Raw genomic sequence first — 66,978 nt, 5'->3', positions numbered from 1 at the left:
ATAATGTGCTTCATGTGCCTGATGTTAGAAAAAATCTGGTTTCTGGTTCACTGCTATGTACAAATGGCTTCAAGTTAGTTTTTGAGGCTGGTAAGTTTATTCTTAGTAAGTGTGGAATGCATGTTGGGATAGGATATCTCTGTGATGATTTATTCAAACTGAATGCAATAACCCTTGTACCTACAGTTATGAATAAAGATATTAATCCTTCTACTTATATGATTGAATCTCCAAATGTTTGGCATGGTAGGCTAGGACATGTGAATTATGATACAATACGTAGATTAGTTAACATGGATCTGTTGCCTAAATTCAATGTTGATTTAAATAACAAGTGTGAGACTTGTGTGGAAGCAAAATTGACTAGAACTTCTTTTCACTCAATATAAAGAAGTACAGAACCTCTGGGATTAATTCACAGCGACATCTGTGACTTAAAATTTCTACAGACTAGAGGTGGTAAAAAGTATTTCATTACTTTTATAGATGATTGCACAAGATATTGCTATGTGTATTTGCTTAGAAGCAAAGATGAAGCTTTACAAATGTTCAAATATTACAAGAACGAAGTTGAGAATCAACTTGGTAAAAAGATCAAGGTCTTAAGGAGTGATAGAGGAGGTGAATATGAATCACCTTTTGCTGAGTTTTGTGCTCAACATGGTATCATTCATCAAACTACTGCTCCTTATTCTCCTCAACAAAACGGTGTCGCCGAACGTAAGAACCGTACATTGAAAGAAATGATGAATGTTATGTTGATAAGTTCTGGAGCACCCCAGAATTTGTGGGGGGAAGCATTGCTTTCTGCTAATTATATTCTCAACAAAGTACTTCATAAAAAGTTAGATAAAACACCATACGAGTTATGGAAAGGTCGAAGACCTTCTTATAAATATCTCAAAGTGTGGGGGTGTCTTGCGAAGGTAGCAATTCCTGATCCTAAAAGGGTTAAGATAGGACCCAAAACCATTGATTGTGTATTCATTGGTTATGCTTCAAATAGCAGTGCATATCAATTCCTAGTGCACAAATCAGAAAATGATGATATACATGTAAATACAGTAATCGAGTCAAGGAATGCTGAATTCTTTGAGAATATTTTTCCTTGTAAAATTTCACAAGAAAAAAGTTCTTTGAAGAGAAGTTATGATGATGCTAATAATAGTCATCATGAAGGAAGTAAAGAGCCACTTCAAAATGGTCTAAAAGTGTATACCAGACGAAGTAAGAGGGCAAAGACAACAAAATCATTTGGTCCAGACTTTCTAACTTATTTGTTAGAAAATGAGCCTCAAGGTTATAAGGAAGCCATGTCTTCCCCAGAAGCCCCATATTGGAAGGAGGCCATTAATGCTGAAGTTGAGTCTATTTTACAAAATCACACTTGGGAATTGGTGGATCTTCCTCCTGGAAATAAACCATTAGGATACAAGTGGATTTTTAAAAGAAAGATGAAAACTGATGGATCAATTGACAAGTACAAAGCGAGGCTTGTAGCAAAAGGTTACAAACAAAAGGAAGGCTTAGACTACTTTGATACTTATTCTCCCGTTACTCGAATTACATCCATTAGAATGTTAATGGCAATCGCTGCTTTGCACAATCTAGAAATACATCAAATGGATGTAAAGACGGCTTTTCTAAATGGTGATTTAGAAGAGGAAATATATATGGAACAGCCAGAAGGATTCATTGTTCCTGGTCAAGAGAGAAAAGTATGTAGGCTTGTAAAATCTCTATATGGTTTAAAGCAAGCACCGAAACAATGGCATCAAAAATTTGACAGTATAATGCTGTCAAATGGTCTCAAGATCAATGAGTGTGATAGTTGTGTTTACACAAAAAGCTCAGAAAATGGTTATGTCATGGTATGTCTATATGTAGATGATATGCTTATAATTGATAGTAATACTATGATCAAGACTACCAAGAAAATATTGACCAATAAATTTGACATGAAAGACATGGGAGTTGCAGATGTTATATTGGGAATCAAAGTTTCCAAAACATCTGATGGATTAATTTTATCTCAATCACATTATATTGAGAAAATACTTAACAACTTTGGTAAGCATGATAATAATCAAGCAAAAACTCCATATGACGTTAATCTTCATTTAATGAAGAATATGGGTGAAAGCATATCTCAGATTGAATATGCAAGGATAATTGGAAGTTTAATGTATCTAACAAATTGTACTCGTCCTGATCTAGCCTACTCAGTAAACAAATTGAGTAGATTTACTAGCAATCCCGGAAGGGATCATTGGAAGGCTATTGTAAGGGTTCTTAGATATTTAAATTATACTAAGAACTATGGTTTGCACTACACAAGATATCCATCTGTACTTGAAGGGTATAGTGATGCTAACTGGATATCTGATACAAAAGACTCAAAATCCACAAGTGGATATGTTTTCACGTTGGGAGGTGCTGCTGTATCTTGGAAATCAACACAGCAAACATGTATAGCAAGATCCACAATGGAATCTGAATTTATTGCTTTGGATAAAGCTAGTGAAGAGGCCGAGTGGCTTCGTAGTTTCTTAGAAGATATTCCAAGTTGGCCAAAACCTGTGCCTGCAATTTGTATACATTGTGATAGTCAATCAGCAATTGGAAGGGCACGGAGTAATATGTATAATGGTAAGTCTCGACATATACGCGACGACATAATACCGTAAGACAACTGCTCTCAAATGGTATAATTACCATTGAATATATAAAGTCGAAAGATAATTTAGCGGATCCGTTTACGAAAGGTTTGACTGGAGAGCAAGTTTGTAAATCATCAAGGGGAATGGGATTGAAGCCTATGAATTAAAAGTCTTCATGATGGACACCCAACCTAGTTGACTGGAGATCCCAAGATCTAGGTTCAAAGGGACAACTAAATCGTGTCTGACTTAAGTGAGAGCACTGTGGAGATAATATCTCCTACCCACTCCTATGATGAAACAGTGCTATATTTGCAATGTGAATTAGGCTAAGTTTAGCTTTTAATGATTCCTATGACTTGAAATTTCAAGTGGAGTATTGCAGAATACTCTAAAGAAGGAAGTCACCTATATCAATGTGAAATGAGGCCGTTTCTTTGAGAATTTTGGGCGAAATTCTCTAAAGCATTGATGAATACCGGGTATTGTCCATGGCCGGAAGGACACAACCGTAGAACCAGATGTGTCTGGAAAGATATTATGTGTTTACTATTGTCTTGGTTTACACGAACGGCTGAATAGTTCAAGACAACACGTTCACTATTTAGCTAGTAAACCCGATAGTATATCACTAGGGAAGGTTCAAAGCCAAAAGCCACCTATCTTGATATGATATCTTACCAACCATTCTCTCTCAAGTGTCTGCATTTCAATTTTCATTCATGTGGGGGATTGTTAGTAAATTTAATCCAAAGATTAAATTAATTTGAATGAAAATTCAAATTAATAAGTCTGATATATATGGAAGAAGTAACTGATCATTCTATCCAAAGGTTACAACCTTTCAACCTAAAAGCAACGTAGAAGTTGCTGTGCAGAAAGGTATGTCATTTCAAAGAGATGCATCAGACTCCTATATAAGGAGAAGCAATCCCACCACTTGAAAGCTAACTTTTGCATCAGAAAATTTTTCCAATATTCAAAACTTTCTGCATATCACATTAGAGTTTAAGAGATTGAGAGAGAAAAACACAATCTGCGTTCGTTGATCCTCAAGATTGTAGTGCTTTTTCTAGAGGAAAGTTTGATCGTTGTACTCCTGGGAGACGTTTGCCAATAACCCTTCAAGCACCGACGAGGAGGCAATTTCGTCTTAAGGGGATAGAACCAAGTTCTAGCCTCGATCACAATCTGTAAAGTTTTGCTTCCTTTTTCCTAGTCTGGTATATTAACTCTATCTGTATTTATCATTTAGATATAGTAATTAATGTGTGAATTAGTTTTCTAACACGTGTCACCTTCACTGCACTCCATTTGTATGAGATTCTGAAATTGTATGCGGTGTCTATGTTTTGCTCCTTCCGCATGAGATGCTGTAGTCATATGTAACGTTTAGGTTTTTCCTTGCTCACTCAATGTCTTATATTCCGATGATCGTTAGAGTTAGAGATAGTCAGGAGTGCCACTTTTATGATTCAAGTTTTACCTCAACTGTATGTATTTGTCATTACTTTTGAGATGAAAACTGAAACTGATTACTCGTAAAGAGTAGTAAAGATGACTCGCATTTGTAAAACTTCTTTATGCCGTATGCCTTTGCCTCTTTATGTTGGGCTATTATCTTGCTTTTAACCGTAGTAGAAATGCTACTCAAAATCCCAATTTTACTTGCCCCTAATTTTTGGTGCGACTGCATGACTTTTCAGAATGCAGCATGGTAAAGCTTCATTTATGTCAAAATCAGTATTAATATGAAGGAAAAGTATTCATTCCCCTAGAGTCACAATCACTTTCCTTATTTCTTCCTCAACTTTCACTGTCCTTTTCTTTGGATTTCACTTTTAATGTTGCAAGTTTATAGCTATTTACTGGACACTCAGGTGCTTATAATATTTGCGTCTATTTGTTCTATAACAAGATGATGTGCTTATGAGCTTATCCTTCCACACTTTTTCATCACTATGAACTTATCACGCCAATTCAGTCAGGTAGTCTTCAAGAGCGTCGTTATGTATTAACCTCCCCCACAAAAAGCATACTTATGGCACATTTACTTAATTGGAAAGGAAAATAATCATGAATCGGAGACAAGTGGAATGAGAGAAGAAATGAATGGGTATTGATTCTTAAACCCATCTCCCCCCATCGTAATCAAATTCCTATGTATTCAGGAATCGATTCCTGATAAGGAGGTGGGACCTACATCAATTATGATTCCTTCATGTGTTAGTAAACGCATGAATTTTTTTACCCGGAATCATTCCGATTCTTTTATGTGTTAGTAAACACAGGAATGTTTTTACCCCATAATCATTCTATTCCATTCCAAGTAAGTAAACGTGCACTTAGTATTATGTCAATCTATTTATTTATCCCATTTCTATACCCTACTATTTGGTTCAGCTGCATAAATTGAGGAGTTTGACATGCTAAATTTCACAAGCATGATTTAGTTATCTTGTATTTGCAAGTGCATGGTGTGATGAAAGACACATTTCTACTTTAGAAGTTTGACATGAATTGTACATTTTTAAGCTGTCTTTTAATTTTGATGCTGTCTAGAGTTGGAAACTTAGAATTAAAATGGTCTTGATAAAGTCAGAAGTTTGATCGTGATTTCTTGAATCTCATTCCTCTTGTGAAACTTTGGAACCACTTTTGTTCATAAAAAAGGTTAGGTTTCTGTTACCTGATTTCTGCTGAATATAATTGGGACTTTTACCATGAATCGTTTAACACCTTCTTCTGTATGATATTTTGATGCAATTGATACCTGTCTCGCAAAGTCATACTGTATATATGAATCATTTTTATATCTCCCTTTTGTCTCAGTATAATTAGAATATTCCATCTTATCTCTATTATTTGGTTAAACTGGATAATTTTTAGAATTCAGTATGGTAACATCAATAGTATTTTGACGTAATATTCATTCCCAAGATCTCTTTTGGTCAAAATACCTTGTTTATTTCCTCCTGAACTACCACTTAACTGTTTTTTGGAATTTACTTTTATATGATGTAAGTTTATATCTATTTTACAATATAGACTCGAGGTGTCTATTATCATTGCATTTATTTGTTCTGTGACTAGATGATGTGCTTGTCTTTCTCTCACGAAAAAGCTCACCTCTCCTTAAACTATGTCAATTTATGTTAATTTGCCCCTATTTCTGCCCTGGCGTTTGTGAAGCTACTTTGGCTACAAGGGAGAAAAACCATAGCAGTTTCAGAACTTTGGCATCAAAGATCACCTAGTATAGAGGGCCCAGCTGCTACTGCCTTCTTGTTTACTAATCTGTAGTGTCTGATTGCTCACATACGACGAACACCTTGTGCCCCTGTGTCTTCTAATTCATAAGCAAAAATTATTTCTATACCCTCCCATTTTATAAATGACATAAATCCTATTTTCACATCTTCATCTAATTAAAGCAATGATCACTTTTTCAAATTCAAGATGCTAATAAAGTGATGGACATAAGTACTTGAAAATTGTTCAAGTAAATCCCTATTTATGTGTCTGGCCTAAACTCTAGGTTACTTGACCTAGTGGTAATAGGATTTAATTAGCAGAATCTAGATATTCCTAATCAATGTAAGATTACCTTTCCTTGTATCTATGCATTGTAATCCTCTATATAAAGAGGCCCCTATTATCAATGAGAATACACAGCGATTTTCTCTCAAATATCGATTCCCTAAAACATGTTATCAGTACGAAGCCTTAATCCTGAAACAAATAGCCAAACCTTGATTCAAGAAGCTAAAAACCTTGAATCCAAATACAAAACCTTGAACCCTTTTCTGCCTCCACCTCACACCTTGAAGCACTCGATCCCAGGAGTCCAGAACCGGCGGCCCCACCCCAAGAACCGGCCAGAAACCTACCGAACCGGCCACCGGAAGCTCCATACAACCGCAACAAATATTCCACCGATTCACCATCTTCCGGACATCCAATTTCCACCAAATTTTGTCAGCAGACACCTCTCAATCTAACGATTCAAGTACCGGAAGAAACAACACAAAAACAGGTCTATAAGTTATTGAATCGGCAGCCAAACTTTGAGGCAGAAAACCTGCAGAAAAGAGAAGAAAAAAAAAAGGGGGAGGTAGCCCAAGTCGAGCTCAAAAGCCTTTGTGCCAAACTCCAGAAGCCCAGAAACCCACAGTCAACTCGGCCCACTGACCAACAGCCTCTACCATGTCAGCAACCGGGACCCACTACCACGTCAACAACTAGGACCTATTGCCATGTCATCACCTGGGACCCATTGCCACGTCAGCATATCTGCCACGTCAGCACTCGGTCAACCACCGTGGTGACTTTTCTGGCCATTTTCCAGGCACTTTTCAGGGCACTTCTCCTGTGATTTTTTTCGGCCAAATTTTTCGACGACCTATTTCGAGGTATTTTTTACTAAAAGTTCTTGTTTTTGAGTTTTTGTTCAATTTCTCTTCTTTTTCTCAGGGACTTGCAAACTCTCTTCTTCTACACCCCTTTTTTCATCATAGGGGAGACGTAATTAAGCCAAACTGTGGGGGTTCGTGCTCACTCCAAACTTGGAGCTTGTTGAGATCTCCAAACTTAGAGTTTGTGGAGAATTTATGATCGACCACTTACGTCATTATTTCGATCTAATCCAATACCTCTTGGAATTGAATTTCTTGGAAATGATTACGCTCAGAAATTTCTAATTTCTTGGAAGCGATTACGCTAAGAAATTCATAATTTCTTGTGAGCAACTACGCTCAGAAAAATTATATGTTTTCGTAGTAGCCTTTTACGCTATGAAACTAACCCTAATTTCTTGTTCTCTTTCAGGATGAGTAACCTGAACAAATTGGACTTTGCTCCATTGGGAACAACTGGCTCTGGATATCACATGTGGGTTCGTGATGTCCGCCAGCATCTGAAGGCCGATGGAATCCTGGATACGATTCTCAAGCCTAGCCAGGACGTGCTAACTGTTGAGCAAGCTCAAGCTTTGGAAGCAAATAGAGCAGCCTTAGAGGTAAACAAGGCGAAAGCCATCATCCTAATGACTCGTCATATGGATGATTCGCTCCAGTACGAGTGTATAAATGAAGAAAACCCCAGAAGGCTGTGGATCTCACTCGAAGAAAGATTTGACAACGTTCGTGACTCACTGCTTCCTGACCTAGAAGTGAGATGGCATAGCCTCCACTTCTGTGATTTCAAGTAAGTTCTTGACTACAACTGAGAAGCATTTCACATTAAATCCTTAATGGAATCTGTGGTAAAGAGATCACAAATGTGATGTTGATTTAGAAGACTCTCTCTACATTCCCCGTCTCTGCATTGATGGTTGCTAAGAACTATTGAATCGATGTTAATGTAGGGCGGATCACAAGGTTTCATGAGCTTGTTGGAGCTATGAATGTAGCTGAAAAGCATGACAACATCCTTGTGAAGAACTATAATTCAAGATCCGTGGAAACAGAGCATATTTCAGAATCCAATTATAGTCACGCCCCTAAGAGAGGGCTCCAAGAGAGAAACCCTAATCTTAGGGATACTTCTGGATGTTCTGGTCAATATAATGGCTCTACTTGGGAAGGTAACCGCCAAAATAGGCGAACACGGAACCGAAGAGGTCAACGTGGAAAGAGAGAGGGAGGCAACGCCTCTAGCCATGTTGGTGGCACCACCAACACTAAGAGCCATCTAAATGACGCTTTCAAAGCGCCTCAATCAATGGAGTCTAAGCAAAGAGATATATGTTCTCGATGTGGAATATCCGGACATTGGGCACACATTTGTAGAGTTCGTGAAGAAATTGTTACTGCTTACAAAGCATAATGTGAAGCAAGAAAAGCTCACTATGTGGAACAAGAAGATGATCTAGTGTGAAAGGTTAAAGACTACAAATCTGGCTGGGATCAATAAATCGCCAATTCTGTTTAAGCCTTTATTTTTTTTCAAGAGATGTAATAGGCAATTGTTATATACTTTGTAGTAAATGTCATTGGCTTAGTTTTTCTTCACATAGGATCATCCAAAATGAGCATGATGTCTAGGAAGGTTTTGAGATAAGTGGTACTTAAGCGAGCTTTGCTCCACCGATATCTCTCTACTCACCTGGTCATATTTATTTTGGAGTTACCGAAAGAAGTCAAACGACTAACTTTGTTTTGCATTAGCTAGCATTTGGATTAGATTCTCCTAATGGTTAAGAGACAATGATGTACTCCGTTGGATTATGAATAAAATTTCGAGTTCTTTTCATTATGACTCAATTTTGATTCTGAGCATATTACTTTGTGACTACGATGGCTGGGTCATCAGTATTAATTCAAGGACATGGAATAGCTGTAACGTCCCGAACCTAAAGTTATCAGTTTATGAGTCTTTTGATGGGTAAACGACAATTACATTTAATTTTTGGCTCCGTTTTGACATTTTAGGAGGCCCTAAAAGTTGACTTTTTGTTCGGATCAAAATTTGAGAAAATTTCCTTCATGAAAGTTGTAGAGGACGTAAAAATCGGAGTTCGTATGCGAAAGTTATAAGCGAAATACTAAAGTTACTGTTCATGTGGTAAGTTTCTATAAATAGCCAAGTTACTGTGGTAAGTTTCCATTTTTGGAAACCTACCGGTCTTTTCTCTCTCCTCTCCCTCGACCTTTTCTTCCTCTTCGGCCCGATTCTTCCTCCTCCGGCCACCCCACGATGGAATCCGGGCATCAGCTGGCTCACCTCTTCACCCTTGTCACGTTTGTGGTGGTGTTTTGCAGCGATTTGGCCGGAAGAGCTCGATTTGGAGCTGTGAAGGTTACTGTAGCAAATCGGGATTTCAGTCGATTTCCGGCGATTCCGGCCGTATCCGGCCACCAAATTGGCGTCGAAGGTTCGGTTTTTGACATAGATCATTTCCCCTAAGGTCTTTCATTTCAATTTGCAGTGTAGAGGTCGAATTAACAATTTCAATTTCTAGGGTTCTTGGAGTTTTCTGGAAAAATTTCACCGGCCTAATTGGAGCTCTTCCAGGTAAAATTGGAACTTGTTGTAGTTGAGAAAGAGGTTGGGTTTGTTGAGTAGATGGTGCTGCCAAATTTTGGTGGCCATCGGAGGTGGTTGCCGCCGGCGCGTGGGGCCACGCGCTGCCACTGTTGGTGGCGCGTGGAGGCGTGTAGGACAGTGTTTTAATTTCAGTTTTTAGCCCATTAAATTGTAGAAATGTTGTAGAGCTTGTATGTGAAGTTTGGAGGAATTTAGAATTGGTTGTGATTTTCGGAAGTTTGGAGTTTTGTGATTGAATTGTGGGCGTCGGATTTCCCTCGTTTTCATTGTGGATTATGTAAATCGTGGAATTGGGGTTAATGGTGAAGTTTGGATTAATTGGAGAAGAAATGAAAATGTTGATTTATGAGAATAGGACATTGGAATTGTATAACTCCGGATTGTTATTCACGAATTATAATTGTGTACAGGACGATATTCTGAGCTATTGCTCGATGTGCTCGATGAAGGAACTCGTATGCGTGATCGCCTAAATAGTACTGTGAGTGGACATTTGTTTTTAAATTAATTCCGCATGCAGTATTATTATTTTCTTCCAATTGAGATTTAATTATGTTTTGAATATTTGAGCGTTGATTTATCAAGATTTATTTATGAATTACGAGATTAGTATTGAAATTCCTTCCCTAGGGCTTTTAATAGATTTTTGAGATAGTCATTCATGAGTTATTGAGTTGAGGAATGATTTTCGGGAAGTGACTGATTCAGCAAATATTATGAGAATTATGGATTTCAAATATCGGTTTTTATGAGGATTCACGAGTACGAATGTTTCATCGAATTTTTGAGCATGATTGAATTATCGAGATTTATTGAGCTTTAAGCTCCGTACTTATTAGCCTTGAAGTTAGATTGAGTTTTCTTTCCGAAAGCATTTATTGATTTACAGAGTATTTGATTTTATGCTTTCGAGGATGCTTTCGAGGATTTATTGAGATATTGAGGTTTGATTTAGTGAGTTAATCATGAGTTATGCTTTCGGTGAATTATTATTGATTTATTGAAGTAATACCGAGTTTCTTTTCGAAAGCAAGTAATTGAAAGAGGTTATTTTCAGTTTCTTGAGGAGGCTATTCAGTTTATTAAGGAGGCCAGTTTTGGCGCATGCGTATCTTACCTAGTTGGCAGTCCCTTCTAGGTAATAGTCTGGTTGGCAGTACCTTCCAGACTACAGCCCGGTTGGCAGTCCCATCTGATGTGTCACCTGATTGGCAGTCCCTTCCAGATGACATGAGGTAGTTAGTCGGCAGTCTCGTCTACTACCTGTGGTTAGTCGGCAGCCCTGTCTATTACATGTGGCTAGTTGGCAGTCCCTTCTATCCACCACCTCCTATTCCGGTTGGCAGTCCCTTCCGATGCGTCATCTGGGTGGCAGTCCCTCCTAGATGGCATGAGATGACTAGACAGCAGTCCTTTCTAGTCATCAAACGAGCCTCATGAAAAGGATGTTTTTATAAGGACTGAGGATGAGATTTTAAGAGATTTCAAGATGTTCTTGTTACGTGATTGAGATTTCAGTAAAGAGGATGATTAAGAGTGTTTTCAAGATTGTTACTGCATACGAGATTTTAGAGAATAATTTGGGAAAGCATTAAGTTTTACTTATACATTTGAAAGTACTTATTTTTCGTCCACTCACTCTAACAGATTTTAAATGTTTTTCCCTGGGCCCTTCGGTTTTAAATGCCCAGTTTGCAGGCCAGTTTAGCTTAAGGTCGAGCGTACTTGGGGTTGAGGCATAGCTGTCATAGCTTCCGCATTATAAAAGTATTGGTCGTTTATCTTGTATTCTACCTTCTTGTACGCCTAAGAAATAGATTGCTCTGATAACTCTTGAGATTAATATTCTTAAGTATCAGAATTGTTTGTGAAATGGGAGATGTTGTGATATAGGGAGCAAGGTGGCTCCAGGAGAATAAGGATGGATGATTTAGAAGTGTAAATGTTTTTCTACAGGTTTTGGGTTGTCCACTTTTAGAGGGAGTTCCGCCAAATTTTTGGTAGAATTTCTTCTAAGGTGGGCCCCGCAGGGCCTCTTAGAATTTCAGGGTGAAATCCGGGGCGGGTCCTGTCAATAGCCCAAGTTCCCCTTGACAAAAGGCACCTTAATTACTGTCGCAAAAACTCTCTATGCTTCTAGGGCAAATCGTACCTATGAAAAGCCAACAGATTCCATGCAAAAACGCATGTAGTGAACAGAAATGAGTTCCTTTGCAATGCCTCTAATGATTGCGAACAAAGGCGCATCTTAGAGAAGTTTATATGTCTCTCTAGTGGACTCTATGTCACTATACAAGCTATTAAATCCAATAAAGTTATGAGAGAAGATCTCTTAGATTTAGACACATATTGGCTTTGTCATGACATGATAGGTCATCCTAGTTATGATATGATGATCCGTCTACTAAAAAACTTCACATGGACATCCTTTCTCTTGAGTGAAACGAAGCAAGAATCAAAGGTTGATTCCTAGACTACGTATGACCACCGCCGCTGCCTAGGGCACCCACCGCCATCCACCACCAGCCTAGGGCTGGCATAGTCCCTATACATAACGCCATGGATGGCGTCCATCATGGTGATGGCGCCCCAGGTGATCACCAACTTTGCTTCAAATAGCGTTTCACACGCTCAGGCCCATCCACAATCCTCATTGGTTGCTTCTAAGGCCTCTCGCTCGTTTACAAAGCCTGTTCCTTAGGGGAAATTAGGACTGATACCGTCCTATGTAAAGGATATGAAAATACTCATTATGTTCTTACATAGAATCACTGGGGATTTTGTGGACTGATTCAACCAACTTGCGGACGTTTAAATATCTCATAATGTTAGTTGACACGCAAACACGCTGGTCATGTGTTGTGTCATTGTCCTGTAAATGCTGCTTATGCTACACTCCTAGCACATATCATATGACAATGGGCTCACTCCCCGGATCATTCTATTCAGTCCATTGGATTTGACTATGCTAGAGAGTTTACATCAAAGACTTTCGATGGATATTGCAATGGGACTGATGTTGGACATCATATTCCCATGAACACACCCAAATGGTCTCGCCGAAACGACTACGATGATTGTCCGGACATTGGTAATGAGCACCCATCTCCTTATATTCGCTTAGGGTGATGCAATATCGCATGCAGATATGCTAATTCGTCTACGACCCACTGCCACTCAATCTACCTCTGTGTTACAGCTAGTGACTGGGTACAAGTATCGTACTTACGCATATTTGAGTGTGTCATTTATATGCCAATTGCGCCGCCACAACGCTCCATGATAGGTCCTTATAGACGAATGGGCAACTACGTTGGTTTTGAGACTCCAACAATCATCCGCCACTTAATACCCTTGCAAGGAGATCTCCTTATCGCTAGATTTACGGGTTGTCACTTTGATGAGACAGTCTTCCCGTTGTTAGAGGGAGATAAGAACTAGGATGTTCAGCAGGAACGACATGAATTGTCGTGGCCTATCCTCACTATGTCTCATCTCGATCCCTGTTAAAGTGACGAGATCACACATTTGCTGCAAATATACCTATAAGGAAGGATGTTCCTACGAGAGGACGTAGCGCCACCCTACACTGAGGTAAGCATGGCGCCAACGCCAAAGAGAGTGGCACTCTGGCATTAGAAGCCATGGCCCCAGCTAGGATGCGTGGGAGGCCCGTAAGTTTGAAGGCTACTGTGGCACATTCCAATCCTTTAATTATCAAGACTCAGAGTCCGTCTCATGAGTATCTTCCGGGTTATGGTTATCATTGGGGGACGCCTCAACGTTAGAACCTATTCCTCAAAATATAGAGCTCTATGAGAATTACACTAGTTTACATGAGACGTGGGATAGAAACTCCATCATAACTAATGATGTAGTTGCGTATTTCGTTGCGCATGAGTTTGTTGAGTTAGATGATATCGAACTACGCTCCGTTGATGAATGAATGTCAATGTAGAGAAATTTGGCTAAACGGAAAGATGCGATCCAGGTTAAGTTGGATTCTCTAACGAAGAGGAAGGTTTTTGAGCCAGTGATGGATTCTCTAAGAAACACCTCCTAGCATAAAACCTATTGACCAATGGGTCTTTGTTAGAAAGCGTGATGAGAAAAAGAGATGGAAATCTCGCCTTATGGCGCAAGGCTTCTCACAAAACGCCCTGAAATCGACTACGATGAGACATATTCTCTCGTAATGGATGTCATTGCACTCTACTACACTATCAGTTTGGTAGTTTCCTAAAAACTGATTATGCAGCTTACAAATGTGGTCACTACGTATCTCTATGGGGATCTAGATACGGAATATACTTGAAGGTTCATGGTGAACTTCATTTACCCAAGTCAAGTGGCTCTAAACCACGGAGCGTGTTTACAAAGAGGTTGAAACACTCACTAAAATGACTACTTGATTGGGAAGGGATATGCCCGCGAGTTTCCATAACAAGTTTCAGATTCTATTGCGGTTCATGTTAGACATGATATTCATTGAAAGCCCTTAGAGAGTTACGGGAAACTGCTGAACACTTGAAATCCGAGTTTGAGATGAAGGATTTTAGGAGAACACGATTATCGCTCAGTTTGGAACTTGAGCATCGTGTTGATAGATGCTTAGGCATTTTGATAAGGTCAAGCCTTCAAGCACCCTCATGATCGTTCGTAGTCCTGATCCTGAAAAGGACCCTCTTCATCTGAAGGATGATGACGAAGATGTGCTAGAGGTAGAAGTGTCTTACATGAGTACAATAGGCGCATTATTGTACTTACCCCAATGCACAAAACTTGACATCTCATATGTTGTGAACTTGTTAGCTAGATATAGCTTTGCGCCAACGCGACGCCATTGGATTGGTGTAAAAGATATCTTTCGATACTTGAGATGTACGATTGATATGAGCTTGTTCTATCCCTACAGAAATATGATGGATTTGGACCCATCATACACCAGAAATGCCACCAACGCTTGCTTGCGTTCTCTATCCCCACCCCAAAACAAGATAAGTATTTTGGAAGGTTTTGCTGATGTTGAGTATCTCTCTGACCCATACAAAGGTCATTCCTAACCTGGTTAAGTGTTCACCATGGGAAAAGACCATGATATCTTGGAGGTCTACAGAACAGACCATAGTCACTATATCTTCAAACCATGCAGAGATTATTGCTTTTCACGAAGTAGTTCGTGAATGTTTATGGATTGGATCCTTAATTATGAGTATTTGAACAATTGTGGTTTGAAGTCTACCACAGATGAGCCTAGCTACAAACATTTAGGATAATGTTGCTTGTTTTGAACATGAAGCAATGCTACATCAAAAGCGACAACACCAACTATAATCAGTAAGAACAGACTCTCCACAAGATCAAAGCGAACTAGGTTCAATCTGAGGACAGTATGGCAGACTTGCTCACTAAGTCATTGCCCAAATCCACGTTCGAGAAACATGTGGCAAGAATTGGCTTGCCGAAATTATCTAAACTCCCATGATCGTAGTCATCAGGGGGAGGCGCAGACATCAGGGGGAGATGTCTACATGTAAGTCTCGAAATGTAAAGGGTGTGTTGTGCTCTTTTTCCCCTTCGACCAAGATTATTTTTGTCCCTCTGGGTTTTTGTTACTCGGCAAGGTTTTTAGTGAGGCAACGAGAGAAGCCCCGCGTTTGGGTGACACAAGGGGGAGTATTCAAGTAAATCCCTATTTGTGTGTCTGGCCCAAACTCTAGGTTACTTGACCTAGTGGTAATAATGTATAATTAGAAGAATCTAGATATTCCTAATCAATGTAAAGTTACATTTCCTTGTATGATTCAGATTCTATGCATTGTAATCCTCTATATAAAGAGGCCCCTATTATCAATGAGAATACACAGCGATTTTCTCTCAAATATCGATTCCCTAAAACAAAAATTTATTAAATAATAATAATAATAGTAGTAGTAGTAGTAGGAGTAGGAGCAGCATCATTTATTAAAGAAAATACTCAGCTTCAACGTTCTCAATATATAGAACATTGATCCGTTTGGGATACTTACCCCAAGAAGGGTGCCGCTATTGCCACCCTTCCATTTTCTTAGTTTACCCTACAAACATTTAAATTATTGAAAGACTATATTACCCAAGTGCAAAATGACTAATAAGTACACTAATTTTCTAAAATCTAAATATGTAAGGAAAAATAAATATATAAGTAATTAATTAATTACAAAGACTACTTAATTTCTCATTGGATAACAGTAATCTTTATCTTCTCAACTCAAATATGAATTTATTACTATTTTTTTGTCTTTTTGTTGCCTCCTCATCGTTAATTCGTTATTCAATTCACAAAATCATTACCTTTAACTTCATCAATATCTTTGCAATATTCTTTGTGAACAACAAAAATAAAAATTTAATTTAAAACACGAAGAAAAAAAATCAATCTCTTTTTTATTGATCATAATTGTAAATTTACTAATCTTTTTACATAGATTGAAATAGAGAACATTGAAATTCTTGATTAAAAAAAATTGAAATTGAAAGAAAAAATTAAAAAAATGGAGTAAATCAGATTATGATTTTATTAAGAAACTTTAATAAATTTTAATTTTTTTATGAGTATAAATTAAATGAGAGATTTTCGATAAAAATATTTATTTTCTAATTGGATATGTCATATAAGGATATTTTTGGAAAGAGAAATGAGTTAAATAAGTAAATTTAATAACTGAAATTAAAATGTATGGTGCAATGAGTAAGTAGGGTGAACAAAGAAAATAGTAGGGTGACAATAGCCGCACCCCAAGAAAAATTATATTAATTTACATATATTTATCCACATGAATGTAACTAATTTCATTGGCATTTCAATTCATGCCCTAGGCAAATAAGAAAAAACGATGACCTCTATGAAGAAGCTTGCATATGTCAAAATGAAATTTATCTCAAGAATTTTGCATTAGGAACACCTTGAATTGAATTAATAATTTTGTATTAAAAATAAAAAATCGTGGAGGTTGAAAAAAAAAATGGAGGATTAAAAAAAGAGGGAATATTTTTAGGAAAAAAAAATATTAATGAATGGTGTTGTGGTGAATGAATTCACCTCAAGTTTCTATATATTACAAACTTTCCATATATTGTTAGGTTAGTAATTTAAGGGAGGTCTAATAAACAAATTTGTAAGTAAAAGGGAGGCGTAAAGAGCATGAGAGGATTTGAGAGAAAATTTGGAGGCTCCAATAAAAACTCGTATTATTTTTCACTTACCAAGATCGGACTGACCCAATGTCATGGGTTTGGTTTTTTTTTTAGCACTAACCAATTCCATTAGCTAATTTTCAAAAACCGAATCAGCTAGATATTTCAAAAACTAGCATCTTAGTTTTAAGATATTGAGATTAGCTCAAGCAGTGTGAGAAGATTGAGAATCGAATGAAGACTAGATCAAGGGTTCGATTTCCTTCTGATAACACCAAAAAAAAAAATCTCGGTTTCAGACTTTCAGTTTTATACTGTTGGAAGGGACTGTGGGATAGTGACAAAAAAAAAAACAAACAAACAATGTAGTTCACTTTATGGTAATTGGGTTGGAGTCGGTAAAATAGTTTGAGTTGGACCCAACCCAAAATGACTCTGATGAGTCTGATCACCAGTCGACAGGTTCATTTGAAATTGGGGGAAATGCTCTGCAGTCGCCACTCGCCACTAAGCAAACTGAAACACTTGAAAGATGTCGGACGCTCTCTTCTCTCGGCGGCGGAAACAAGTAGTTCTCTCCGGCACCGCACCTAGCTCCGAGACTGTTGATTTAGATTGTGTCATCGTCGAGATCCTTTCACGGCTACCGGCCAAATATCTGCTCCGATTCCGGTGTGTGTGCAAAGCATGGCGGGCCTTGATCTCCGATCCTTATTTCATCGGAAAGCACCTGAGCCGCATCAACACCAAAATCAGCACCAGCTACTCTCTCCTGTAGACTATATACAAATAAAGAAGAAAGTCAAGGTCAAGTCAACAGAGAAGCAAAGTCAGCCAAATCCACAATAACTCCTGACACATGTCCAGTTGTAATTAGTCATCAAATTGTTAGTAGTCTGTTAAGCAAAACAGAAAGTGGTTTAGCTCGTTAATCACACTAGCTTAGAGTCTAAGCAATAGTCATCTACTCATATATAAATACAATATGTAATGAGACAGCTGTAATAGTCAAGTCTAATCAATACAACTTCGTCTTCTTTCTTCAACCTTTTCTCTCTTCTGCTCTCATCCCTAACCCCAGATCTACTTTCAGCATCTCCTACTCAAAGAACAAATTTTCCGATCTGCAGAGTACGAAGAAATATTGAAGAGTTTGAGCCGTGATGGTCCTCTTCCGAGCAGAAGGCTTGATTTTCCGGTACTTGAGCCACCGTTTGTTAATCGAAATATTGTAATCGTTGGCAGTTGCAATGGCTTGATATGTGTAATACTTGATTTTGTTACTGAAGAATCCTTTACCTTTATGTTATGGAATCCTTGTACCGGAGAATACCAGGTGCTACCACAGCCTCCCGTTCATGCCTCCCGAGAATGTTTTTTCGGGTTCGTTTATGATTCAACCACTGATGATTACAAAGTAATACTGGGAAGCTATAAATCTGGTTATGGCTTTGTTGAAAATGTTGAATATGTTGTTGCTGTCTTTATGCTAAAAAGGGGTTCATGGCGGAAGCTTGAAAGGCTCAACAGGTATTTCGGGGTGAGTTGTGAAGGGTGTTTAGTTAACGAAGCTCTGCATTGGGTACTGAAGGAAAAGGAAGATGGTTGGTTTATTGATTTAAAAATAGTGTCATTTGATTTAGCGGAGGAGAAATTTCATGAGATTCCATTCCCTTATCCTCCCAATCCAAGTGACAGGCAGGGTTTTATTGCCCAAGTTGGAGTTCTTAATAATTGCCTAACTCTAGAGTTTATGACCATGGGTGACAGAGGTGGGTGGAATTTTCAGATGTGGGTGCTGAAGGACTATGGAGTCAAGGGATCTTGGACTGAAGTCACAAGCATCCCTTCAGAGGTTGTAGATGATGAGTATACATGCATGGCATGCATTTCTGATAATGGCGAGATTTTGATGCAGCTGGAAGTTGCAGGCCCCTTGGCATTATATAATCCCAAGGAAAAGACATATAAGACTCTCATGGGCTATGGTGGTTACTGGTATGAAACTGCTACTTAAATAGAAACTTTAGTTTCACCATTAACCGGCAGTACTGGCGCAGTCATGTGAGAACAACCCAACGTGTCACCTTCATCGCATTCCTTTTGTATGAGATGTTGAAGTCATATGCGTGTCTATGTTTTGCTCGTTCTGTATGAGATGCTGTAGTAGGTTTTTCCTCAGCTCACTCAATGTCTTATAATCCAATGATAGTTAGAGTTAGAGGTAGTTAGGAGTGCCACTTTTAGATTCAAGTTTTACCTCAACTGTTGGTACTTGAGTCATTACTTCGGAGGTGAAAACTGAAACTGATTAGGACTCTCTGGATTAACTATAACTTGTGCTGTAAAGATGACTCGCATTGGTAAAACTTTTTATGCGGTATGCCTTTGCCTCTTTATGTTGGCTACTCAATTTTCAAGTTCTATTTGCCCCTTATTTTTGGTGCAACTGCATGCCTTTTCAGAATGCAGCATGGTAAGCTTCATTTATGTTTTGATCTATATAAATAAGAAAGAAAAGTATTCATTCCCCTTGAGTCAGAATCACCTTCCTTATTTCTTCCCGAACTTTCACTTTCCTTTTCTTTGGATTTCACTTTTGGTGTTGCAAGTTTATAGCTATTTACTGGTGCTTATAATATTTGCATCTATTTGTTCTGTGACAAGATGATGCGTGTATGAGCTTATCCTTCCCACTTTTTTTTTTTTTTTTTAACTATGAATTTATCATGTCAATTTAAAGCAGGTAATCTTCGAGAGTGTTGATATGTATTAACCTGCTCCACATAGAGCATTCTTAGTATGATGTCAATCTATTTATTTGAGCCTGTTTCTATACCCTACTATTTGTTTCAGCTGCATAATTGGGGAGTTTAACCTGCTAAATTTCACAAGCATGATTTAGTTATCTTGTGTTTGCAAGTGATAGTGTGATGAATAGACACATTTCTACTTTACAAGTTTGACATGGACTATGCATTTTTAAGCTGTCTAGAGTCGGAAACTTGGAATTTAAATGGTCTTAGTAAAGTCAGAAGTTTGATCAGGATTTCTTGAATCTCACTCCTCTTGTGAAATTTGGAACCACTTTTGTTCATAAAAAGTTTAGGTCTCTGTTACCTTGATTTCTACTGATATTTTACCATGAATCTCTTAACACATTCTTCTGTATGATATTTTGATGCAATTGATACCTGTCTCGCAAAATCATACTGTATATATGAATCACTTTTATATCTCCCTTTTGTGTTTGTATAATTAGAATGTTCCATCTTATCCCTATTATTTTGTTCAACTGCATAATTTTTTGGAATTCAATATTTTGACGTAATATTCATTCCCAAGAACTTTTTTTTGTCAAAATCACCTTGTTTATTTCTTCCTGAACTACATTCAACTTCTTCTTTTTTCCTTTTTTTTTTTTTTGGAATTTACGTTTATATGATGTAAAGTTTATAGCTATTTTACAAGATAGACTCCAGGTGCGTATGTTGTAGAGTTTCTAACACTGTGTCATGCTTTGCTATACTTTGCCTACTCCTTTCATACATTTTCTGCCTTTTGTTTTTACAAACCTTGTTCTGTTTATACTCTTTGAAACACACTATAAGGCAACCAAAGAAGCAAGTAGATATTCATTGTAATCCCTAATATCTGGTTTCAGCTGCAGGAATTTGGTGTACTTGAAATGCTAGAGTCACGAACTGCTATAACATTCATTCAGCTATCTTGTGTTTGTGAGTGAATAGTGTTGTTGAATATAAGGATTTCTACTTTAGAATAGTTCATGCATCCTTAATCTGTTTTTTAATTTTGATGCTGGTTAGAGTTGGAATATATATGCTCACAGTAATGTTGGAAGTTTGATCATGGTTACTTGAACTCGTTCTAGTCTGAAAATGTTGGAAACCTTTTTTGCAGTCTTACAAATACCCATTCACTCCTATATGGTTAATTGGTATTTATCTTTTTTCATAAACAAGTATAAGGAACCAATATTTTGTAAATGGATATGTACAAAAATATTTCCAGGTTGTCACAAAAACCCATTGTTTTGGAAAAATGAGTTTTGAAGACAGACATAAGCATCTCCAACAGTAGAATTTATTTCTTAGTTAAATTTAGCTAAACTTGTGAATTATAGCTATTGATTTAACAATGTTGCTCCATCAATGATAGCTATTTGTAAGTGATATATTATGTTTCATCGAATCGTAAACTGACATGTGGACAAAAGAGGAGAGAGAAATATAACTTTTGCTTTAGCTATGTAGGATTCTCTAGCTAAATATAGCTAGCCAATTTAGCTAAAGTTAAATATAGCTAAGCTATAGCTAGTCTGTTGGAGCTGAATTTTGCTTCAAAAATAGTTAAATATAGCTAAAAATTAAATTCAGCTACTCTGTTGGAGATGCTCTAAGGAGGCGGCAAATAAGGGTTTAGGATCCAATCGGGTTTAGTTGGAGTTAGCGTCAATTGCGGTGGGGACTGAGAAGGTGAAGAAGAGAAAGTTAATTTCAGTTGAGGCCGACGGAGGCTCACCGTGCCTTGGATATGGTTGACGAGAGCAGTAATTGCTTTAGTGGAAATAAGGGTTTGAAGGCAGACACAGAAGGAGGCGGGCAAATAAGGTTTGGGATTTGATTGACTTACCAAATAAAAAAAGAGAAAAAAAAATTGAATTATAGTAATAAAAATTACGGAGGTTATGAATAGAGAAAAATGTTTGTCAATAACACCATCCGTTAAGCCAGGGCCGGTCCTGAAGTTGTGGAGGCCTGGAGCAAAAATCTAAATGAGGCCTTACTAATTCCAAAATAAAAAAATATATTATAAAAATTTGGTCAAATTAATATAAGAAGGCAAATAAAAATAATATATAAGAATCAAAAACATAATAGATAGGAAAATTAGCCGAAAAAGAAATGAAAAGACATGAGAATGTAAAAAGGAAAAGCAAAAATATATGAAAAAAAAAAACATAAATAAAAGAGAGATTACTACAGATCAAACACAGGTCATAGGTGGAAAATGGCTAGTGACTTGGCCAACTAGACTACTTCGCGTTTCATTAAATTGTTTGACATTTTTTGTTCATATATGTTATATACACATATTCTGAGATCTGAGGCCTCCCGAGATTGGAGGCCTAGTGCGGCCGCACCACTTGCACTACCTCAGGGCCGCCCCTGCGTTAAGCAATCTTTCTAAATAAGGGAGATTATGTCTATTTACCTCATTTTTAGATATTTTTTGCGCACTTATCCCATTAAGTTTTTTTAATTCTCTTTTATCCAAAACATTTTCTAAGGAGGTCTTCTCTAATACCCCATTAAGATTTTTTTTTTGTTTTTAAATTTTTTTTAATACCATTTTACCCTCACCCCTTGTTACTTAGAGAGAGAGAGAGAGAGAGAATGGAAGAGAGAGAAACCATAGAAGACTTTGCCGGAGCTCCGTCACTGGCTGCAGGAGTCCGGTCACTGGTCGTCGTCCACCGAAATTTTCAGAAAATCTCATCGGAAAGTTTTTTGGCCCCCAATAGACATCTATTGCCCCCTAAGAACAAGTTCACCCGTAGTCAAGAAAAGGCAAAGTCGAGAAGTCAAGAATTCGACCAGTCAAGTTACTATTCATTGCCACTGGGTTTACACCCGTTGTTTTTCTTGCCTTGTCAAAACTGTTCACACTCACTGTTCAAGTAATTTTCACTGTTCATCAGTGGTGTTACTATTTAAATTCACTGTTCATTTTTACAGTTCATCGGATTTTAAAAAAATAAATTTTAATTCCTAGTCGTCAGATCTTCTTTTACTGTTCCTTCTGTTCGATCCAGATTTGTTGATCGTTGGGTTCAAATTCCCAACCCCGCCAACAGCTATCAGCCACGTGCGCCCACAATGGGCAATTAATTGTCGCTACGTGACAAAAAACCGAATCACAGATGATGTTGGACGTGGCGCTCCCCCATTAGTCTGTGCTCTTCATGCCCTCTCTCTTTCGCGTCTCTCTCTGTGCGGCCCCTGTGACGTCAGCCACGTTCGACTGCGGGCCGAGCTGGCAGCCGGCCAAGCCTGGGCAAGAAAAAAGGCATGGGCTTGGAATAAATCTTAGCCTTGGTCAAAGAAAGCCAATGTTTGTCTGGTTGAAATTGGACCGGTGGAGGGGAAAATAGTTTCTTACCCAGTCACCACATCATCATTCCATGACTTTGCCCGGTCAAGAGCAGATCGCTGGACTTGCTCTAATAGAGGGGCAATAGACCTCTATTGCCCCCCAATAGACGTCTATTACCCCAATAGTCTATTGCCCCCTAATAAACGTCTATTGCTCCCAATAGACGACTATCAGCCATGTATTGCTCCTAATGGACGTCTATTTCCCCCTACTAGAACTTTCGGTTGCCGGAATGAGAACTAATCTTCCTAAAATTGGACAAATAAAACTTTGATTAAACCAAAAATCAAAGAGATTATATCAATTTAAAAATGTCTATTGCCCCCTAATAGACATTCAAAACTTTTTTTCCTTTCCCTCTGCCCCATTACTTAAAAAAATATATATATATAAAAAATTCTGATTTGGGCACCGAAGTCAACAAATCAAAATTCTCTCTCCCTACCTCGAACATCCGATCAGTCCAAGATGCCAATCTCAGCTTCCGGTAAGGCGTCCCCGGAAGCTTCTCCAATCTCGGTGATCATCCGGTCGGCGATGTTGCGGAGGTCAATCACTGCATCGGAGGGGATGAGATCGAGCTCCCGGATGCTACTGGTGGACCTGTAGTTCGAGGTGTTCTGCAAATCGCAGTCATTGTCGACGGAGAAGTCGTCGACTTCGAATTCGGAGCTGTGGTCAACGGAGAAGTGGTGGCTGGAGGAGGAGGAGCTGTGATTGGCGAGGGAGTCTGGCTCGATGGGGGATGTGTCATCTTTCTGACTCCGACGAGGAGGGAGAGGGAGAGAGAGAGAGAGAGAGAGAGAGAGAGAGAGAGAGAGAGAGAGAGAGAGAGAGAGAGAGAGAGAGAGAGAGAGAGAGAGAGAGAGAGAGAGAGAGAGAGAGAGAGAGTAGCTCCGACCGAAGCTTCAGCTTGGACGCCATCGTCGCATGTCGTCCAAGGTCGTGATGCCGGAGTTCGATGTCGCACTGGAGGTGATGCCGGAGTTCGACGCCATCGGAGAGAGAGAGAGAGAGAGTCGTGCTGGAGAGTTGAGTGTCATAAAATGTAGCTTGTTAATTATGTCAAGGGCAAAACTGTCAGTTTGCTTGAAAATAGGGTAAATGAGAATAAAAATTTGTTGCTGGGATAAGTGGACTAATTTTGGCCAATTTTAGTGCTTTTGGTCAAGATCCCTTTAAATAATTTTTGTGTAATTGTATTGTAAGAGAACTAAATTTTCACTTATTCGTGTTTAAATAATTTTTGTGTAATTGTATTGTAAGAGAAGTAAATTTTCACTTATTCGTGTTAAACAGAAAATCTAACCAAGTTTGGCCGATCAACAAATGAATCTAGATGTTTGCAACGTGACATTCTGCTTATTATATTGCAATCGATCAATTTTGATTAATTTGACTCTAGTTGAGAAAAAATTTCTAGTTTAATTTACTTCTCTTTACTTGTAATACCTCATTTATCCATCCTTCTCTCCATAGAGTGATAAGAGTAGAGTTAAGAACAGCGAAAGGCTTCTTACTCCTTTTTCCGATTCTCATTTTCAATCGTGAAATGCTTTACGCTTCTCAGCTGCTGCCACAGAGCAACACTTAACATGTCGGACGCTCTCTGCACTCGGCTGCAGCAACAACTGGTTCTCTCCGGTACCGGACCCAGCTCCGAGTCTCTTGATTTCGACGCCGTCATCGTCGAGATCCTCTCATGGCTGCCTGCCAAATCTCTGCTCCGATTCCGGTGCGTATGCAAAGCATGGCGGGCCTTGATCTCCGATCCTTATTTCATCAGAAAACACCTCAGCCGCATCAACACCAAAATCAATAGCAGCTACTCTCTCCTTTTTATGGATAAGGAGAACTCCAGTTCCCGATCCATAGACTGTGAAGCATTATTCAAGTGTTCAAGCCATGTTGATGGTCCCGTTCCGAGCAGAGAGCTTGATTTTCCGGTAATTGATCCGCGGTTTGAATTTGAGTTTATTGAGATAATTGGTTCTTGCAATGGCTTGATATGTCTACTAATTGATTCGGATAGTTTAGTCTTTATGTTATGGAATCCTTGCACTAGAGAATCCAAGGTGTTACCGGAACCTCCTTCTGAGCTCTACCTAAAGTTTTATGGATTCGGTTATGATTCCACAACCGATGATTACAAGTTAATAGTGGGATTTTCTGCTTCCAGTGCCGGTGAATATGTTGCTTTTGTTTTTACATTAAAAACGGGATCATGGAGGAAGGTTCAGAGCCTGAACCAGAATTTTAGGGTGCTTTGGAATGGCTGTTTGGTAAACGAAACTCTACATTGGGTATTAAATGAACGGGATGAGTTTCGTAGGGTGATTGCTTCCAAGTTAGTGTCATTTGACTTAGCCGAGGAGAAATTTCATGAGATTGCATTCCCATATTTTCCTAATTCTGTTGACAGATGTAATTTGGTTGCAAGAGTTGGAAATATTAGAAATTCTTTAATCTTACACTGTGGACCCATCTCGACCAGACCCATCTCAACCAGTTCTAGGTTAGATTTTAGGATTTGGGTGATGAAGGAATATGGAGTCGAGAAATCCTGGAATGAAGTCATGAAAATCCCTTCAGAGATTCTGCCCGGTGATCATTTTAGGTGCGAGAGGCCTTTATGCATTTCTGATGATGGTGGATTGGTGCAGCAACTTTGATTGATGTCTTTAATGTATATGACGATCGCTGCTTCTTTACATTATACAATCCGAAGGAAAAGACATGTAGGAACGTTACTGACAATTGCGTGTCTAAACCGGCAACTTATGTAGAAACTTTAGTTTCCCCATTAACAGGCAGTGGCGTGTGAAACAAACATTGTGAGATGCTGAAGAGGTTTTTGGGATGACAGGAACTGATTTATGTACACCAATGACACCCTGTGAAACCTACATGCTGAGATCAATCTCATTCCTGATTTCTATTGAATATAATGGGGATTTATTTTTTCATGAATCTTTCAAACCTTCCTTTAGTTCTGTAAGATATTTTGATGCAGTTGGTATGAATCATTGTTGTATCTCCATTTTGTCTGCGTATATAAATATATATATATATATATATATATATATTTGTTATATATATTTTGGTATTACTTGTGGATAAAACACTTGTCTGAATGTTTTAAGTTCTTAGCCATTTTAGACGACTCCAGGTACCTGCACCCTGTGCAGCAATTTGTTTATGTGACCAACACAATAGTCTTGATCTTCCCTCCACCATTTTGTTTCAATGAAGATGTGTCAGATTTCTTTGAGCTCGAGTTTTTTGTTGTTGTGATTTTAGTAGCATTAGCTTGAAAGGAGAGAGATACTGGTTTGCATAACTGACCGGCTATATGATTAACTGGAATATAGGTAAGTACTGTTCATGGACTCTTAATTGTCACATATGTTGGTAGGCAAGTAGTTGTTACTATGGAAGTACAACAGCAAAGAAGCACATTGAAGCTAAAGGTGAAACAAACTAAGCGAGAGCATGCAGGAGCTCCATCCTACAACAATACAAGAAGTAAAGAGGAAGACGGGCATGCAACCCAGTGCTCTGTAAGGTTACAAAAGCTGTGCAATCCGCAGCTTGGTTAGCCTTTCTGGAGGAAGGGTGTGGGCAACTGCAATTCCCATTTCAAGTGCCAACTCTTTAGCCATCAGGGGAATGCCGCCTCATGCAGAGGTATTCGTCTTTCAGAAGACCACATTGAAGTGTGTCCTGGTCTCAAGTAGCATCAGTAATGACCTTGAAGGAAGCTGTAGGTGGTGGAATCGTAAGCTTTCTCGTTTTAATTTCCGACGTTGTTGATATTGCATATTGTATAAAGGATTCGGGATGCACATTCTAAATTTCCCAAAGAATAAAGCCAACTGCAACGAATAGCTCATCACTTCTCGGTGCTGTTGCACATTCTCTAACCACCAATCAATAGAGCTTACCAAAGTAATCCACACTTCAAACATTTCAAACTTCAGTAATTGTAATTGTAAAAGTATTAGATTTATAAGTAGCATTCATTACTCATTAGTTAACCTTGATTCTTTTTTTTTTCCCCCGAACAATCAGTGGTTAATCTTCATACACAACCATCCAATTGCTTAACTTTCAAATTTATAATTTATAATTACTGACAACTAGGGATGAATTCGATGCATTTGGATTTTGAGTCTCAAACTGAATTTGCCAGATATTTCAAGAACCAACGTCTCGATAATCCTTGGGGCTAGGTGGTGATGGAGCCATGGAGGGTTGAGAAACAGGGTAAGACTCATAGGTAGGGCTTGTCAATTCTGACACGACTCGAAACCCGCACGAAATAAAGTAGGTTGAACCCGCACGATTAAAAAGCGGGTCAGCTATGGGTCAATCCTTCATGACCCATTTTATAAACGGGTTAGCCGCGGGTCAACCTGGCAACACGAAGTGAATCCGTATAACCCGATTATACTATACTTCTTCTTGAAATTTTAGACGTTGGGAGTATTTGATCCTACGATTGGACAATTTGAAATATTTTGCTTCATCAATATTGGATTGAATTTTTTTTAGTTAAATGGGTCGCAATGTTAACCCTTAAATCAGTCATTTTGTCCAACACGATACGACCTATTTATTAAATAACAAATTACATTGACAAAATGTGACTTAACAAATACATCCTCTAAAGATTGAATTAAACATATAAAGACTAAATCTTACAAATAAGGACAATGTGCTCTCCACTTGCCACATGTCATGAGTTAATTTACTTTTTTACCTTTAATTACTTTTTTTGACTTCTAATCCCCTTATGTTACTTTTGTTTTTTTTTTTTTTCTGAGAATAATTCTTTATGTTACTTTTCTTTTTAGAATAATTCTTTTATGTTATTTTTTTTCTGAAAATTAACCGTTTATGTTACTATTTTTTTTCCTTGAGAATAATCCCTTTATATTACTTCACAAAACCTCACTCTCCTACTATTCTCATCTCATCATCTACTACTACTGCACTCATACTCGTCCAGTTTTGCTACTCGTTTTCTGTTACTGAACTCGTCATCGTCCAATCCTGCTACTGCACTCATACTCGTCCAGTTCTGCTACTCTTGTTCTGCTACTGCACTCATACTCGTCCAGTTCTTCTACTACACTTGTACTCGTGTTCTGCTACTGCACTCGTTCAATCCTGCTACTACACTCGCTGCACTCATACTCGTTCAGTTCTACTACTACACTTGTACTCGTGTTCTACTACTGCACTTGCCATCATCTAATTCTGCTACAGCACTCGTCTAATCCCGCTATTGCACTCACTGCACTCATACTCATACAGTTCTGCTACGGCACTTGTACTCGTGTTCTGCTACTGCACTCATTATCGTCTAATCATGCTACTTCACTCTTTATCATCTAATCCTGCTACTACACACATACTCGTCTAGTTCTGCTATTGCATTCTTCCTTATCTTGATTTAAGAGTTTGATAATGAAGGACGCGACAAAACTAGTGTGGAAATTTTTGGGGAATTTTTCGGATACTCGAACTAATTTTTATGAATTTTAGCAGTTTTAAATTAAAGAAATTATTTCAGAAAATAAAAAAATTTCTAGCCCAATCTAGTCCGTGTATTATCTCCATAGCTTGATATCAACCATTGAGATCAAGAATATAGTGGCTGGAATAGGACCGAGCACACCAGATTTTACCAGAAGCTTCAAGCTTCTTCGACCTGATCGAGGACCCGCGACCCAAATCATGATCCGACCGGAATTCTTTGCTCCGACCACCTCCAGCCTGGAAACCTGTCGCATTCGTTTCTTCACTTCGTCGCCGTCACGCCTGTGATTGTGCTTCGTCTGATCATGCACCGTGGATGGAGTACGAACGCCGGAAAGAGAATAGCAGCTCCGACGGGTTTTGCATTTTCCAGAGCTTCGAGTTGGACTCCCGAAATCTAACCTGAGATAGACCACGGGCACCGAGCTGTGGCAGTGTCCGGAGTGGACGAGGCGAAGTTGAACAAGAATTGAGAGATCTGTCCTTGAAGCCTTTCTGATGAGAGATGAGAGAAGAGAGACAAAAGAAGTTTCTGATAATGGCATTGCAGTAATTTTAATGAAAAATTGTATTAATTCATAATTACACATGAAATTCAAAGGTTAAGTCTATTCCATTCTCTTTGGGCTTGGGCTTTGTGTCCTTAATTGTATAAATCTAATACAAGATGAGGTTTCTATTTTTATAAATTTGGTCTGTTACTTATATGTAATTTTCTATTTATTAAATGGGTTAAGCAGGTTAGAAATGGGTAATCCGTTTAATAAATAGGTTGGGTTTGAGATTAAATTTTTGATATGATTATTAAGTGAGTTGGGTTTAAGTTTGTCTCTTGTGACACAACAAATACCTTGACCCGACCCGACACGACCCATTGACAACCCTACTTAGGGCTGTAAGTAGGCTCGATACAGCTCGTGTTCGACTCGTATTCGGCTCGATTTTAGCTCGTTCGGCTCGTGCTCGTAAGATAAATGAGCCGAGCTTGAGCTCAATATTAAGCTCGACAAAAAAACGAGACGAGCCGAGCTTGAGCAAGGATATATTCGGCTCGTCTAGCTCGTGAGTAGCTCGTATTTTCCATGAATAGCTCGAGCTTGTTAAAACTCGGCTCGTTTGTTAAAGCTCGACTAATGAATATTTATACTATAAAAATATAATTTTTCTAATCTCAATTCTTCAATTATTTTTATTATATTCATTTTCAATTGGAAGAGAATATGAAAATTTAAATAAAATTTATTATAATAAATAACAATACTTGTGCATCAATTAAATCAAACCATAGCAACCACTATAAAAAGAAAAAAAAATTGAGATCTTATTTAATTACTTTAAGTGCAATTTTGAGTTGGATTCATCATTTTGAGTTTATTCTAGACAATAAAAGGTATTTGTATGATGGTTAGGCATCAAATTTGGATTATTATTTTAAATTTTCTTTCTATCTTTTTTATTTTTTAAATTTAAAGTCAAATGAGCCAAGCCGAGCCTATTCAAGCTCGAGCTCGTCCAATAAATCAAGCCGAGCCGAGCCTAGCTCGGGCCTAAGAAAAATATTCAAGCCGAGCCGAGCTTGAACATGAAAAAGAAAATTCAAGCTTTAGCCCGGCTCGAGCTCGATAAAAAACAAATGAGCCGAACATGATCACCTTAGTATTCGCTCCGACTCGGCTCATTTACACCCCTAACCCTACTCCTAGGTGCGATTCAATGTAACAAAAAGTTTGATATTGTTTCTCGTTAGAAAATAGATGGTTTTGCCTTTGATTAATTCACCCTAGCAGCTACTACAGACTGCGTGGTGTCTGAAAAAAAAAAAAAAAAACGTGTTGGTAATTGGGTTGGACTTGGTAAAATAGTTTGAGTTGGACCCAGCCCAAATAACGATGAACACTAGTGAAAAGTGAGGGAAATGCTATAGGATTCTCTGCAGTCGCCACTAAGCAAACTGAAACACTTGAAAGATGTCGGACGCTCTCTGCACTCGGCGGCAGAAACAAGTAGTTCTCTCCGGTACCGCACCTAGCTCCGAGTCTGTTGATTTAGATTGTGTCATTGTCGAAATCCTGTCACGTCTACCGGCCAAATCTTTACTCCGATTCCGGTGTGTGTGCAAAGCTTGGCGGGCCTTGATCTCCGACCCTTATTTCATCAGAAAACACCTCAGCTGCATCAACACCAAAATCAGCACCAGCTACTCTCTCCTTATCAGAGATAAAATTTTCCAATCCACAGAGTACGAAGCAATATTGAAGTTTTTGAGCCATGATGGTCCTCTTCCAAGCAGAAGGCTTGATTTTCCGGTACTGGATCGACTGGTTATTGTCTCTAGGATTTTAATAGTTGGCAGTTGCAATGGCTTGATATGTCTAATACTTGATTTTCATCATTTTCTAATGGAAGAATCCTTTACCTTTATGTTATGGAATCCTTGTACCGGAGAATACCGGGTCCTACCACAGCCTCCTGTTCATTCCTCCCGAGAATGTTTTTTCGGGTTCGGTTATGATTCAACCACTGATGATTACAAAGTAATACTGGGGAATAGCTATAAACCTGGTTATGAATATGTTGTTGTCTTTATGCTCAAAAGGGGTTCATGGAGGAAGATTGAAAGGCTCAACAGGTACTTCGGGGTGAGGAGGGTAGGGTGTTTAGTTAACGAAACTCTGCATTGGGTATTGAAGGAAAAGGAAGACGGTAGGTTAATTACTTCAAGGATAGTGTCATTTGATTTAGCGGAGGAGAAATTTCATGAGATTCCATTTCCCTATCCTCCCGATCCAAATGACAATGGGTTTTTGATTGCCGAAGTTGGAAATCCTTGTAATTGCTTAACTCTAGTCTTTCAAACCGTGTATAGTGATGTTGCTGGCAATTTAAAGTTGTGGGTTATGAAGGAGTATGGAGTCAAGGAATCTTGGACTGAAGTCATGAACATCTCTCCAGAGGTTATGGATGAAGATGAAAACATCCCTTTAGAGTTTTTGTATGACGGTGAACCGTATACATACAAGGCATGCATTTCTGATAATGGCGAGATTTTGATGCAGCTGGAACCTATAGGCACCTTGGCATTATATAACCCAAGGGAAAAGAAATATAGGACTGTCATGGGGTATCCTGATTACATGTATGAAACTGCCCCTTATATAGAAACTTTAGTTTCACCAGTAACCGGCAGTACCGGCGCAAGTGTGTGAGACCAACACAGCAACTCCCCTTCACTGCACTCCTTTTGTTTGATATGCTGAAATCGTATGCCGTGTTTTTGTTTTGCTCCTTCTGTATGAGATGCTGAAGTCATATGTCACGTTAGGTTTTGCCACTGGTCACTCAATATCTTCTAATCCAATGGTTTTTAGAGATAGTCAGGCGTGCCACTTTTATGATTCAAGTTCTATCAAAACTGTCTGTATTCGAGTCATTACTTCTGAGGTGAAAACTGAAACTGATCATTACTCTTTAGATTAAATCTAACTTTTGCTGTAAAGATGACTCGCATTGGTGAAACTTCTGTATGCGGTATGCCTTTGCCTCTTTTATGTTGGGCTATTATCATGCTTTTAACGTAAATGCTACTCAAATTTCAAGTTTTGCCCCTAATTTTTGGTGCAACTGCATGACTTTTTGGAATGTGGCCTGGTAATCTTCATTTATGTTTTTATCTATATTAATAAGAAAAAGATACTCATTCCCCTAGAGTCAAAATCAATTTGCTTATTCCTGCCCAAACTTCTCTCTCCTTTTTTGGGTTTCACTTTTAATCTTGCAAGTTTATAGCTATTACAAGACAGACTGCAGGTGCATATAATATTTGCATCTAATTATATGGTAAGATGCTGTGCTTATCCTTTTCACACTATGTTTTTAACAAAGCAGGTAGTCTTCAAGATTAACGTCCTCCACATAGAAGCATATTTAGTATTATGTCAAATCTATTTATTTGATCCCGTTTCTAAACTCTACTATCTGGTTTGGCTGCATAAATTGGGGAGATTGACATGCTAAAATTTTCATAAGCATGATTTAGTTATATTGTGTTTGCAAGTGCATACTGTGATGAATAGACACATTTCTACTTTAGAAGTTTGACATGGATTATACATATTTAAGCTGTCTTTTGATTTTGATGCTGTCTACAGTTGGAAAATTGGAATTTAAATGCTCTTAGTAAAGTCAAAAGTTTGATTGTGATTTCCTAGGATTTCGTTCACAGGTTATGTCGCTAGTCTTTTGCACCTGGAATACTATATGCAGTAGATACTCTGAGCTTCATGGAAGAATCTTGGGTCATGCCTGCTAATTAAACTAGGTTCTGATACTAGTTTTCTGTTCCTGCAATTGACCATTGATTGTGGTGGCCATATCTTATGTTAGAAATCTAGAATATTGAAGCTACATAGTTTCCTGGCACAATCGTTTCGGTTCATTTCCTTATTCAAGATCTAGAGTCGTTTGTTCAAAAAAAGTTTTGGTCTCTGTTACTTGATTTCTACTGAATATAATTGGGACCTTTACCATGTATCTCTTACACCTTCTTCTGTTTTGATGCGATTGATACCTGTCTCTCAAAGTCATACTTCATATATGAACTATTTTTATGTCTCCACTTTGTCTGTGTATAATTTTTAGATGATACTTGGAATAACACACTTGTTTATTACTTGCCCAAGAATTGCCGCCTTCTTCTCGGAAGAATACTTAATCCAGGTCACTGTTGCAGCAATTTGTTCTGTGTTAAACACTCTTGATCTTTCCTCGGCCACTTCGTTTCAATAAAGTTACGAGTTAAATATAACTCATTGTCAGATTTGTTGGTAAGCTAGTTGGTCAGCTACTATGTGACGTTAATCATATCCAGGTATTGAATGAGCTCTGGTTAGGTTTGGTGTGATCTGGGTGTCCCATGGTTGGTTCAGACTTCATAGGCCACTTGAAATTGCATCGAGTGGAAAATTGAGCAAGATGTGCCTTTGCTTCAAAAACGAACTCAGCCAGCTAGGATGTCGAAGAAGGATGTCTATTTTGAAGGTCTGCTTAGCATTAACAAATTCCCTTCCCTTGTGGGACTTCCATGTCATATAAACTGAAAAATAAGTGAAATGGTTCAAAAAGTTTTAAAAATGAAAGGGATTAATTACGATTACTACTATGCTGACATTTTTTGAAAGATGGAATTGACATCAACTTCTTGCTAATGTTCACATTTTCATCAATCCAATTATGATCGCTTAGTACTCCTCGTATATTCAATGTAAGAAGAATATATTATGATGACAAGTGTACCGTGCTCTTGGCAGCATTGAGTGAAGGCAGTGTGGCAGTTGGGTACAATTTAGTGTGCGGTTGGGTACGGTTGGAGAAAGAAATAGACATTTCATATCATCGGAGGTCTTCAACTTCTGATAAAAAGTCCCATCTAGTTCCTGGGCGGCGGCAAAGGTATAAAAATCAACATGGTTTAGGTTTTGAAATCGCCAAAAGTAATATACGATTGCGGATGCCACTCTCAACAGTCGCCATAAGTAGGAATTTTGGTTAGTATGTTTGACGAACAAGTTGAGCAATTGTTGTAAGGAGAGGCATTTGTTTCCGTCCTATAATGCTTGGTCACTGAATTTGGATATAAATCTTTAAGATATCTAAGTATGCGCTATTCGTGCCAATCTGGCTTTGGAAATTATTAATGAAATCTTATTGTTTTGACGAAATATGCTTTCACAATTAAAAAAAAAAAAGGGTTAATGGCCTTAATTTATCTGTATTGTTATGTTTACATACAAACTAATCAATTTTACTCAATAACATGATAACTTTTCCAAATTTTTCCAATTTTGCGCAATAGAGGAAAAATCATGGGTATCTGATTCCTTAAGCCTAAAAGAAATCATCCAATTAAGGGAATAGTTTCTGGGCTCTTTCCAACCCGAGCCCAATAACTATGATATGCTTTTTTTTTTGGGTAGAAATTGCTATATAAACCCAATAAATGGTTTTGAGGGTTCTGAAGTTGCCACAACTGAAATGGCGGACGGTCAGCAGCAACTCGTTATATCCGAGTCCTATGACTTGAATGTTATCATCATTGAGATCCTCTTGAGGCTGCCCACTAAATCTTTAGTTCGATTCCGGTGAGTATCCAAGGCCTGGCGGGACTTGATCTCAGAATCTTATTTCATCAAAAATCACCTCTCCCACATCGACACCAAAAACATCCTCAACTTGAAGCTCCTTCTCTCAACCAGTCCTCCCCAAGCCATAGACTACGCAGCACTATCCAACATCGCTAGTTCCAAAAAAAAACTTGGAGGTTCTAATAAAAACGCTCATTATTTTTCACTTACCAAGATCAGATTGACCCAATGTCATGGATTTAGTGTTTTTTAGCACTAACCAATTCGATTATCTAATTTTCAAACACCGAATCAGCTAGATATTTCAAAAACTAGCATCTCAGTTTTAAGCCATTGGTGTTAGCTCAAATAATGAGAGAGAATTGAGAATCGAATTAAGACTAGACTAGATCGAGTGTTCGGTTTTCTTCTAATAACACCAAAAAAAAAAATCTCGGTTTCAGTTTTACACTGTCGGAATAGTGACAAAAAAACAATGTACACTTTTTGGTAATTGGGTTGGACTAGGTAAAATAGTTTGAGTTGGACCCAACCCAAAATGACTCTGATCACCAGTCGACAGGCTCATTTGAAATTGGGGGAAATGCTCTGCAGTCGCCACTAGGCAAAACTGAAACACTGGAAAGATGTCGGACGCTCTCTGCAGTCGGCGGCAGAAACAAGTAGTTCTCTCCGGTACCGCACCTAGCTCCGAGTCTGTTGATTTAGATGGTGTCATCGTCGACATCCTCTCACGTCTACCGGCCAAATCCCTGCTCCGATTCCGCTGTGTGTGCAAAGCATGGCGGGCATTGATCTCCGACCCTTATTTCATCAGAAAACACCTCAACTGCATCAACACCAAAATCAGTACCAGCTACTCTCTCCTTATCAGGTCTGAAATTTTCCGATCCGCAGAGTACGAAGCAATATTGAAGTGTTTGAGCCATGATGGTCCTCTTCCAAGCAGAAGGCTTGATTTTCCTGTACTTGATCGACTGGTTTGTATTTCTAAAATTTTAATAGTTGGCAGTTGCAATGGCTTGATATGTCTAATACTTGATTTTGTTACTGAAGAATCCTTTACCTTTATGATATGGAATCCTTGTACCGGAGAATACCAGGTCCTACCACAACCTCCCGTTCATGCCTCCCGCGGATGTTTTTTCGGGTTCGGTTATGATTCAACCAGTGATGACTACAAAGTAATAGTGGGTAGCTCTAGATATGAATTTGTTGTTGTCTTTATGCTAAAAAAGGGTTCATGGAGGAAGCTTGAAAGGCTCAACAGGTATTTCGAGGTGAATTGGCATGGGTGTTTAGTTAACGAAGCTCTGCATTGGGTATTGACGCAAGAGGAAGACGGTTGGTTAATCGCTCCAAGAATAGTGTCATTTGATTTAGGGGAGGAGAAATTTCATGAGATTCCATTCTCCTATCCTCCCGATGCAAATGACAGGCAGGGTTTATTTCCAGATGTTGGAATTCTTTGTAATTGCTTAACTCTAGAGTTTCAGACCATGTATGGCGGAGTTGACAGCAATATAAGCATATGGGTTATGAAGGACTATGGAGTCAAGGAATCTTGGACTGAAGTCCTAAACATCCCTCCAGAGGATTTGGATGAAGGTGAACTGTATACATGCATTGCATGCATTTCTGAGAATGGCGAGATTTTGATGCAGCTGGGAGTTACAGGCGCTTGCCCCATGGCATTATATAATCCGAGGGAGAAGACATATAGGATTGTCATGCACGATCATGATACCGTGGATTGTACTGCTCCTTATATAGAAACTTTAGTTTCACCATTAACTGGCAGTACTAGCGCATGCGTGTGAGACCAACACAGCAACTCCCCTTCCCTGCACGCCTTTTGTTTGATATGCTGAAGACGTATGCCGCATTTATGTTTTGCTCCTTCTGTATGAGATGCTGAAGTCATATATCACGTTTAGGTTTTGCCACTACTCACTCAATATCTTCTAATCCAATGGTTGTTGGCATGTCTGTATTCGAGTCATTACTTATGAGGTGAAAACTGAAACTGATCAGTACTCTTTAGATTAATTCTAACTTTTTCTGTAAAGATGACTCGCATTGGTAAAACTTTTGTATGCGGTATGCCTTTGCCTCTTTATGTTGGGCTATTATCACGCTTTTAACGTAAATGCTACTCAAATTTCAAGTTCTACTTGCCCCTAATTTTTGCTGCAACTGCATGACTTTTCGGAATGCGGCCTGGTAATCTTCATTTATGTTTTCTCATTCCTCTAGATTCAAAATCACTTTGCTTTTTCTTCCCAAACTTTCTCTCCGTTTTTTTTTTAGGTTTTCACTTTTAATCTTGCAAGTTTATAGCTATTACAAGACAGACTGCAGGTGCATATAATATTTGCATCTAATTGTTCTATGGTAAGATGATGTGCTTATCCTTCTCACACTAGGCTTTTAACAATAATCATGTCAATTCAAGCAAGTAGTCTTCAAGAGCGTTGATATGTATTAACCTCCTCCACGTAGAAGCATATTTAGTATTATGTGATTTATGTCAAATCTATTTATTTGATCCCATTTCTAAACCCTACTATTTGGTTCAGCTGCATAATTTGGGGAGTTTGTGATGTAGGACTAATAAAGCAGAACTCTAGAACTCGGGTTTATTTGCAGCAGTTTCGATTGTAGAAGGAAAAGGGATTTAGAGAAAGGAAAATGAAGAAAGGGATAGGCCCTTAGCATCATACCAGTAGGGTTATTAGGCATCACACCTAAGATTAGGTTGCATCACACACAAACGTGGAGAGAAGCAAAAGCTTTCAATTTTATTGATCTTCAATATGAAGGAAAAGACTACAAAGGGCTCTATATATAGGGCTAAGATAATTCTAGAATAATTAGGAATATCCTTAAAGAATCCTAAAGAAATAATCATAATAATTATAAGAATTCTAATAATAAAAGCTTAGATTTATTTGGACTACTTTCTAAAGAGAAATTTTAAATACACACCCCTAATCACTTAATACACATTCCTATTATTTTATATTTCAAATTAGATTTTGTAGGTAGGTTGAATGACCAAAACAGACATCTATGCATTAGAAAGAAAGAAAAAATAGTTATATTTTCCTTATATAGAATAATTTATGTATAAATAGTTAGATAAACACAACAAATTTCTATACATAGCCTCCTGATTTAGTACAAGAATAAAGTTAGAAACTATCTAATTTTTTTTTTTAATAAATTGTAATTAAATGAGGTTAGAAGCCATAATATTTAGAATTGCAAAATCAATGGTATTAAATGTTTTTAAAATGGATCGTTTTACTCCCATTTTTTAGTTAATTTCATTTTTTTTTAAGAGATACAATTAATCTATTTATTTTCTAATATAAAACATCACGGGTGAAAAAACTTTATAATTGTTAATTTGTTTGGCCCCTCTAATGACAACTTTGTAGTTCCACCATTGGAGAGAAACTAGTGATATAGTTGTGGTTAAATGTTCAACTCATAATTTTATACTTGATCAACATGGTGTTTGGTGGATGAGAACTCAAATAATATAAAACCTATTTATATGCATTTATTTAAAGGGAACAATAATAAATCTTTATGGATTTCTGAATAAGTAACACAAATAATCAATATGGTCATTTAAAAACATCAATATATTAGAATATACTAATCATATTAAATAGTAGCCTTAATATAGTCACATAATAGGATATTTCATGATTTTTGAGATTAAGGATATTTTAGGTACTTTTGGTTGTATATTTAGTAGAATATTAGAATGAGAAATTAAATGGGTGGTGTATTAAGTATGGAGTGTGTATTAAGTAATTAGGGGTGTGTATTTAAAACTTCTCCTTTCTAAATCCTGACTAAAAATATTCCGCTTGTATTATTTGTCAATTTGACATGCTAAATAACAATTAACATAAAGATTCATAGTTAGTGGGATTTTGATTCGAAAAAGAAAACATAAAATAAAAATTCAAATTCAAATAAAGATAATAAAAAATAAATAAATAATGAAAATGTGAGAACTTGACAGTAAAACCAGAAAGAAAGTTAATGAAAGTGTGTAAAAGGCAAACTTTTAAAAAATTAGTGTGTTATGGCCTTATGGGTTAAAACTGATAAAAAAAAGTGTGTTGTGAAATAAAATTGGTAAATTGGCGTGTAAATTGACAATAGGGGACAAACCATGGGTATCTGATTCATTAAGCCTAAAAGAAATCATCACGTTAAGGGAACAAATTCTGGGCTCAGGGAATTTGTAATTCCGACCCGACCCAAATAACTATCGTTTTTTTTTGGGGGGGGGGGGGGGGGGGGGGGGGAATTGCTATATAAACCCATGAAATGGTTTTCAGGGTTCTGAAGTGGCCACAACTGAAATGGCGGACCGTCAGCAGCAACTCGTTCTCTCCGAGTTGAATGCTATCATCGTTGAGATCCTCTTGAGGCTGCCGGCTAAATCTTTAGTCCGATTCCGGTGCGTATCCAAGGCCTGGCGGGACTTGATCTGGGAATCTTATTTCATCAAAAATCACCTCTCCCACAACGACACCAAAAACATCCTCAACTCGAAGCTCCTTCTCTCAACCAGTCCTCCCCAAGCCATAGACTACGCAGCACTATCCAACCTCGCTAGTTCCAATGAGGAAGATGATGGCCCAGTTGCAAGCAGAGAGGTTGACTATCCGGTAGATACCAGACTTGTTTGTTTGAAAATTTTCGTTGGTTCCTGCAATGGCCTGGTATGTTTGTTATTGGATTTCAATTTTGTGTTATTGAACCCTTGCACTAGAGTTTTCCAGTCATTACCAAGTCCTACTCTTTTCAGTAGGTATAGGACTGCAATGTTTTATGGGTTCGGTTATGATTCCGCCACCGATGATTGCAAAATAGTAGTGGGAAGTTATAGGTCTCTTGCTAGAAGTGGTCACCGCTACCACTTCCTGAACGGGGAAGGATTTAAGGAAACCATGATTGAGGTCTTTGCACTGAAAACTGGTTCTTGGAGGACCCTTGAGAGACTTGATTTTGTTATGTTGATTGGCCAGGGCTGCGTTGTAAATGGAGCTCTGCATTGGTTAAAGCATCAGCCGTCAGAACATGGCTTAATTGTTTCTAATATAATGTGTTTTGATTTAGCGGAGGAGAAATTTCGGGAGATTGCATTCCCCTGTCCTCTGAATTATGCAGAGAGGGATTATTTCTCTGTGGGAATTGGAGCTATTAGGGACTGCCTGACTGTGTACTTCGAACCAGATGGGCTTGATTATAGAATGTGGGTGATGAAGGAGTATGGGGTCAAAGAATCTTGGGCTGAAATCATAAGAATTCCTTTTGAGGTTTTGCCTCAAGAGTTAGGAATGTTGCAGCCTTTGTTCATGTTTGAGAACGATGAAGTTTTGATGACTATCAATTGGGAAGTCTTGGCATTGTATAATCCGAAGGAAAATACATTTAGGAATGTCTTCAAGACTCATGTGATGAATGGTTGGCGACAAATAACTACTTATATAGAAACTTTAGTTTCACCATTGATCGGCGCTGCCCCAAACTTGTCAAACCAACACTGTGAGTCTTTCACTACATTTGTTTGATATGATTATATGATCAAGTCACATGCCACATCTTGATAGTTATCCTGAAGACCTGCAGAATTTCAGCTTAAGTGGCTTGGTTTAGAGCCATTACTTCTGATTTGAAAAGTATGTTGTAGATTGGTACTACTTGATGCTAAAATTTTCTGTTTTGTGACTTTGCCACTTTCTTAAGCTGGGAATTCTTGGTGTCCTGCTCTTTTGTTATTTTCATGCTTTTAAGCAGATTAGTAATTCCATTGGAAAGTTAAATATTCTATCTTCTTACTAGTTGGTTCAACTGCATAAATTTTGAGAATGTGACATGCAACATCCTAATCTTCATTAATATATTGACAAAGATTGATTATGGGAAATTCGGGTATGGTCAAATCCCTTGTTTATTTCTGCTTAAACAACCATTTCTAGGCATGTCTTATCTCTGAACTTCACTTGTGTCGTAAGTTTACAGCTATTTACAAGACAATACCCCATGTGCCTTTATTTGTCCTGCGACTATACAATGCACTTTTCCTTCCTTCCGTTTTGTTTCAATGTGAGCTACCATATACTGCAGATTAGTAAGAGAGGGTGAGCTCTGGTTCTAAGCCAAATTCAGTGTGGGTGGTGGGGGGGGAGCTCCCCTTCTACCCTGGTGTTTATCTACACCGGGCTAGAAAGGGAGAAACAAGCATTTTACTCAGAAATTTAGCTACAAAAATAACTAGTAGAGAATTTACTGTCGCTGATGGTTCTGCATTCTTCATCAATGTTCTGCGGTGTATGGTAGCTCACATTTGAGTATTTGACGATCTACGATGCCTGCTCTGCATGTATCTTCTGACTCAACCTACTTTTTCAAAGTCGTAACTTATAATTGAAACCATTGCTGTAACTGGGGATTGAATCCGACTTCTGTTTTGGAGGTGGCTTCTTCTTGCTACTTTTTAATATTTTGCACCGTATTCATTCTCCACACTTCATGTCAGCTTACCAAAGAAGTGAGTTGAATATTCATTCTAGTCATACTATTTGGTTCAGCTGCATCAATTTGTGGAATTTCACATGTTATGAATTAGTATGATGCAGTTAATTTTGTGTTTGCAATAGAATAGGGTCCTTGAATAGAGGAATTTATAGAGTTATGCTGTTTTAGAGTTGGAATTCAAATGCTCTTAGTAGTGCTGCAAACCTATTTTGGCCTTCTGAAAGTTCAGATCTACCACATTAATCGCAAGTCTTACCATGGATCTCTCAAACCTTATCAGAGATTGTTTTGCACACGTGTTGCATTTGACAATTTTCTTACTTTTTTTTTTTTTGGGTTACAAGCGGGACCTAAAAGGCCCAAACGAAAACAAAGAAAATGCTAAGAAGAAACAGTTCTCCTAGTTCTAGTTACAATAGCAAGATCATCAAAAAAAGCTTGGGTAGCGTGGACAGGAGGATCCATAAAAGTGAGGAGGCCAGGCTCATGATCAATACTGCACTTAGCTAAAGCATCTGCGATCATATTACACTCACGAAAGATGTGCATGAGATGGGCATTTTGCATAGTGGCCATAAAGTTGTTGCATCCAGCAATCAGTGATCCAAGATTTTGCATGAGGTGAGTCAAAAGATTTTGCTGCTGCACTAACTGGACAAGAACAGCAGAGTCAGATTCAATTTCCAGCTTAGAGATGTTTAGGCTAGAGGCTAGCTTCAAACCATAAAATAGACCCCAGGTTTCAGCTTCCAGAATCTCACCAACCCCTAAGTTGATTTGGAAGCCAATGACCCAATTCCTAGTATGGTCTCTGATGACTCCACCAGCCCCAATTTTACCAGAAGTAGAATTTCTACTGCCGTCAATATTTAGTTTGTAAAAATTTTCAGGAGGTCTCTTCCAGAAAAGTCTGATAAGACTGTACATATTGGAACTACTAGTCTTGTAAATGGCATTTTCCCACTCCACAGCATAATCCCATATGATTTTATCAGGGCAAGAAGGCACAATTTTCTTACTTTTCATCCCAACGTGATAAATTTATACTTCAAGTTCATCGATAATGCATTCCAAAAACATGTCTGAGTAATGCATTCATCTGGATGGAAAATACGAAAACTACGCCGAGTTACTAACATGCCTAGCACATAAGAGCATCTCTAACAGACTGCTTATTTTAAAATAAATTTAATATTTAGCTCATTTTAGGCTAAAATTCTACTCCAGCAGAATACCTAAACAAAAGTTAAATCTAACTTTTGCTAAATTCTCTAGCTATATTTAGCTAGGATGAGAGAAAATTTAACTAAAACCTAAATTTAACTTGAGATTTAAGTATTCTGCTGGAGCATAACTCAATAACTAACTAGTTATATTTCACTATTAGCTATTTTAGCTATGAATATAACTATCATTGTTGGAGATGCTCTAAGGCCTCGTTTGTTTCGCGGATTTGAGGACTTGGGAAAGAAAAGTTGTTCCTTTCCTTTGTTTGGTAACCACAAAGTCCGGAAATGCTTTCCTGACATAGGGGAAAGTTTGGGGTAAACTCATTCCACTCAAACTTCATGGGATTGAGTTTCCCATCCCATTTCTCAACATTAATGGCAATAATTTTGGACAATAATACCCTAGCATTAATTGCTTGAGTACCCTTGGTAGTGTTGAAAATTCATTTCAGTTTGTTTTTATTTTAAAATAGAAGGGTATTATTGAAACATTGATATATTTTTACTTTCCTTTCCTGCACCAACCAAACATCGGAAGGGAAATTAAATGATCTTTCCTGGATGCTTTCCCTGCTTTATCAAACACAGGAAATGAAATCTGACAGGAACTTTAATTTTCCTTCCCCACGGGAAAGACAAGGGAATCGATTTCCCTTCCGTGAACCAAACGAGACCTAAGATTAGTCAATAGCAAATACTAACAGAATATATAAAACGATGGGGTAAAACAGTCAAAATTACAAAATAACGAGATAGATTAACAAACATAAGAATAGATAGGGGTTCGTTCGCCAAAAGCGAAACTATTTAGGGCGAAGTAATTGGGGTCCGGATCCTGAGATCACCACAAAGGAAAACCAAGGGAAGATGTCGGTCACTCTCTGCAGTCGGCTAGTTCTCTCAGATCAGATCATTGTTGAAATACTGGCGAGGCTACCCGTAAAATCCTTAATCCGATTCCGCTGTGTATCCAAGACATGGCGTGCTTTCATCTCCGACCCTTATTTCGTCAGGAAGCACTTGAGCCACAGCGACACCAAAAACAGCTTCAACTTGAACCTCCTTCTCTCAACCTATCTCGCCACTTCCATACACTACCGAGCTTTATTGAAGATTGAAGAAGACGGCACAGTTGCAAGCAGCGAGCTCCAGTATCCGATTCAGGTACCTAACGCATTTACTTCACGTATCTTGGAGAAACGTTTGGTTGGTTCTTACAATGGTCTGATATGTTTGTCATTTTATGGCGATACCGCCGATACGTTTATGTTATGGAACCCTTGCACTGGAGAGTCCAAGTTATTGCCAAAACCTACCGCTTTCGATACGAGTTATGTAGTGTTCTATGGATTTGGTTATGATTCCGCTGCTGATGATTGCAAGATAGTAAGGGGGAATTGTAGGTCACGTAAAGGTGATGGTCCTCAGGAAACGATCATTGAGGTCTTTGCACTAAAGACTGGCTGTTGGAGGACCCTTGAGACTGTCGCTAATGTTGTGTTATCGGACCAGGGCAGCTTTGTAAACGGAGCTCTACATTGGTTACAACATCAGTGGTTTAACGAGCAGCGGTGCCTAGTTGCTTTAAGTATAGTGTGTTTTGATTTAGCGGAGGAGAAGTTTCGGGAGGTTGCTGTTCCATATCCTTCTGGTTTTGTAGAGCAACATTATTTTTCTGTGGGAATTGCAGTTATTAGAAACTGTCTCACTGTGTATTTCGAACCCGCTAATGGGTCCGATTACAAAATGTGGGTGATGAAGGAGTACGGGATCAAGGAATCTTGGGCTGAAGTCATGAGTATTCCTTTTGAGGTCTTGCCTGGAGATTATGTACTAGGCTTGGAGCCTTTATGCCTTTTTGAGAATGATGAAGTTTTGATGAGTCTTGATCGGGAAGTCTTGACATTGTATAATCAGAAGGAGAAGACATTTGGGAATATCTTCAAGTGTCGCGAGGATCATTTTTGGCGTGAAACAGCTACCTATGTAGAATCTTTAGTTTCACCCTTCACTATGTTTGTCTGAAATGTTGAAGCCGTATGCCACATGCTGGTAGTTGTCATCCCTGAAGATGTGCAGAATACCAGCTCAACTATAACTCTGCGGATTGAATGTAACTAGTGCTGTAGATTGGTAGCACTTGATGCTAAAATTTTCCGTTTTGTGACTTTCTCTGGTTTATTAAGCTTCAAATCTTGGTGTCACACCTATGCTTGTCTTGGAATGCAAAAACACACCAATATTTTGTGAAGAATGACCTGGTTTCCTTGTGCGCGCCAGTCATGGCACGCATTTGATATCCTGGTCTTATGTTGTGAAGAAGGCCTGAGCTACCTCCATTCAGTCATTGAACTATCTTTTTAGTCAAGATTGAATAAACAAGCAAAACATGACATCTCATTTTGCAATTCGAGCTACTTTATGGGCTTTACAAAGAAACTTTATGTTTTACTTGAATTCTCAGCAAGCACAATATTTATAACTAGGCATTCAACTATAATCTCATCTCCCTCAACAATTTTAGATGAGATTTTAAGTTCTTCCCTCTTCCCCAACTCTGTGTTGAGTTGGACATGGTTCTTTCATGAATCTAGATGCAACAATAAAATGTGTCGCCTAAAGGATCAATGCATTGCCAATCCTCGACACGACAACTTGCTACTATTTGGGAGAATAGTCACTTTCTTCCCATTATGTCATCATTCATGCTTTCAATTTGACAGAGATGTTCCCCTGGTCACTAGCTGACCAAGGATTATATGGTCAGTGACCGTCCGATTGAAATCGGACGGTTAACAGCTTTTATCTTTTAAAAAGTTAGAGAACTGTCAACCGTCCGATTTCAATCGGATAGTCACTGACCATATAATCCCTGGTCAGCTAGTGACCAGGTGAACGGGACTGTTCAATTTGATATTTTTTATTCGTGTATAATACGTTGTGCTATAATTTCTCACAAAAATGTAATATAGACATGTCACCGAAAACACAGGCCCAAATAGAAAGAGATCATAAATCCAGCCCACACGATAAGGGGAAGGCCCTAGTAAGTTTCCAAAGTTTCCAACACTCGAACGGTAGCAGCCAACAAACCCTCACTCAGAGCAACCTGAAGACGCAAAAGGGGAAAGGAGCAAGACCACAAACGCTACCGGAAATCTCACTCCGGCTACGGTTCCGGTGAACGCTGGGGCGACCGAATTTGTAATTTTCGATACTTAAAATAGTTTAGCAGCAGTTTTGTACAATCTAGGGTTTCTTTCAGTCAATTTGGGCGCGAGAGAGTCATTACAATGGGGGAGGTCGATGTCGTGCTTAAGCGAGCTCATACCAACTTGGGCGACTATGAGGAAGGTGTGATTGCGGATATCCTCGCAAGGCTACCGGTCAAATCCTTGATTCGATTCCGGTGCGTCTGCAAGTCGTGGCGTGCTTTGATCTCCGATTCCTATTTTGTAAAGAAACACCTCAGCTACGGAGAGAGAGGCATTACCGAGCGCACTCACAGGCTCATCATTTTCATGTTGGATGATGTCTCGCCGTTGGAAATCCTAGCCTTGGAAAATACGAAGGATGATGATGATGGCGATGGCGCTGCGGGTGGTCAGTTTGCAGTCACTCAGCTGGATTGTCCGGTAACAAAAACTATCACTTATTCCCGTCATAGAATTCTTGTTGGTTCTTGCAATGGCTTGGTATGCGTAGAACTTGACTTGGGGGCCATTATGTTATGGAACCCTAGTACTAGAGACTCCAAGGTTTTACCAAAACCTCCTCGAGTTATAAACTCCAAGTTTAGCTACTGCTTTTATGGATTCGGATATGATTCTGCTAGTGACGACTACAAGGTGATACGGGGGTTCACTGATTTTGCTAAGAAAATCATGATTCACATCTTTTCACTGAAAACAGGTTCATGGAGGACTGTCGAAGACATTGATTATGTTGGATTTATAATGGGGAAGGGGTTGTTCTTAAATGGAGCTCTGCATTGGTTATATTGTCTACCTGAAGGGGGCTCAAGAATTTTGTCTTTTGATTTAGGGGCGGAGAAATTTCAGAAGACGATTCCATTACCCTATGATGACTGGTTTCGTGATCCCTTGATTCATAAAAATTGTCTCTGTGTACTTACTTGCCCAACTGGGACCAACAATTTCAACATATGGATGATGAAAGAATATGGGGTCAAGGAATCATGGACTGAAGTCTTACAATTTTCTTTGTTTGACGAGAAGATTTATGCTGGGTATTTTGATGATAATACAAAATATTTCAGGCCTGTGTGCATGTTAGAGAATGGTGTAGTTTTGATTGACGAGATGGGTATGTGTGAAGACCTCTTGGTATTATCTAATCTAAAGGAGAAGACATTCAAGCATGTTGTTGAGGTCGCGACGAGCTTGGACATTAGAACGGTCATTTACCGAGAGACATTAGTTTCGCCAGATGTCCACACATACAAAACCAACAATGTGAGTCTTCTTTATCCACTAACTGTTAGAATTTTAGTAGTGTGGTTACCCTGTCATACATTTGGCAAAGTTTGCTTTTGGGTTTTAGAGCATCTCCAACAGATTCCCTATATTTTGATTTTTCTCTATTTTAGAGAAAAATTAGCCTCTTTTGCTCCAACAGATTCCCTATAAGAGCAACTCCAACAGATTCCCTATATTTTGATTTTTCTCTATTTTAGGGAAAAATAAGCCTCTTTTGGTCCAACAGATTCCCTATAATTATCTCTATTTTAGAGAAAGTGAGGAGAGAGAAAACCAAATTCCCTATATTTACAGCAAACTCCAAAATTTTAAAGAAGAATATGGAGATTTTATAGATTACTGTAAACTAGGGAATCTGTTGGAGTTGGAGAAGAAAAATAGGCTAAAGATTTGACTTTTGCTTCTCTATAATACAAAAATTATAGGGAAGCTGTTGGAGTTGCTCTAACTATCTCTATTTTAGGGAAAGTGAGGAGAGAGAAAACCAAATTCCCTATATTTACAGCAAACTCCAAAATTTTAAAGAAGAATATGGAGATTTTATAGATTACTGTAAACTGGGGAATCTGTTGGAGTTGGAGAAGAAAAATAGATTAAAGGTTTGACTTTTGCTTCTCTATAATACAAAAATTATAGGGAAGCTGTTGGAGTTGCTTCTCTATAATACGTTACTATTTTGTAACGTATCCACTTTCTTCAGTTTTCATCCATATCGGGTGCAACTTTTCTCCACGGTAATTTTATTGGAAAACCAAGTTAAGCATGACATGTCACCATATTTGATTCAAACGCATAAATATGGAGAATCTGATTTGCCAAATCTTTAATAGATGGCACAGCTACAAGTATCAATTATGTTATTCTTTGTATGCCGTGCATTCGTGCAAGTGTTGTTAAAAGGAGAGAATTCACTGTTTTACTTCAGAAAGTTATGTGTGAGACTGAGTTTTACCTCTTTTAGTACCTTTTCTGTTTAAATACTGTTATAAGTTTTGTCACAGTTTAGCCATGTACGTGGCAGACTCCAGGTTCCAGCATTATGTCCAGTGACTAACACACTAGACTAATGATCTGTTTTCCATTTTATTCCAATTATACTATCATTTCTTGAATTCCTTTTTCATTTGAATGTTATTGGGTTATTAGATTCAGAGGACATATGTTATTTTACTGCTTTCCATTGTGAATGAGTGAAATGCTTGTAATTCAACTTATAACTCACTTGTTGGATTTGTAGGTGAGCTAGTAGCTCGTTGCTATAGTTCTCAAGGAAATAGGGAAGCAAAAGTGCTTTTGTAGAAGCAGCCTGGTTGTAATTCAAGGTGGCCTCATTTTGAGGGGGGAGAGGTATGTGTAATGTTTCTACCTTCACTTGGAAACATGTTGGGAGATCCAAAAAGTCATTTGCTTATGTAGAAAGTGGATGCAGTGTTGTTTGTAGTGTTTGTAGATATTGTACTACGAATGAAATATCTGTCTATGTAAACCTATTAAGGTTATTTCTTATGACTATCATATGTTGAAATGTTAGCTCATGTCATCCAATCAGAAAGTACTTGTTACGTATGGGACTCCGTTTGCCAGGACAAAAGAAATTCACCACTCTAATGAAAGAGCAATTAGATTTGCCAAAAGAGAAGAAGAAGAAGAAGAAGACCACTCAAGGTTACACATCGCTTGATAAACAAGCAACAATGAAATCAGGAGGAAGTAATCCCCGTGAACTAGAACTTGTAGAATTTAAAGCAGACTTAGCTAAATTATGAGCCACTTCATTGGCTTGACGGTAAACACGGCTAAACATAGAACCTCCATTAACGCTAATCCCTCTATGATGTCATCATACACACGCCCAAGTGCAAACGTATGGGGAATGACTACCTGCTTTGTTGCATTCGCAAGAACCAAAGAATCAGTTTCAAAAATAATAGAAAACCAACCTTGGGTCTGCGCAAAACTCACTGCAGCCCTACCTGCAATTGCCTCCACATGTTCGCTATTTGGTATTGAATATTAATTGAGTAGCTAAAAGGATGTTGGTTGAATCTCTACCATCTTATTATGAAATCCAAGCCATCTTATCACGATATTATAGCTACAAGATACTTGTATTCTACTAATCAGTCACTAAACTAATCGGTTGTAACGCTGATCTCTGCAATATTGAACATCTCAACTTCATATTCAGTTCAGATTTCTTGCGACGTAGTTCCAATTTATAGCACTTCATGGCCATATACTGCAGTGTATTCTCTACGAACATAACTTTACTAGCTAGAAGCTAAGAGTGACCGAAAAGACTAGAAACCAAACTCATTGATCCAGTGACATTGTTCTTCACAATATTGAACTGAGTACGTTTCACGTTCAAATCACTTGACCCCAATCTTTACTAACCTATTCTTCACATTAAAGGTTGAAGGTTTATTAGAAATTTTAAACGAGCATGTTCACCTAATTAGTAATTGACTAAGAAAATAAAGGTTTTTTTTTCATTTTTTTTTCACCAACAGTGTTGAGACATTTAGAGGACTTTCAGAATTATACTCGAACTTGCAATGTTATCAACATGATACGAGGACTCATTTTTTCTTATCAAAGACCGTACCTCCGTTCATTTTCCATCACTGAAAAGTTAACTTTACCATATGTGATGCACTTGAGGTACAAAATGAAGGTAAACAAACTAATTTGCCCTATATCTGAAATTTTACCTATTTTAAATAATAAATAACCTATTTATCTTTTATTTTATTTTTGACTCTCTCCACCTCTCGTCTTCTTCCTCTACACTCTCCTCCTCTCGACATCTTCCTCCTAAACTAAAGAAATGGACCTCGAGCATGTTTATGTTTTTATAGCCCATTAAAGTTATGAGCTAGGAATCATGCGGCAGCGCCATTGAATGATTGCATTATGGATGTAATTGAAGCTCTCAACGACCACCAAGTGGACATCTTCTTTATACTATTAAAGAAAGTTCACCCGTTGGGTCACTGAGTTAGGGTCATTAGGTCATTGGGTCAGACATTGTAAAATGTTTTTTTTATGTTTGTTTGCATCCGTTGGGTCTGGGTCACTGGGTCAATTTCTAAACTTACCTAGGTCACTCTAGCTCAGTTCTAAAGAGTGACCCCATAATGACTCAGGTCAGTTTGGAAACTGCCCAGTGACCCAGACCTAAAGGGTGAAAACAAGTATAAAAAAGCAATGAACAGTGTCTAACCCAGTAACCTAGTTCACAATTACAGATTTACAGCTCTCACAGTCTGCCCTCCCACTTCTAACCGTCCACGTTCTATGAATCATATTTGTCGTACTCTGGAGCTTTCAGAATCAAAGAATTAAGGCTTTCAGCTTCTACAGGTTTTAGAAACATTATTGCGATCCTTATCATACATGCATATAGTTATTTACAAATAGCTTTTAGTTATTGAGGATTAATCTGTTTCTTGTAATCACAATTGAACTTTCTATTATGATTAAACAACATATTTATGTGATTCATCTCCAACAGCTGAAGCACGACATAGTTTGATTTGGAAATTGGAATCGGGAAAGATTGATTGGAATGTTCGGTTACTTAGTTGGTGGTGGGTGATGGGGATTAATTGATGATGGATATGGGTTTGGTGGTAGTGTAATTTGAGTTGTCCAACTTTTCACCCATAATCTAGGTGTTCTTCACCTTTTGAATGTATTTGGAATTTTTGAAGCTCAAGTTGGACTTGGATTCAGGAAGAACAGTTGATAGAAGCAAAAAAATTGGAAGGGAGATGGAGTGAGGAAATGGATTTTGAAGAAGGGATCGTGACCACTTACCCCATTTCAGCCCAAAAATTGCCCACTTACTCCACCAAGAGTTTTTTGACCTCATTTACCCAATCTAACCTATAGTGACAGTTTTGCCCCTATTCAACTCTATCCTCTCAGACTCTCTCTCACACACTCTCTCTCTGCCGCGCCCCACCTCCGGCTTTGCTCTCTCTCTCTCTCTCTCTCTCTCTCTATCTATCTCTCTTCATGTCTGCAGATCACCTGCTGCAAATCCCTTTCTTACTTGCTACCTTTATCGGCGAGGCCCAAGCAACCGGCGATCCCACCGGCTCCGATTGCCGCAACGAGGACCGGTCGCCGTCGTCTTCCGTCTCCGATTCTCTCGGCGTGTTGAAAGTGATGACCGCCGCTCACTTTCCTCCTCCAGCGTCGTCCTCGACTGGTTTCGATTCCGAGTTCGAGTCCTGAGCTGAAAATTCAGAGCTGAAACCTACTGAAAACGACACCGTCACCGAACCAGACTCTCTCTCTCTCTCTTACTGCCATGGCTGTTCCGGCACCCCACTTTCAGCTTCAGGCCAACCTCGATCGATCCACCTCCGGCGTCACCAACAACCAAACCACAGATCCACAGATCCAAAGCCCACAGCCACAACTCAGCCCCCAACTCCGATCCGACTCCGAACCCAAGCCGAATCGACTCCGCTCCAACGTGAAACACGCTCCGACGACTGCTCACAGTCTGGTGGGTGCCCAGATCAATTCCTGGGTGCCCAGATGTTTTTTTTTTTTGTTTTTTTGGTATAATGAGATTTTTTTAAATTTTTTTCCGGTATCCTGAGATTGCAATGTAACTGTGGGGTTTGTTTAATGGTCTACTGGGGGGCAGTAGACACATTATTGGCCCCCAGTAGACTTTGATACGAGGGACATGGATCACTATAGTGTGGTGTTTTGATAAGTTACATGTTGTTTTCAGTGTATTAAAGTCAAATTATCTGTGAATCCTACAAAATGGTGCATTTTTGATGGTCTATTGGGAGGCAGTAGAGACATTGGACTTTGTATTGGGGGGCAATAATATGATTATTGGGAGGCACTAATATAATTATTGGGAGCCAATAATATGATTATAAATTGATCAATTGTGCCTGTAGTGTATTCATTTTGGTTTTGGGAGTTCATACAATTCACTGGACGGCAATAATATGATTTTTGGGAGGCAGTAATATGATTACTAGGGGGTAGTAATATGATTACTGGGGGGCAATAATTGCTGGATTCCGGATTCCGGATTCCAGTCATCGGTGACCGGATTTCAGTTACCGGTTCCCGGAATCCAGTAATTGGTCGCCGGAATCCGGTCACCTTTCACCGGAGTCCGGTCACCGGTCGCCGGAGATCGCGCCGGTCACTGGTCACCGGAGCACAGCAAGGTGGAAGGTGACTTCTCTCTCTAAGTGAGAAAGAAGGAGAGGGCAAAAAAGTCTCAAAAAAAAAAAAAAAAGAATTAATTGGGTAAAGGGGAAATAATCCCTTAGAGTGTTTTGGATAAATGGGGCTAAAAAACAGTTGGTGGAGCAAGTGGGCAATTTTTAGCCTAAAATTGGGTAAATGATCATTTTCCCTTTTGAAGAAAAGATCACCCAGAAAGAGAAAAAGAGAAAGGTTCAGTTTTTTTTTTCCCCATCCTAATCTTGAATCAAATCTGAAGAATGGGGAAGAACAAATCTCCAGCAGATAAATGCTTTGTTCTTCAGATTTGTCTTGCTGATGAGACAAATCTAAAGTTAGGCGCAAATCCAAAAAAGTGTAAATCAACAATTTGTTCTCTAGATTTTATCTAAAATTGTATCCACGTGATCCTGGAATAAATCTAAAGAGATTTTTCATTTTTTTTTTTAAGAAAAAGAAAAGGTATAATAAGACAATTTCACTTTTGACAATTTTACTCTAGGTGCCTATTGTAATCAGGGGTTTAGGCTCATTGTCCCTCCCTTGTATTCGACGATTTCATTAATCAAGGCTTGAGGGCAGGCACACCAACCCTTTATTCAAAAAAAAAAAAAATCAAGTCACATTCGTGATATGTGCTTCATTTTAACTGCTCAGTGACAAAAAATTAACGTGGGTACGACGTTGATGAGAAAAAATGAGTCAATGTATGATGTTGATAACATTGTGAGTTTGGGTGTAAATACGCTGGTGGTGAAAAAAAAAACCCAGAAAATTATGCTTAACCACCCTTAGATGTAAATTCAATAGTGGAAATAATTATTTTCAAGTTATGTTATTTTGTTTTCAACTGTTGAATTTATATTCAAAAGTGATTGAGCATAGTTTTTTGCGGAAGTGGATAAGTTCGAACACTTGAGTTTCACTAAAGCTCTCGCCCAAACTCTCACTTGCACCATATCTGTGACTCCAATTTACAAAATCTTTTTTCAATAGACAGAGAAACTATTACCAAATAGGAATATGTAATACAAATGGAAACAATCAAAGTCTTCCTTAATTATATTTGGGGAAAAATGCACGAACAGTGTCTGGAGACTCTGAGAACTGTCAAAATGATACCTGAACTTTCAAACGTATCAATGTGATACTTGGACTTATATTTTCTTCTCAACGTAGTATCTACATCAACTTTCCGTCACGACTCCGTTAGTTCGAGTCAAGTCTGATGCATGTGATGCATGTGACTCCGTCAGTTTGAGTCACGTGTGACGCATGTAAGGCCGAAAATGAGGGCAAAAAAGACTTTTCCACTCCATCAAATCCTAAAAGAAAAAATGCATGAACAGTGTCTGGAGACTCTGAGGACTATCAAAATGATACATGAACTTTCAAACGTATCAATGTGATACCTAGACTTATATTTTCTTGTCAACGTAGTACATACATCAACTTTCCGTCACGACTCCGTCAGTTCGAGTCAAGTCTTATGCATGTGAGGCCAAAAATGAGGGCAAAAAAGACTTTTCCACTCCATCAAATCCTAAATGAATCAATTTAAAATTGAAAATAAAAACAAAATAATTTATTATATTGAAAATAAAAGATGAATTTTTTTTTGCTTTTTCTATTAACCAAGATCAATCCAATATATTCTCAACAACAACAAAAAAAAATCTCAATCCGATAACTATGAACCTAACATTTCTTCATGTTCATCTTCTCAAACCCAGCAAAAAGGCCAAAAAAAAAAAAAACAAAAGAAATCTCAATTGTTCATGTTCTTGAACCCATTCTTGTTCATCTTCTTAAACTCAACAAACCCATTTTGAAAGAGAAATGAAAGATATGGGAACTCCAAGAACAAAAAGAATGAGAAATAGTTTTTTTATCAAAGCTTCTCCCTTGTTTGATTCACTTCTAAAACACAAAACAAAGTCCAACTTGTTTCTACAAAATCATTCAACCTTATTCAACTCCCAAGTCTGCCTTAATTGGTGGCAACACCAGCAGCTGCGGTGAGGACCACGAGGTCCGCGCCCCGAAGAAGCGGGTCGAGCATTGGATCTAGGAGAAGACCCGATGCCTTATCAGCTTTCGCCGCGAGGTCAATGGCCTCTTCAACACCTCCAAGTCCAACAGAGAAAGCACGAAGACTTGGATTGCAAAACAACCAAAACAATCACAGATGTATCAGATCCAATTAACACAAAATTTCATTCCTCCTTTGAAATCGCCTTAACAACATCAATGCAGACCTGTTGTGAAATGGGCAATGAAGAAGAAGAACCAAGAAGACGTTGCAGAAACCCTGAATTTCATTTTTCGTCACCACCCACACCCACACCTCCACCAAAACTCGAACTCAAAATCCATTAATATCAAGTTATTAACTACAACAAAAACACCAGCAAATAATGATATAGATGATCTCTCTGCCCTCCTCCTTCCTCGATCTCAAGTCCTGCTTTGAGTACCATCGAAGTTTCCAGAGAACCCAATCCAAATCCAAATCTAAATCCAAATCCCAATCCCAATCTCAATCCCAATTTCAATTTCAATTTCGTACTCCAAAGTGAAGGACATAGTCTTCTTGAAGCCTCGCTTGTCAAAGATTTGAAATCGGTGATGAAGTACGCCGCCGATCCTTTTGTCGAGGTCAACAGAGTCAGCGTTGTGTGCCTGAAATCGAGGAGTACTGAGGTGTTGTTGCAGGAGGAATTGGAGAGGACAACCAGTCTTTTTAGAGAGTGGTTGATTGAGGGGAGAGGAAGAAGACAAGAGGTGGAGGGGTGAAAAAAATTAATTAAAAAAATTAAAGGTAAATAAGTCTTTTAACAAAAAAAATATATTAAAAATGTTTTTACCAAAAAAAATATTTAAAATTTCAGTTATAGGGAAAATCAGTCTTTTTACCTTCATTTTGTATGTCACGTGCCTCACACGTGGTAAATTTAACGGTGTCGTGACAGAAAGTTGATGTAGGTACTACATTGACAAGAAAATGTAAGTCCAGGTATCACATTGATACGTTTGAAAGTTCAGGTATCATTTTGACAGTCCTAAGAGTCTCCAGACACTGTTTGTGTATTTTAAATGTTAGTTATAGGGCAAATTAGTCTTTTTACCCTCATTTTATATGTCACGTGCCTCACACGTGGTAAATTTAACTGTGTCGTGACTGAAAGTTGATGTAGGTACTACGTCGACGAGAAAATATAAGTTCAGGTGTCACATTGATATGTTTAAAAGTTCAGGTATCATTTTGACAGTCCTCAGATTCTCCGGACACTGTTCGTACATTTTTCCTTTATATTTGGCGGAACCGGACTCACAAACTCAAAACTTTTCACTATCATTCGAAGCCCACGCGATAAGCGAACTAACACAGATAGAAAGAGATCATAAATCCAGCCCACGCGGTAAGGGAACTATCACAGCAGCCAACAAACCCTCACTCACTCATAAGGGAAAAGGAGCGAGAGCACGAACGCTACTGGAAATCTCACTCCGGCTAGGTTTCAGGTGAACGCTGAAGCAACCGAATTTGTAAGTTTCGATACTTTAAACAGTTTAGCAGCAGTTTTGTACAATCTAGGTATCTTTCGGTCAATTTGGGGGCGAGAGAGTCATTACAATGGGGGACGGCGATGTCGTGCTTAGGCGAGTTCATACCGACTTCGGCGACTACGAGGAAGATGTGATTGCGGAGATCCTAGCAAGGCTTCCGGTCAAATCCTTGATGCGATTCCGGTGCGTCTGCAAGTCATGGCGTGCTTTGATCTCTGATTCGTATTTTGTAAAGAAACACCTCAGCTACGGAGAGAAAGGCATCACCGAGAGCGCTCACAGGCTCATTTTTCATGCTGGATCCTCCCTTGGCCTTGGACTATGAAGCCTTGAAAAGTATGGAGGACTATGAAGCCTTGGAAAGTATGAAGGTTGATGTTCATGGTGCTGGTGGTCAGTTTGCAGTCACTCAGCTGAATTTTCCGGTAACGAAATCTATTCCTGATTACGGTTATAGAGTTGTTGTGGGTTCTTGCAATGGCTTGGTATGTGTAGAAGTTGACCGCGAGGCCATTGTGTTATGGAACCCTTGTACTAGAGACTTCAAGGTTTTACCAAAACCTCCTCGAGTTATAAACTCCGAGTTTAGCTACGTTTTTAATGGAATCGGGTATGATTCTGCTAGTGACGACTACAAGGTGATACGGGGGTTCTCTGATTATCTTGCTAAGAAAATCATGATTCACATCTTTTCACTGAAAACAGGTTCATGGAGGACTGTCGAAGACATTGATTATGTTACATTAGTAATGCGGCGGGGGTTCTTCTTAAACAGAGCTCTGCATTGGCTATGTAATCTACCTGAAGGGGGCTCAAGAATTTTGTCTTTTGATTTAGAGGCGGAGAAATTTCAGAAGACGATTCCATTACCCTATGATGACTGGTTTTTTGATCTCTTGATTCATGAAAATTGCCTCTGTGTACTTGCTTGTCCAACTGGAACTAACACTTTCAACATATGGATGATGAAAGAATATGGGGTCCAGGAATCCTGGACTGAAGTCTTACAATTTTCTTTGGAGAAGTATGCATCGCATTATGATGATTGTAGATGTTATTTCACGCCTCTGTGCATTTTAGAGAATGGTGTAGTTTTTATTGACGAGATTGGTGGGGGTCAACACCTCATGGTATTATCTAATCTAAAGGAGAAGGAATTCAAGCATGTTGTTGAGGTCGCGAAGAACTTGGAGTTTAGAACAGTCATTTACCGAGAGACATTAGTTTCACCAGACGTCCACACATAAAAAACCAACAATGTGAGTCTTCTTTATCCATTATCATTAGAATTTTAGTAGTGTGGTTACCCTGTGCAGTTGTCAGTACTACTTTGTGTCATACATTTGGCAAAGTTTGCTATTTTGTAATATATCCACTTTCTTCAGCTTTCATCCATATTGGGTGCAACTTTTATCCTCGGTAATTTTATTGGAAAACCAAGTTAAGCATGAAATGTCACCGTATTTGATTCAAATGTCACCGTAAATATTGGGAATCTGATTTGCCAAATCTTGTTAATATATGGCACACAGCTACAAGTATCAGTTATGTTATTCTTTGTATGCCGCACAAGTGTTGTTTTAATGTCTTTCAGAAGTTATATGCGAGTTTTACCTCTTTCAGTACTTGTTCTGTTTAAATACTGTTATAAGTTTTGTCACAGTTTAGCCTTGTACAAGGCAGACTCCAGGTTCCAGCATTACGTCCAGTGACTGAACACAGTAGACTGATCATCTGCTTCACCATTTTTTTCCAATTATACTATCATTTCTAGAATTGTTCTTCCTTTTCATTTCAGTGGTGTCGGTCTATTAGGTCGAGAGGACATATATTTTATTGGATAACTGCTTTCTTTTCTGAATGAGTGAAATGCTTGTAATTCAACTTATAACTCATAATTTGTCAGATTTGTAGGTGAGCTAGTAGCGTTGCTGTAGTTCTCAAGGAAATAGGGAGGCAAAAGTGATTTTGTAGAAGCAACCTGGTTGTAATTCAGGGTGGGCATCATTTTGAGGGAGGAGAGGTATTTGTAATGTTTCTTCTCCACTTGGAAACAAATTGGGAGATCCAAAAAGTCAATTGCTTATGTAGAAACTGGATGCACTGTTGTTTGTATGTTTATATATATATATATATGTATATATATATATATATATGTGTGTGTGTGTGTGTGTATTATACTAAGAATGAAATATCTCGTCTTTGTAAACCTATTAAAGTTATTTCTTATATCTATCAAATATCAAAATGTTAGCTCTTGTCATCCAATCAAAAAGTACTTATTACGTATGAAACTCGTTTAGGCAGGACAAAAGAAACTTACCACTGTTAAGAAAGAGCAATAAGATTTGCCAAAAAAAAAATAAATCATCATTTGGATTAAGAACTGGTACTCGGGACTGAATGATAACTCATTTTTTCATTTGGTATTGAAAATTAATTTGAGTAGCTGAAAAGGATATTGATTGAATCTCTACCGTCTTATTATGAAATCCAAGCCATCTTACCACGAAATTCTAGGTACAACATACTTGCATTCTACTAATTAGGTACTAAACTAATCGGTCTTGTGACATTGTTCTCTGCAATATTGAACATCTCAACTTCCTTCATATTCAGTTCAGATTTATCGCGTAGGACCAAATTATACCAACCCATAGCCATATACTGCAAGTGTATTCTCTACTAACATAACATTGACCAGCTAGAAGCGAAGGAGTGCGTTAAACGTTCAAATCACTTGACCCCAACCTTTATTACTAGCCTATTCGTCACATTAAAGGCCGGAGGATTATTAGAAGTTTGACCTAAAATCTTTCTTGCGATGCGGACAAGTGCAAAATAATATGGATAACTATGTAGTAAACAAAACAAGACCATAAAAAATTGCTAACAAAAGTTGCCTAAGTCCCTCGAACGCTTGAGTTTCACTAAAGTTGTGGCCCAAACTCTCATTTGCACCATATTTGTGACTCTAATTTGCAATACTTTTTTCCAATAGACTTAGAAACTATTACTAAATAGGAATATGTAATGCAAAAGGACATAATCAAAGTTTTCCTTATCCTTTGCGGACTCACAAAATTCAAAGTTCTTCACTATCAAGTTTATATCTATGTTAGATTGCAATTGTTATAATAGAAGAAGCAATGTCTTTTTTCCTGTTTCTTCCCTACTATTCTTTGTACATTTGTCCTAGGAAATGTATTCATACAGTGCCTGTTTTAGTTAGATAGCACTTTTGTTTATGCATTTCAAATTTTGGGGTGATGGATAGACCTTATTAACTATCTGATGTACTTATATATGATATACACATCTAACGATCTAAATTATTTTTTATGGCAATTTCTTCTTCTCTAAAAAAAATAGATAAATAAAGGCAAACAGGCCAACACAGAATGATGACATAATTATCTGCCAGTCCTCAACTTGCTACTGTCTAGGAGAATAAACTTGCTAATGTTTGGGTAGCAAGTTTGGGAGAATAGTCTATTTGCTTCTGTCATTCAACATTCAAGCTTTCCAATTTCCATCTGATATTTTTATTCGTGCTGGAGCGAAAACACAGGCCCAAATAGAAACAGATCATAAATCCAGCCCACGGGATTAGGGAAAGGCCCTTTATAATAAGATTCGAAGTTTCCAGCACTCAGCAGCCAACAAACCCTCAGAGGTGGTAACCCTCACTCACTCATAAGGGAAAAGGAGCAAGAGCACGAACGCTACCTGGAAATCTCACTCCGGCTACGGTTCCGGTGAACGTTGAAGCGACCGAATTTGTGAGTTTCGATTCTTTAAACAGTCTAGCAGCCATTTTGTACAATCTAGGGTTTCTGTCAGTCAATTTTGGCGCCAGTGAGAGATAGAGAGTAATTTCAATGGGGGACGGCGATTTGGTGCTTAAGCGAGCTCATACCGACTTCGGCGACTACGAGGAAGATGTGATTGCGGAGATCCTAGCTAGGCTACCGGTCAAATCCTTGATGCGTTTCCGGTGCGTCTGCAAATCATGGCGTGCTTTGATCTCCGAATCCTATTTTGTAAAGAAACACTTGAGCTACGGAGAGAGAGGCATCACCGAGAGCACTCCCAGATTCATTTTCATGTTGGATCCTCCCTTGTCCTTGGACTTTGAAGCCTTGATGAAGGATGATGATTGCGATGGCGCTGCTGGTGGTCAGTCTGCAGTCACTCAGTTGGATTTTCCGGTACCGAAAACTATCCCTGATTACGGTTGGAGAGTTGTTATTGGCTCTTGCAATGGCTTGGTATGTCTAGAAGTTCCCCCCGAGGCCATTATGTTATGGAACCCTGGTACAAGAGACTCCAAGGTTTTGCCAAAACCTCCTTGTGTTATAAACTCCGGGTTTAACTACCATTTTTTTGGATTTGGGTATGATTCTGCTAGTGACGACTACAAGGTGATACGGGGGTTCACTAATGATCTTGCTAAGAAAATCATGATTCACATATTTTCACTGAAAACAGGTACATGGAGGGTTCTCAAAGACATTGATTATGTTACATTTAAAACGTGGCAGGGGTTGTTCTTAAACGGAGCTCTGCATTGGTTATATAATCTACCTGAAGGGGGCTCAAGAATTTTGGCTTTTGATTTAGAGGCAGAGAAATTTCACAAGACGATTCCATTACCCTGTGATGACTGGTTTTATGATCCCTTGATTCATAAAAATTGTCTCTGTGTAGTTGCTTCCCCTACTGGAAACGACAGTTTCAACATATGGATGATGAAAGAATATGGGGTCAAGGAATCCTGGACTGAAGTTGTACAATTTTCTGTGGAGAATTATGCAGAGGATTATTATGAATTTAGAAGTTACTGCACGCCTGTGTGCATTTTAGAGAATGGTGTAGTTTTGAATGACAAGATGGGTGAGTATGAACACCTCTTGGTAGTATTATCTAATCTGAAGGAGAAGACATTCAAGCATGTTGTTGAGGTCGCGAACAGCATGGAGTTTATGACAGTCATTTACCGAGAGACATTAGTTTCCCCAGACATCCACACATACAAAACCAACATTGTGAGTCTTCTTTATCCATTATTATTAGAATTTCAATAGTGTGGTTACCATGTGTCAGTTGTCAGTACTACCTTGTGTCATACAGGTCGCAAAGTTTGCATTTGGGTTTGCTATTTTGTAACTTATCCACTTTCTTCAGCTGTCATCCATATTGGGTGCAAGTTTTCTCCACAGTAGGTTGAAATGTCACCACATTTGATTCAACTGCATAATATTGAATTTGCCAAATCTTGTTAATAGATGGCTCACAGCTACAAGTATCAATTATGTTATATTTTCTTTTTTGCTGCACAAGTGTTGTTAAATGGAGAGAATTCAATGTGCTACTTCAGAAGTTATGTGTGATTTTTACCTCTTTTAGTGCTCTTTCTGTTTAAATGCTGTTAGAAGTTTTGTCAAGTAGCTATGTACAAGGCAGACTCCATGTTCCAGCATTATGCCGAGCGACTAACACAATAGACTAATCTTCTGCTTCACCATTTTATTCCTATTATTTCTAGATTTGTTCTTTTCATTTCAATGGTATTAGGCTATTTGATCGAGAGGACAAATGTTATATTGGATAACTGCTTTTCATTCTGAATGAGTGAAGTGCTTGTAATTTCAACTTATAACTCATTAATGTCAGATTTGTAGGTGAGCTAGTAGCTCGTTGCTGTAGTTCTCAAGGAAATAGGGAGGCGAAAGTGCTTTTGTACAAGCAACCTGGTTGTCATTCAAGGTGGGCATCATTTTGAGGGGTGAGAGGTATCTGTAATGAGGTGTGTAATGTTTCTCCTTCACTTGGCAACGAATTTGGAGATCCAAAAAGTCATTTTCTCACGTAGAAGGTGGATGCGCTGTTGTTTGTAGATATTGTACTAAGAATGAAATATCTCGTCCCTGTAAACCTATTAAGGTTATTTCTTATGACTATCAGATATTGAAATGTTCGCCTGTGACATCCAATCATAAAGTTCTTATTACTTATGAAACTCCTTTAGCCAGGACAAAACAAACTTAACCTCCAAACTATTCCTTCTTATCGAACCCGCTTAGCTCGATCTTAGATTAAGTAATATAATGATGGCGGGCATTAACTACTCAAAGAATAAATACTAAACAGGAACAAGCTTAGATTTTTAAGCTGCCAAATTTGCTCATCTCTCTGTTTTGAAATGAATGGCCCCCTAGTTATCGGACTTATTGGTAAGACAGTTTGTTAAGAACATATCTGAGGAAAGCAACAGAGCCTTGGAAAGCAATAAAGATAGTGACCGTTCATGCAACTCCCTACAGTTCAAATATGGCGAGGAGATTATGTATACCAATTGTATGCGTCTCATTTCTGTAACTTGCATAATATGGCGACAACTTTATTAATTTAAACAAATTTTTTATTTAACAAAATCTAAAAATTCTTTTCCTTCCAAACAAAAAATTAGGTATAACACCACAACAAGAACAAACACAACCATAATCAAAGGCCTTATATTAAACTCCAATGAAAAATAATCAAACTGTACAAAAATTCAAGCTCTTATTGTTTTTTTTTCTCCGATTACTCCACTGAGATCAAACAATTCAAACTGCCGCAGAAGGCCTCCAATGTCCCTTTTCGCTTCACTGATTCGATGCTCGGCACCAGATAAGACTTGTGCAACCCTCTGTTGATTGATCGTCGCAATTCAAATCAAATCTCAGAATCTTTAGTGTAGCGAGGATCATATTTGGAGTGAGACAGCTGCCTATATAGAATCTTTAGTTTCACCCTTCACTATGTTCGTATGAAATGTTGAAGCCGTATGCCACATAATACATGCTGGTAGTTGACTTATCCTTGAAGATGTGCAGAATACCAGCTCAACTATAACTGTGCGGATTGAATATAACTAATGCTGTAGATTGGCACCACTTGATGCTAAAATTTGCCTCAACTATTTTAGATGAGATTGTAAGCTGTAACCTGCTTCCCCAATTCATTTTGAGTTTGACATGATTCTTTCATGAATCTAGATGCAACAAACTCATTAAAAAAATGCGCCGTCACTCGGCGCCTAAAGGATCGATGCATTGCCAATCCTCGGCACAACAACTTGCTACTTATATTAGCTTGGGAGAATAGTCTCTTTCCTTCCGTCATTCATGCTTTTAGTTTGAAAGTTTTGATTTATTTTTTAGTTCCGTATAATTCCTTTAATCTAAAAAAATATCACCTAAAACACAGGCCCAAATTGAAAACAAATTATAAATCCAGCCCACACGATTAGGTAATGGCCCTCTATAAGATTCCAAGTTTCCAACACTCAAAAGCAGCAGCAAACGTGGAGAGGCAAAAGGGAAGAAAAGCAAGATCACGAAGGCTACCGGAAATCTCACTCCGGCTACGATTCCGGTGAACGGTGAATTCAGCTACCTAATTTGTAAGTTCTAATACAATCTGGGGTTTGCTTCAGTCAATTTTTGGCGAGAGAGAGAGAGAGAGAGATAGAGAGTAATTACAATGGGGGACGGTGATGTCGTGCTTAGGCGAGTTCATGCCGACTTCGGCGACTACGAGGAAGATGTGATTGCGGAGATCCTAGCTAGACTACCCGTCAAATCCTTGATGCGATTCCGATGCGTCTGCAAGTCATGGCGTGCTTTGATCTCCGAATCCTATTTTGTAAAGAAGCACCTCAGCTACGAAGAGAGAGGCATCACCGAGAGCGCTCACAGGCTGATTTTCATGCTGGATCCTCCCTTGGTCTTGGACTATGAAGCCTTGAAAAGTATGAAGGATGATGATTATGGTGATGGTGATGGTGCTGGTGCTCAGTTTGCAGTCACTCAGCTGGATTTTCCGGTAACGAAATCTATCCCTGACTCCGGTAATAGAGTTGCTGTGGGCTCTTGCAATGGCTTGGTATGTGTACAAGTTGACTGCGAGGCCATTATGTTATGGAACCCTTGTACTAGAGACTCCAAGATTTTACCAGAACCTCCTCGAGTTATAAACTCCGAGTATTGGTACTATTTTTATGGATTCGGGTATGATTCTGCTAGTGACGACTACAAGGTGATACGGGGGTTCACTGATTATCTTGCTAAGAAAATCATGATTCACATCTTTTCACTGAAAACAGGTTCATGGAGGTCTGTCGAAGACATTGATTATGTTACATTAATAATGCAGCAGGGGTTGTTCTTAAATGGAGCTCTGCATTGGTTATATAATCTACCTGAAGGGTGCTCGAGAATCTTGTCTTTTGATTTAGAGACGGAGAGATTTCAGAAGACGATTCCATTTCCCTATGATGCTTGGTTTTATGATCTCTTGATTTATAAAAATTGCCTTTGTGTACTTGCTTGCCCGACTGGAACCAACACTTTCAACATATGGATGATGAAAGAATATGGGGTCAAGGAATCCTGGACTGAAGTTGTACAATTTTCTTTTGAGAGGTATGCAGCGCATTATCATGATTTTAGGAGTTATTTCACGCCTGTGTGCATTTTTGAGAATGGTGTAGTTTTGATTGACGAGATGGGTGAGTGTGAACGCCTCATGGTATTATCTAATCTAAAGGAGAAGGAATACAAGCATGTTGTTGAGGTTGCGGAGAACTTGGAGTTTAGAAGTGTCATTTACCGAGAGACATTAGTTTCACCAGACGTCCACACGTACAAAACCAACAATGTGAGTCTTCTTTATCCATTATCATTAGAATTTTTGTTTTGTGGTTACCCTGTGTCAGTTGTCGGTATTACCTTGTGTCATACATTTGGCAAAGTTTGCTTTTGGGTTTGCTATTTTGTAATGTATCCACTTTCTTCAGCTTTCATCCATATTGGGTGCAACTTTTATCCACAGTAATTTTATTGGAAAACCAAGTTAAGCATGACATGTCACCATATTTGATTCAAATGCATAAATATTGAGAATCTGATTTGCCAAATCTTGTTAATATATGGCACACAGCTACAAGTTTCAGTTATGTTATTCTTTGTATGCCGTGCAAGTGTTGTTTCAATGTCTTTCAGAAGTTATGTGTGAGTTTTACCACTTTCAGTACTTGTTCTGTTTAGATACTGTTATAAGTTTTGTCACAGTTTAGCTATGTACAAGGCAGACTCCAGGTTCCAGCATTATGTCCAGTGACTAACATACTAGACTGATCATCTGCTTCACCATTTTATTCGAATTATACTATCATTTCTTGAATTGTTCTCCCTTTTCATTTCAATGGTATTGGTCTATTAGGTTATATTGGATAACTGATTTCTGTTCTGAATGAGTGAGATGCTTGTAATTCAACTTATAACTCATAATTTGTCAGATTTGTAGGTGAGCTAGTAGCGTTGCTGTAGTTCTCAAGGAAATAGGGAGGCAAGAGTGATTTTGTAGAAGCAACCTGGATGTAATTCAAGGTGGGCGTCATTTTGATGGAGGAGAGGTATGTGTAATGTTTCTTCTCCACTTGGAAACAAATTGGGAGTCCAGAAAGTCATTTGCTTATGTAGAAAGTGGATGCAGTGTTGTTTGGATATTGTACTAAGAATTAAATATCTTGTCTTTGTAAACCTAACAAAGTTATTTCTTATATTTATCAAATATAAAAATGTTAGCTCTTGTCATCCAATCAAAAAGTACTTATTTCGTATGAAACTCCTTTAGCCAGGACAAAGAAACTTACCACTGTTAAGAAAGAGCAATTAGATTTGCCCAAAAAAAGAAAACATCATCATTTGGATTAAGAATTGATACTCGGGATTGAATGATCAACTCATTTTAGATTTGGTATTGAAAATTAATTTGAGTAGCTGAAAAGGATATTGATTGAATCTCTACTGTCTTATTATGAAATCCGGGCTATCCTATCACGAAATTCTAGCTAAAAGATACTTGCATTCTACTAATTAGTTACTAAACTAATTGGTCTTGTGACATTGTTCTCTGCAATATTGAACATCTCAACTTCAGTTCAGATTTCTCGCGTAGTACCAAATTATAGCAACTCCTAAACACTTTATAGCCATATACTGCAAGTGTATTCTCTACGAACATAACATTGACCAGCTAGAAGCTAAAAAGTACGTTTCAGGTTCAAATCACTTGACCCCAACCTTATTACTAACCTATTCTTCACATTAAAGACTGGAGGATTATTATAAGTTTGACCTAAAATCTTTCTTGCGAAGCGGACAAGTGCAAAATAATATAGATAACTATAGTAAACAAAACAAGAAAATATTGTTAACACAACTTGCCTACGTCTCCGGAACGCTTAGAGTTTAACTAAGTTCTCGCCCAAACTCTCACTTGCACCATATCAGTGACTCTAATTTGCAAAACTTCTTTTCAATAGACATATAAACTATTACTAAATAGGAATATGTAATGCAAAAGGACATAATCAATGTTATGCTTATCCTTGGCTGAATCAGACTCACAAAATTCAAAGTTCTTCACTATAAAGTTTATATGTGTGCTGGATTGCAATTGTTATAATAGAAGAAGCGATGTCTTTTTTCCGTTTCTTCCCTATGGTTCTTTGTACATTTGTCCTAGGAAATGTATTTGTGCAGAATATGTTTTAGTTAGATAGCGCTTTTGTTTATGCTTTTCAAATTTGGGGTAATGGATAGACCTTATCAACTATCCGATGTACTTATATATGATGTACCCATCTAGATTGTTTTGTATGGCAATTTCTTCTTCTCTATAAAAGAATAGATAAATAAAGGCAAACAGGCCAGCACAGAATGATGGCATAATTAGTAGACGCTTAAGCGAAACCTAGCTCGTAAACTACACAGTGGACAAAGAAGGTAGGAGTGTGGAGATACTAGCGAGGCTACTAGTCAAAGCTTTGATGTGATTTCTGTGTGTGTGCAAGTCACGGCGTGCTTTTAATCTCCGATTCTTATTTTGTGAAAGAGCATTTGGACATAGCTATCATCGACAACAAGTTGAGGCTCATTTTCTCGGTGCCTAAAGGATGGATGCTTTGCCAATCCTCAACTTGCTACTGTCTAGGAGAATAAGGCTATGTTTGGTATGGCTGTTCTTTGAGAAAAAGCTGGCTTATGCTTATTTATGAGAATAAGTGGCTGAAAAGCAAAGC

The 66,978-nt window shown here is 38.3% G+C and overlaps 10 protein-coding genes across 15 annotated transcripts; all 10 read left to right on the top strand.

The window, feature by feature from the left end:
- The first annotated feature begins 17,301 nt into the window (after window positions 1–17,301).
- LOC112184931 (F-box/kelch-repeat protein At3g06240) lies at window positions 17,302–19,280 on the top strand. Its single transcript, XM_024323156.2, has 2 exons — window positions 17,302–17,653; window positions 17,979–19,280. The coding sequence occupies exons 1-2, from the start codon at window positions 17,571–17,573 to the stop codon at window positions 18,898–18,900; spliced, it is 1,005 nt and encodes a 334-aa protein (XP_024178924.2). The 5' UTR covers window positions 17,302–17,570; the 3' UTR covers window positions 18,901–19,280.
- Window positions 19,281–24,413: 5,133 nt separating this feature from the next.
- Window positions 24,414–26,981, top strand: LOC112187932 (F-box protein At2g23160). 2 transcript variants are annotated; one of them, XM_024326908.2, is made up of 2 exons: window positions 24,414–25,006; window positions 26,432–26,981. In XM_024326908.2, the coding sequence occupies exons 1-2, from the start codon at window positions 24,656–24,658 to the stop codon at window positions 26,657–26,659; spliced, it is 579 nt and encodes a 192-aa protein (XP_024182676.1). In that variant the 5' UTR covers window positions 24,414–24,655; the 3' UTR covers window positions 26,660–26,981. The 2 variants fall into 2 exon arrangements, with proteins under 2 accessions (XP_024182676.1, XP_040369750.1); XM_040513816.1 differs by having other exon boundaries at window positions 24,423–25,006; window positions 26,476–26,980.
- Window positions 26,982–30,571: 3,590 nt separating this feature from the next.
- Window positions 30,572–31,810, top strand: LOC112184929 (F-box/kelch-repeat protein At3g23880). The gene has a single exon (XM_024323155.1). The coding sequence runs from the start codon at window positions 30,572–30,574 to the stop codon at window positions 31,808–31,810; it is 1,239 nt and encodes a 412-aa protein (XP_024178923.1).
- A 3,479-nt stretch (window positions 31,811–35,289) lies between these two features.
- On the top strand, window positions 35,290–36,913 carry LOC112187985 (F-box/kelch-repeat protein At3g23880). Its single transcript, XM_024326973.2, has one exon. The coding sequence runs from the start codon at window positions 35,371–35,373 to the stop codon at window positions 36,562–36,564; it is 1,194 nt and encodes a 397-aa protein (XP_024182741.1). The 5' UTR covers window positions 35,290–35,370; the 3' UTR covers window positions 36,565–36,913.
- A 1,954-nt stretch (window positions 36,914–38,867) lies between these two features.
- On the top strand, window positions 38,868–40,764 carry LOC112189729 (F-box/kelch-repeat protein At3g23880). The gene is made up of 2 exons (XM_024329079.2): window positions 38,868–39,007; window positions 39,098–40,764. Exon 2 carries the CDS (start codon window positions 39,133–39,135, stop codon window positions 40,345–40,347), a length of 1,215 nt encoding a protein of 404 aa, XP_024184847.1. The 5' UTR covers window positions 38,868–39,007; window positions 39,098–39,132; the 3' UTR covers window positions 40,348–40,764.
- Window positions 40,765–43,159: 2,395 nt separating this feature from the next.
- LOC112190563 (F-box/kelch-repeat protein At3g06240) lies at window positions 43,160–44,749 on the top strand. The gene has a single exon (XM_024330003.2). The coding sequence runs from the start codon at window positions 43,411–43,413 to the stop codon at window positions 44,566–44,568; it is 1,158 nt and encodes a 385-aa protein (XP_024185771.1). The 5' UTR covers window positions 43,160–43,410; the 3' UTR covers window positions 44,569–44,749.
- Window positions 44,750–45,544: 795 nt separating this feature from the next.
- Window positions 45,545–48,606, top strand: LOC112184927 (F-box/kelch-repeat protein At3g06240). 2 transcript variants are annotated; one of them, XM_040513511.1, is made up of 2 exons: window positions 45,545–47,102; window positions 47,711–48,254. In XM_040513511.1, exons 1-2 carry the CDS (start codon window positions 45,837–45,839, stop codon window positions 47,867–47,869), a joined length of 1,425 nt encoding a protein of 474 aa, XP_040369445.1. In that variant the 5' UTR covers window positions 45,545–45,836; the 3' UTR covers window positions 47,870–48,254. The 2 variants fall into 2 exon arrangements, with proteins under 2 accessions (XP_040369445.1, XP_040369447.1); XM_040513513.1 differs by lacking the exon at window positions 47,711–48,254 and adding an exon at window positions 48,280–48,606 and having other exon boundaries at window positions 45,552–47,018.
- A 7,565-nt stretch (window positions 48,607–56,171) lies between these two features.
- Window positions 56,172–58,071, top strand: LOC112188927 (F-box protein CPR1). 2 transcript variants are annotated; one of them, XM_040514694.1, is made up of 2 exons: window positions 56,172–57,103; window positions 57,759–58,071. In XM_040514694.1, the coding sequence occupies exon 1, from the start codon at window positions 56,183–56,185 to the stop codon at window positions 57,089–57,091; it is 909 nt and encodes a 302-aa protein (XP_040370628.1). In that variant the 5' UTR covers window positions 56,172–56,182; the 3' UTR covers window positions 57,092–57,103; window positions 57,759–58,071. The 2 variants fall into 2 exon arrangements, with proteins under 2 accessions (XP_040370628.1, XP_040370627.1); XM_040514693.1 differs by having other exon boundaries at window positions 57,751–58,068.
- Window positions 58,072–59,504: 1,433 nt separating this feature from the next.
- Window positions 59,505–61,840, top strand: LOC112188926 (F-box/kelch-repeat protein At3g23880). Of its 2 annotated transcripts, none has more exons than XM_024328166.2 (2): window positions 59,505–60,892; window positions 61,529–61,840. In XM_024328166.2, exons 1-2 carry the CDS (start codon window positions 59,726–59,728, stop codon window positions 61,535–61,537), a joined length of 1,176 nt encoding a protein of 391 aa, XP_024183934.1. In that variant the 5' UTR covers window positions 59,505–59,725; the 3' UTR covers window positions 61,538–61,840. The 2 variants fall into 2 exon arrangements, with proteins under 2 accessions (XP_024183934.1, XP_024183933.1); XM_024328165.2 differs by having other exon boundaries at window positions 61,521–61,840.
- Window positions 61,841–63,167: 1,327 nt separating this feature from the next.
- On the top strand, window positions 63,168–65,500 carry LOC112190222 (F-box/kelch-repeat protein At3g23880). 2 transcript variants are annotated; one of them, XM_024329645.2, is made up of 2 exons: window positions 63,168–64,550; window positions 65,199–65,500. In XM_024329645.2, the coding sequence occupies exons 1-2, from the start codon at window positions 63,375–63,377 to the stop codon at window positions 65,205–65,207; spliced, it is 1,185 nt and encodes a 394-aa protein (XP_024185413.1). In that variant the 5' UTR covers window positions 63,168–63,374; the 3' UTR covers window positions 65,208–65,500. The 2 variants fall into 2 exon arrangements, with proteins under 2 accessions (XP_024185413.1, XP_024185412.1); XM_024329644.2 differs by having other exon boundaries at window positions 65,191–65,500.
- The last annotated feature ends 1,478 nt before the right edge of the window (window positions 65,501–66,978 follow it).

This window comes from Rosa chinensis, chromosome 2, assembly GCF_002994745.2.
Source record: "Rosa chinensis cultivar Old Blush chromosome 2, RchiOBHm-V2, whole genome shotgun sequence".
NCBI lineage: Eukaryota > Viridiplantae > Streptophyta > Magnoliopsida > Rosales > Rosaceae > Rosa > Rosa chinensis.
This window is presented reverse-complemented; position numbering and strand designations above follow the sequence as displayed.

Excerpts from the sequence above, each read along its gene's own strand:
- LOC112184931 (XM_024323156.2), top strand. The coding sequence starts at position 17,571 with ATGGCGGGCCTTGATCTCCGATCCTTATTTCATCGGAAAGCACCTGAG. Across the intron at positions 17,654-17,978 it reads AATCAGCACCAGCTACTCTC|TCTCCTACTCAAAGAACAAA; the intron begins TCCTGTAGACTA and ends CTACTTTCAGCA.
- LOC112187932 (XM_024326908.2), top strand. The coding sequence starts at position 24,656 with ATGTCGGACGCTCTCTGCACTCGGCTGCAGCAACAACTGGTTCTCTCC. Across the intron at positions 25,007-26,431 it reads GCAGAGAGCTTGATTTTCCG|GTAAGTACTGTTCATGGACT; the intron begins GTAATTGATCCG and ends ACTGGAATATAG.
- LOC112184929 (XM_024323155.1), top strand. The coding sequence starts at position 30,572 with ATGTCGGACGCTCTCTGCACTCGGCGGCAGAAACAAGTAGTTCTCTCC.
- LOC112187985 (XM_024326973.2), top strand. The coding sequence starts at position 35,371 with ATGTCGGACGCTCTCTGCAGTCGGCGGCAGAAACAAGTAGTTCTCTCC.
- LOC112189729 (XM_024329079.2), top strand. The coding sequence starts at position 39,133 with ATGGCGGACCGTCAGCAGCAACTCGTTCTCTCCGAGTTGAATGCTATC.
- LOC112190563 (XM_024330003.2), top strand. The coding sequence starts at position 43,411 with ATGTCGGTCACTCTCTGCAGTCGGCTAGTTCTCTCAGATCAGATCATT.
- LOC112184927 (XM_040513511.1), top strand. The coding sequence starts at position 45,837 with ATGGGGGAGGTCGATGTCGTGCTTAAGCGAGCTCATACCAACTTGGGC. Across the intron at positions 47,103-47,710 it reads GCAAAGTTTGCTTTTGGGTT|TTACTATTTTGTAACGTATC; the intron begins TTAGAGCATCTC and ends CTCTATAATACG.
- LOC112188927 (XM_040514694.1), top strand. The coding sequence starts at position 56,183 with ATGGAGGACTATGAAGCCTTGGAAAGTATGAAGGTTGATGTTCATGGT.
- LOC112188926 (XM_024328165.2), top strand. The coding sequence starts at position 59,726 with ATGGGGGACGGCGATTTGGTGCTTAAGCGAGCTCATACCGACTTCGGC.
- LOC112190222 (XM_024329644.2), top strand. The coding sequence starts at position 63,375 with ATGGGGGACGGTGATGTCGTGCTTAGGCGAGTTCATGCCGACTTCGGC.